Source organism: Suricata suricatta, chromosome 1, assembly GCF_006229205.1.
Source record: "Suricata suricatta isolate VVHF042 chromosome 1, meerkat_22Aug2017_6uvM2_HiC, whole genome shotgun sequence".
NCBI classification, from domain to species: Eukaryota; Metazoa; Chordata; class Mammalia; order Carnivora; family Herpestidae; genus Suricata; species Suricata suricatta.
The window spans coordinates 124,916,656-124,988,744 of record NC_043700.1 but is presented as its reverse complement, the minus strand read 5'-3'; the positions used below and the strand labels follow the sequence as shown (position 1 = coordinate 124,988,744).

Sequence of the window (72,089 nt, the reverse complement as noted above, 5' to 3'; positions counted from 1 at the left end):
GTGTTGCTCAGGTACTTCACAATCCCCATGAGAATGAGAAAGAAACTTCACTTTCGAACTTCATTGATAAAATTCATCTTCGATGGCTTATGAACTAAAGGAGTTATGTAATGCTTTCTTTTTTTTATCCTAATGATTATTTTATTGGTAGCTCAACTGGATGCAATTATTTAATATGTGCCCCTCCATGCCAGGCTCTGTACAAGGGGTGAAGATAAGGTTTCTGGCTTTAGCCTCAGGATGGAGAGTGAGACCAGTCACTGAGATGACAGAAAAAAGACAGTTTGGAAAAGAGATAATATATTCCAGTTTGAGTGTGCTGAATTTCATTAGCCTATAAGGCAAGTAAGTGAAAATGTCTAAAGGAAAATTGGGCTCGAGATTCTGAGTAAATGATATTTCCCAGGAAACATGTATGAAGCACCGGGACTGGTGGGTGGGGCCAGAAAGGGCAGGAAATAACTGTAAGGATCCCTGGCAAGGAAGGAGACTTATAAGACCTGAAGAAGAGTGCCAGGGAGGTCAGAGGAGAACCAGGAGCATACTGCACCGTGGAAACCTGAGACGGAGTGTTCCAGGAAAAAAAATAGTCCATAGTACAGAATGTTTCCAAGAAGTCACATTCAATAATGATTGAATTTTGCTTTCTGGATTTTGCAAGATGTTGGCTAGTCATCCGGCAAGAGCAGGTGGAATGGAGGGACTGGGGATATAAATCAGGGGCGCCTGGGTGCCTCAGTCAGTTAGGCAACTGACTTGATTTCTGCTCAGGTCACAGTCTCCACAGCTCATGAGACTGAGACCCATGTCGGGCCTTGTACTGACAGCTCAGAGCTCTCTTGGGATTCTCTCTCTTCCTCTCTTTCTGCCCTTCCTCTACTTGCACTTCCTCTACTTGCCCTTCCTCTCTCTCTTTGAACATAAATAATAAGTAAACTTAAAAAAAGAAAAGAAATCAGCTTGCCATGACATGAGGAGTGAGGAGGAGGCAGGATCTAAGATGTAGCAAGTTCATTTTTAGCCAGGAGAAAGAATGGCTGGGTGCTGATTGCAAGAAGCTGGGTAAGTTTGTAGTTCTTGAGGAAGATCCAGTCAGCTGATGGTTGTCTTTATTATTTATGAAGAACCAAGTCACCAAGAGGCAATAGGAGATATTCAGCTCTAAAGAGGCACATCTGTAACGCTTTCTTTTAAAGTTCAGATTTTTACCTCATGAATACTCTCATGTTATATATCTGTGCAACAGCAATTTTTAAAAAAGTTTTTTATGTTCATTTATTTTTGAGAGAGAGAGAGCATGAGCAGGGGAGAGGCAGAGAGGGTGGGAGACACAGAATCTGAAGCAGGCTCCAGGCTGTTTTCAGCCGGCGTTGTCAGCACAGAGCCTGATTCGGGGCTCAAAGCCACAAACCATCAGACCATGACCTGAGCTAAAGTCCTGTGAGTAACTGACTGAGCCATCCAGGCAGCCCTGTGCCAGAGCTATTTTAATAATAGGATGCGGGTGACTGTTTGGCTCAGTTGGTAGAGCATGTCACTCTTGATCTCGGGGTTGTGAGTTTGAGCCCCATGTTGGGTGTAGAGATTATTTTTAAAAAAGTGTTTTTTTAAAAAATTCTCTATTAAAAATAACAATAGCATGAAGAGACCATGTAAGAGCTAGATGTGTATCTTCCCTTGGTGGATGCTCAATACCTAGCAGGCTATGAATAAAATAAAAACTCTGGGAATTACTTTTTTAAAATAAAGTCAACCTCTCAGAGTGCTAAAGTTATTCCATATCTGTAAGATAGACTCATCTAGAAACTGAAACAGTTCTACCAAGCCTTTGGGAGCATTATTTGGCAAGTTACTTTCTTGTTCTGCTTAGTCTGATATTTCATAGAGGAAATGCTTTTTGAATATTAAGGAGATCCTGAAGGGATTAAGGCAGAATTGTTAGGTTAGTTATTTCCTTGTAGAAGGAATGTTTCAAACTTGATAAATGGAAATAGGTAAAGGCAGTCCAAGGGTTAACTCAGCCATTATTTCATTTTCTTGATAAGCTTCTCCTTCTGACTTTCAGTTGGACTTGTTTTGCTTTTACAGAGGAGAGGGTGTGGATCAGGAAGTTAAAAAAAAGATATGAAGGGCTGCATCAAAGCCAAGAAAAACTTGGGTTTCCTCACCACATACTGAGCAATCATCTCTCCTCTCACCTTCAATTCTCACTCATCCATTTCGTGTCTGCAGTTACCACTCTCACAGATGAGTCCCTAATTTAGTCTCTAGCACAGACCTGAGCTCCAGACCCACACATACAGCTGCCTTCTGGACATTGCCAAGTGGAATGTCTCAAAATACCTGGAATCGTGACCTTTTTTCCTATCTCCAGGTTTGTTACCCTTTCTATGTTCTCTGCATCCTAAAATGACGCCATCCTCCATTCAATTACACCAGCTAGATGCGTAGGGGATTGCCCTGGACATGTCCTCTCCTCACTCCTCATCCGCTCTTTCTCCAAAATATACCTCAAACACCACGTACACTCCGTCCTTCTTTGGGCCCAACTCCCCTGTCCTGCTGCTGTTGCCTCTTGCTGGTCCAGAGAACCGCAGTCACCTCCTAACTGGTTTCTCTACCCACTCCTCCAGTCCTTTCAACTGTTCTCATGCTACAGCTCAAGTGACTGTATTGAAATGCAAATATGTTTGTTCACACACACACACACACACACACACACACACACATACACCTTTCCTTCTTCATTAACCCTTCAGTAAATTCCTTTTTCCTTTAGTATAAAAATCAATAATTTTAACAAGGTTTATGAATCTCTGCATGTTTTGGTCCTGTCCTATTTCTCCAAACCAATATTATTTCCGCTCTACCACCTACTAACTGAGTAAACTTGAATAAATTACCTAATTACTCTGTGTCTCACTTTCTTCATCTGTACAAAATGGGAATAAAAATAGTACCTACCTCCTAGGACTGTTGTGAGAATCAGTGTAAAGTGCTTCGAACTTAATAGATATTTAACAAATGTTAGTTCTTATTAGCATGTCTTAGCTCCTTCCATCTCGCAGATGGTTTTTCCTCAAAGGTGTCATACTTCCTTCTACCACAGTACCTTTGCACAATGTGTTCACTGTCTGGAGCACTGATCCTTGTCATTGTCACCTGGCATAATTTCCTCCAGGAAGCTTTATGGTCCCATTAGCTAGATAAGTCTTTCTATTACATAATACCATAGCAACATATACCTTTCCTTAATAGCACTTATTATATGTTTACATTTATTTCAGTGATCATATGACAAATGTCTCTTTCTCACTCTCTCTCTCCTGAAGTCCATGAGAGCAGAGTGGGGCTCGCAGGATCAGTTTTTCTCTCTTAATGCTGTATCCTCAGGCCTCTAGCATCCTGCCCGACACTGAATAGGCATTCAATAAACATAAGTTGAATGAATGGAAATGAATTTCATTGTACACTGATAGGAGCTCCAAGGCAATGGGGTTTTAACATGGTCTGCAGCTTCCTTTCCCCTAGAACAGAGAGCAGCACTTGTCGGTAAGTTAGAATGGGTGTTTCTCAAGGAGGCTGTACTTGACCACGGACCCCTATTGAGTTTCTCCAGGACATTGACAGTTACCCCCTTCACTATGTGTGGATCATCCTTAAGAGGATTACTCTCCACTAGACATATGGCTCCAAAACCATGCCCCTTGATGAGGCCAAACCTAAAGGTACAAAACAGTAACACCCCCTTAAAGAATCTTCACAGGAGAGTTTAGCTATGAAAAGTTCTCTATTAATCAGAACATGTCAGACAAGTTGTTTCCTGGCATCTTTGATTTTCTTCTTCTCGGGCCTCTGGTTTGCTGTATTTTAACTCGCTTCTTCTGTCTACTGCTACACAAGGGTGAAATAATAATAGCTCACATCCACTGGGTGCTGTTGTTTGCTATCGTCAGGCATCACCCAGGCATTCCCTATAGAGTTGACCCTTGAACATCAGAGGTTTGAACTGTGTAGGTCCACTTATATGTTGATCTTTTAAATAGAAATACAGTACAGTACTGTAAATGTATTATCTCTTCCTTATGATTTTAATATTTTCTTTTCTCTAGCTTATGCTATTATAAGACTACAATATGTAATATATATAACACACAAATATGTGTTAATCAGCTATGTCATCGGTAAGCCTTCCAGTCAACAGTTGGCTATTAGTAGTTCAGTTTTTGGAGAGTCAAAAGTTTTACATGGATTTCCAACGATGCTGGGGATCAGAGTGTGGTCTGTGCGCAGGGGTACAAGAGCTCCTGGCTCTGGGGGACCAAAACAGACCAGTTTTGTCATTGCTGACAAAATCCAAAGTCAGGAACTGAGTGGTGAAACAAAAAAGGAATTTACTTCAGTAAGGCCAACACTAGGAGGACGGCAGACCAGCGTCTCAAAGACAGTCTCTGAAGCGCTGAAAATACTTCCAGATTTATGTAAGGAAAATGTGGGGCAAAAGTGGGTAGGTATGTGCAGGTGGGCAGCAAAGGTCAAATCAATTATTGCCTTGAAATCAATCACAGGTGGGGGCTTGCTGGCTCTGGGCAATTTTTATTGCTTGAGGGAGTCATCTTGGTTCTCATCAGGGGATGCTTTGCTTTCAGGGTTTTCTACCTGGGCCAAGAAACATGCTAGAAAGAAGAACCCAACTAGAAAGCTTGAGGTCAAAATGGAGCAGCTAAAGTCTTCTTTCAAGTGCCCCAACCCCTTCATAGTTCAAGGGACACCTATATATTTCACTAATTCTTAATTAGAGAAAAAAAATCCTCTCAGGTAAATGGTATTATTATCTTCATTTTACAGTTGAGAACAGGAAGGTTTAGAAAGATGAAGAAATTTACCTAGTATTACAGAGCCAATGGAACCAGATTTTGAACGCTGGTAGTCTGTCTGATGCCAGAGCCCACAGCGTCATGTGCTAAACCACATCGCCTTAAGCACAGCTTGGGATCCTAACTCATTAGCTTCTCATCCAGTTGGGTAAGCCCCAAAGACTACTCCAACTGTCGTCATATACTTCCAAACATGTTGTGAACATGGACATCATTCACCTTGGGATCATACAGCAAAGTTATCCAGATTCAAAACAAAACACATCCTGATCTGTGATTGGTGTATCATAGTGCTTGCACAATATAGATGCTCAATAAACATTTATTGAGTGACTAAATGGATCACAGCAGACACACTTTCATATCATATACCCTTTAATTGGGTTATGAATATTTTCCCATACAATTTCTCCATAATTCAGGGTTGTCTTCAAAATTACAGAGTGAAGGATTTTCTTCTTAGTTCATTCTTTGTGGTCCAGACAACCTGATCCTAAATGCACGACCTTGACATCCATCCATCTATCCATTGTAATTATTTGTCAACTGAGCTACCGGATGTCCTGCCTTCGCCTTGATGGAGAAGAGACTTGTTTTTCTCTGATGACCATGCAGCCTGGCATCTTCTGTCTTCATTCATCGTCAAGCCTGTTCAGTATTCCTTTCCGTGAGCTCCAAACTGGCAGGCGAGTTTCATTTGTTACTCTCACTGTAATTGTTACCTGTTACTCTTATACCCAGCAAGCCTTCCTCTCCCAAGCCCAGCTGCCATTGTACTATAATAGGTACCTTGCCATCAATTCCAAACTGACTGATTTTTTAGTAACTATTTCATTCTGAAGTAAACTCTCTCATTGTAATCAAAAGCCTCCAGATCACCTCTGTAACACCTGGGCCTCCACCAGGGGACAGTGAGTGAAGCGTTTGTCTCCCACGCAAAAGTTAAGGCGGTGTCGAAAATCTTATGTTACTTATGTTCCTTGTGTCTCAGTCTCTGAAATGGCACGATAAAACACTGTTATTGATCCTATCTTCACTTAAATTTTGATATTTTCTTCATCATGGCCTTTAGGCATTAGTTTTAATTTTTAGAAATACTGCATTAAATGTCATTTGATTACTCAGGCTTTTGGGCATTCTTTCTCTTAAATATGGTGTCCAAGGTGTGTGCCTCACACCTCACCCTAGTCCCTGATCCTATGCTCTCTCTTCTCCCTGTTTCTCCGGAGTCAGTCTAAACCACGTGTCCCTAGGCTCCATCGGTTAAGCATCCAACTTCAGCTCAGGGCATGATCTCATGAGTTTGAGCCCCGCGTTGGGTTCTTTGCTGACAGCTCAGAGCTTGGAGCCTGCTTCAGACCTGTGTCTCCCTCTATCTCTCTCTCTGCCCATCCCCTGCTCCCACTCTCTCTCTCTCAAAAATAAATAAACATAAAAAATATTTAAAATAAGTAAACAAACCAAGGGTCTGTAAACTGTCTCTGTAAAGGTCAGGCAGGAAATATTTTAGGCTTTTCAGGCAACATAGTCGCTGTTACACTCTGCTACTGGGGCATTAAAGCAGCCACGGGTTGTAAGCAAACAAGCGAGGGTAGCTGTGTTCCAGTTTGTTGGAGAAGGTTGTGGAGAAGGTATGTTGCTACCTAATATCTTCTCTCCTTCTCCCTTGGTAACAGAATAAATTTGGGGTTGTAAGGTGGTCAGGTAAAAATTCCATTTTACAGTGTCTCATGCCACTACTACAACCATGTGAAGTTGTGGTAAATCAAATGCATGCAGAAGTGTGGTATGGGATTTGGGGAAGCAACCTCACTCCTCCTTTTAAGCTGTTAGAAAACAGCTGTGCTAGCTAGAACTCCGGCAGTCATCTTGGAACATGAAGTGTCAGTTAGGTTCTTCGATGAAGCAGATAGAAGGTGCCTGAGTTCCTGGAAAATGATACAGCTGCCACATGAGCCCTTGGCTGCTTACCCGAGGGTGGGGTGGAGAGCCAGAGAAAGAGAGAGCTAATCCCAAGCAGGCTCTAAGCCCAGCAGGGAGCCCAACACAGGGCTCCATCCCACAACACTAGGACCGTGCCTCAACTGACTGAGCCATCCAAGCACCCCTTACCTCAAGGCTTTTTATGTGTGAAAGAAATAAACCTGTATTTAAACCATTTCTCTGTATTTAAGCCATTATTATTTGACAGCTTTTTCTATGCAGATCAATGTAATCCTAATTTACAGGTAAAGCTGCAACTAGTTCACACAGGTTAACAAATTAAGTTAAACAGTGTTTCATACACAAATCTCGGGCAGCCCTCAATTTGCTATTGGCAAACATGTTTTGAAGCCCCTGGATTGAGTGGCAACCATTTCCAGAATTCAGAGGCACTTTTATTTCTCTTTCTTCCCAGTTCAGGACTATGTTCCGGTGCTTTGAGATTGCTAGTGTTACAATGCAATGTGTGATAATGAGAATGACAGTAATAATATCACATCTAAGTATAGCATTTTGTTTTTAAGTAATTTAAATACTAGTATCTTCCAATGAGCATGGGGAAAAAAATCATTAAAATCCTTGTGAATAATTGTAGGACGACTTCTAGAAAAGAGATATCAACCATAAGTCAGCCAGCCATGAAAAATGGTTGCTACTATTAAAGAAAAAAAGAAAGAAAGAAAGAAAGAAAGAAAGAAAGAAAGAAAGAAAGAAAGAAAGAAAGAAAGAAAGAAAGAAAGGAGAGAGATCAAATTGGCTAATACTGCCATCTAGAGTTAGAAATCAAAACTACCATTTCTTATCTCTAAGGAGCTGGGAGCCTGGGCATCAGTTAAGCATCTGACTCGACTTTGGCTCAGGTCATTATCTCATGGTTCAGTTTGTGAGTTCTAGCCCTGCATCAGGCTCAGCGCTGGCCATACAGAGCCTGCTTGGAATTCTCTCTCTCTGCTCCTCCCCACTCATGCTCAAGCTCTCCCTCTCAAAAAATAAACTTAAAAAAAAAAAAACCCTTTATAAGAAGATTGAAATGTCAGGATTTGGGTAGGTCGGTTTTTTATATTTGAGTTTTTTAAGTTTTAATTTAAATTCTAGTCAGTTAACATATAGTGTAATATTATTTTTACGTGTATAATATAGTGATTCAACAATTCTATACGACACCCAGTGCTCATCACAAGAGGATCACTTAATCCTCATCACCTAGTTCACCCATTCCTCATGCTCACCTCCCCTTTGGTAACCACCAATATGTTGTCTATGGTTAAAAGCCTATTTCCTGGTTTGCCTCTCTCTCTCTCTCTCTCTCTCTCTCTCTTTTACCCTTTATTTTGTTTCTTAAATTCCACATATAAGTGAAATCGTATAGTATTTGTCTTTCTCTGGCTTATTTCACTTAACATAATACTCTCTAGCTCCATCCATGTCACTGCAAATGGCAAGATTTCGTTCATTTTTTATGGCTGAGTAATATTCCCTTGCACACACACACACACACACACACACACACACACACACACACACACCTTCCTTATTCATTTCACCAGGCAATGGACACTTGGGCTGTTTCCATAATTTGGCTACTGTAGATAATGCTCTCAACATAAGGGTGCATATATCCCTTTGAATTAGTATTTTTGTATTCTTTGGGGAAATACCTAGCAGTGCAACTGCTGGATTATGAGGTAGTTCTATTTTAACTTTTTGAGGAACCTCCATAGTGTTGTGCATAGTGTTGTGCACCAGTTTCTGTTCCCACCAGGAGTGCAAGAAGGTTCCCCTTTTTCCACATCCTTGCCAACACCTGTTATTTCTTGTCTTGTTCATTTGAGCCATTCTGACAGGTAGGTCAGTTTTTTCTCCCACTGACTCGTACTAGCTGTCCTAATTGTCCATCTGTGAAGAACCACTAGACATTTGACAGCGAGCTACCTGTCAGTAACTGGGGTGGCAGCTGGAGGGTAATCGCAAACTCAGCTAATTTATGGAAGGTGTTCCATTTTCCATTTGCCCAGTCTCAGGGCTGTCCTAGCTAAGTAGCACAGAGGATGGACACTGAACTCAGAAACGTCAAGGTGAAAGCAGAAGTGAAGAGGATGCAACCACCAGGAAGAGGGTGACAGAGGAAATCAACGGAACTGCAGTGACCCTATCTCTTCTCAGGTGTCCTTCTTTCTGATCCTCAGGGATTGACTTCGGCCCATTTTCACCCCTCCTGCCTCGCTTATTGTCTTTCCTCAGCCCCGTTTACTTGTAAGGACCTTTTGAAGGTTCACACTCTCTCTCATTCTCTTTGTAACATCCTTCTCACCTCACTTTGAGTAAGTGCTGTTTGGTAGAAAGGCAGTGGAGAAAGGAAGTGTGATTTGAATCTGGGGTCTCCCATTTTTCTTACTATTTATCTTGGGCAAATCACTAAACTTTCCTGAGGCTCGGGTTATTTGTATCTGTATGGGGGGATGCATATGGACCTTACAGGGTGGTTGCAAAGCTTACACGGGGAAATCTACGTGAGGGAAACTGGAATGTGGTAGGTGGTTAGGAAATGCTATTTTTCTTTCTCCCCTTTTTGCTTCACTCAAATCTGTCGTCCAGAAAACATTGTTAGGGAAAAAGAAAAATAGGCTATTTGTAGGAGATGTTAGGTATAAATTATCATCAAAGATTGGTTTTAAGCATATGATGACAGTCAATTTTTATTGTTTTTCTGTTTTTTCACCTGAGTGTTCTCTGAGAAAGGGAAGCTCATTAGACACAATGAAATGGTGGAAAGAAAAACCATGGGCTATTCCACTCACTTATCTGTAATTTGAAACAAATCACTTTCATGTCTCTGAGCCTAAATTCTTCAACTGTGAAACAGGAACAGTGTTCCCGCCCAAGGCCTACTCACTCTGTGCTTCTGAGGACACATGAGGTAAAATAGCTGGAAGGATTTTGCAAAATGTAAAGACTACTTGCAAATGCTAATTATTATCTTTTGTGTACTCAGTAAAGATGAAATATATTAGCCACGGATTTTACTTACTTCATTCAGCTCTAGTCACTGAGGGCCCACTAAGTGCCAGGCACTATATTTCACACATATTGTATAACAGACACTTTGCTAGGCTTTGGTGAGGCTACAGAGATGGTAAGGTCTTTCACAGAGTTGGTTGGGCAAAGATGGAATAATATAACAATACGAAGTGAAATTAGTTTCAAGTTGGGGAGTGTGTGTTTACTAAGGGCATCGCTTGTTATAGGAGCCTGGGGGAGGGGTAATGGATATTATGGAGTCCAAGTAAGATTTCATAGGAAAGGATATCAGATATACATATTTTTACAAAATTTCCCCAGAAATGGGGAAAAGGAAATTCTAGACAGAAGATATATTATGAACAAAGGGATGGAACTGGAAAAAAGCAAGCAGGGAAAGGCAGGTTGTTCATTGTGAAAACAGTCCCTGTGTGTGTGTATGGAAGAGGGGGGTATGTGTGTGTGATGCCCATGACTGCTGGTGAGATGCTGCTGGAAAGGTTAGTCACAAGCAGATTACACAGATTACACAAAGGACTCTATGTATTTTTCTATAGCAACAGGCCTACAACTCTTTAAAAAGCTAAGTAATATGATAAGGCCTGTGTTTTATGCATGTAACTCTTATGAGAACATACCAGATCACTTAGAGATGCCAAATACTAGAGATACATATAGACATGTGAGATGTCATTCAAAGGAGCTAAGGAAGGGGAGGAGTGGTGGAGATATAACATGGATAGAAAATGAAATGTTGCCAATCTGAGTCCACATCCTTTAGCAACTAATTGGTTCAGGGAGGATTTTGCATGGGGAGGGAATATGAGATGATTGGCGTTTTCTAGGTGGAATGGTTGTGAGGATGTGCCATCAGGCTGAAGGGGGCACAAGCGGAGAGATCAGAGACCATAAAGAGTGCTCTAGTGGATATTAAATAGGCTTTCTAGTCAAATTGACCAGTGTTAATATCCTGTCACTTACATGCCATGGAACTTCAAGCAAGTTACCAAAACTTTGAGCCTTGATTCCTTACCCACAAAATGAGAGCAATATCTATTTTACAAGATTGATTCATGATACAGAAAGTACTCGTTGCTTAGTTCCTTCGCGTCCATTCCCCACTTCTTCCAGAACATGCCCAGCTTTCATTTTGGAATCTGTCTACCCTTCACTCCCACACCATCTTGCAGACAAATCTGCCAAGTGGCTGACTATCTCCTGGCAGCCCTGACCGGCTCAGGGGGACATGTGAGAGCATCACACCTAAACACCACATTCTCCAAGGTTGTGAAGCAGCGACCTGGATATAAAGGTTAGAGTTGTCAAAACTTTCTTGCTAACTCAAAGGAGCTCATAGTAGGAGATAAAGCCCTCATAGTAGGAGAAGAGGTACAGAGAAATGGAGTCATTAGGACATTAAGTCCTTGTTTTCATTTTAGGATCTTATTTTTAAGTAATCTCTACACCCAATATGGGGCTCGAACTCACAACCCCAAGATCAAAAGTCACATGCCAGGCAGGTGCCCTGACATTAAGTCCTTGTTGACAGTAATTCCTGAAGTCAGCCACACTGATAGACTTTGTAATATGTGAATGTCAGAAGAGGCTAAGTTAGGCTATCTGTGCAATAACAAGTACCTTCCAAAAGCTCAGGGACCTACAACAACGAAAACTGATTTCTCACCTATGCTACTAAGATTAGCTGTAACTCTGCTAGTTTATTGTTTCTTCTTTTTTTAAAATAGTTTATTGTCAAATTGGTTTCCATATAACACCCACTGCTCTTCCCCACAAGTGCCCTCCTCCATCACCACCACCTCCCTTCTCCCTCCCCCTCCCCCTTCAACCCTTGGTTCCTTTCCAGTATTCAATAGTCTCTCAGGTTTTGCTTCCCTCTCTCTCCCCAACTCTCCTTCCCTCTTCGCCTCCCCATGGTCCTCCATTAGGTTTCTCCTGTTAGACCTATGAGTGCAAACACATGGTATCTGTCCTTCTCTGCCTGACTTATTTCGCTTAGTTTGACACCCTCGAGGTCCATCCACTTTCCTACAAATGGCCAGATTTCATTCTTTCTCATTGCCATGTAGTATTCCATTGTATATATATATACCACATCTTCTTGATCCACTCATCAGGTGATGGACATTTAGGCTCTCTCCGTGATTTAGCTATTGTTGACAGTGCTACTATGTACAAAATCTACAAGGAACTCACCAAACTCCACACCCGAAAAATAGGTTATTGTTTCTAATCCCGGATCCAGGATGATGGAGCTAATTTCTATCTGGAAAATCAGCAGTTGTTGTAATAGAGGAAAAAGAAAGTAGGTGAATAACTGTTGGCCCTTAAACCATCTGCCCAGGAGACACCCCATGCTTGCATGTCATTGGCCGGAACACATTCACATGCTCAAGCTTGATGCCAAAGGGCATAGAGGCAAATCAAATATTTTCGAATGATCATAATGCAATCTACAGTAAATTTCCCTTTTGCTTCAATGGGCTTAGGTCATATTTTCTGTCACTTGCAACCAAAAGAATCTTAACTGAGAAAAACTGATGAAAGGACTAAAGTAGATACTTTATATAAAATAGTCAACACGTAGGGCACCTGGATGGCTCAGTCAGTTAAGCGTCTGACTCTTGATTTTGGCTCAGGTCATGATCTCACCATTGGTGAGTTCGTGCCCCATGTCAGCCTCTGTGCTGACAGTGTGGAGCCTTCTCTCTCCTTCTCTCTGTGCCCTTCCCCTGCCCATGCTCTCACTCTCTCTCAAGATAAATAAATAAACTTTAAAAATGAACAAGCAAATAAATAAATAAAATAGCCAACACATGGTAAATATTCAATAAATGGAGCTACCATTTTCAGGTGCATGAGCACAGATGCATTGAGAGTTATCTAGTTATCTCTTAAGCGATAAAAGTATAATCAGTTTAATTTGCATTGTATTTACCTATCTCACTAACTTTTATTGACTTCTTTTTATGTGAGACTCTGTGGGAGGTGGTGGGGACACAATACATTCACATGTTACCTCTCTAGTTGATTGTTTTTTAAAGAAATACATAAGGGTGGCGTCCATAAGAGCAGGCGCCTGGGTGGCTCGATTGGTTTCGGTGTCCGACTTTAACTCAGGTGACAATCTCATGGTTTGTGCACTCAAGCCCCAAGTCGGGTTCCTCACTGACAGCTTGGAGCCTGCCTGGGATTCTCTCTCCCTCACTCTCTAACCCTCCTCCACCACCACCACCCCCGCCCTGCTCATACATGTATGTATGCACTCTCTCGGTCTCACTCTAAAAATAAATACATAAACTTAGAAAAGTAAAAATAAAAATAAAACAGTAATGCCAATGATGGCTAACATTGTCATAGTCACCAATGACCTCTACTTTGCCAAACCTAAAGATCAACACTCAATCCATATCTTGCTCAACAAGCAATTGTCAAAGATGATCATTCGCTTGTTTGTCACCTTAGTACAACCACACTTCCTGGTTTTCCTTCTAGGACCATCCTCTGTTCTAGACTAGCCACATTCACCTCCCACTGAGTGATCTCAATCCCCCATCTGGCTTTAAGTATCCTTTCTGTTTCTACACTGAGGACTCTCTTATGACTCCACCCTGACTGCTCTGCACAACTCCAAAATGGTTGATCTTATTGCCTCCTTATATAACAAACATCCCACAGTTATTACGAGGCTGGACTTCTGATATACCAGCCCCAAACTGAAACCTCCCTCAGGCTTCCCCAACCCAAGGAAGGGAACCACCATTCACCTAGCTGTTCAGGCCAACCTTAGAATAATCCTCATCCCTTTCTTTTTTTCTCTCCTCCTTCCTCCAACCAATCAGCAAATCCGTGGACTCTTTGGAAACAGGTTGAATGTGTTCATTTCTTCTCTCCTCCCTTCTAGGGTACTGTCCCAAGGTCATCCTTCCAACAGCAGCCTCTCCTAACTGGCTTTTCTGCTTCCATTTTTGTTCTGTGGCATTCTACATGGCACTCAGAATGAATCTTCTAAAACTAAAGTCAGATCATGTCACTTCTGTCTTCAAAACCTTCCAACTGTTCTCTTTCACCCTCTGCCACTAGATATGAACATGGTTCTTTCTGTTATGTCCCATATCCCCTAAGCTCTCTGCTCAAATGTTACTTTCATCAGAGAAGTGTTTGCTGAAATCTTATCAAAAAATACAATTTCCAGGGCACCTGGGTGGCTCAGTTGGTTAAGCTTCAACTCTTGATTTCAGTTCAGGTCATGATCTCATGGTTGTCAGTTCAAGCCCTTGAACTCTGTGCTGACAGTGTGGAACCTGCTTGGGATTCTCTCTCCCCCCCTTTCTCTCTGCCCCTCCCCCAAAATAAATAAACCTTAATAAAGAAATAAGTATTTTAAAAATACAACTTCCTTCTGACCCCACCCTCTATTACTTTACTGTGTTAAATTTCTTCATGTTGTAACTTGACATTATGCTATTTACCTGTTTATAAAGAGAATGTTAATATCTGGAGGATTTTGCATCCCCAGTGCCAAAAACAGCCTAAAAAAACGCTTCAGATACTTTTATTAAGCCTCATAGGCATTATCCTAGCATTATGTATTATGTGTTAAATTGCCCTAACATTAGATTTGCTTCATTACTGTCCACATTTTCATTGACATGGCACCTGAGGCACAGATTCCTTAGGTAACTTGCCCAAAGTCACACAGCTCATAAATGGCTTAGCTAATATGTAAGTAAATCCAGGAGCTCTTCCTCTGGAGTCCCTCTCTGCTCAACACTCGGTGATCACGTTTGATCCCCAAAAGCCATTGGCGGGAGCGCTAGATGACTAAGGGTGCCAGGGCGGTGCTGCTGGGGGGTGGAGGGCATTAAAGGTGTTATCGGACTAGGGCTGCTCCTCCTAGTCTCCTGGTCTCCGGCAGGCAGATCCGCACACAGCTGTCACTAACTTCGGCGAGCCGGCCGGGGGGCACGCACAGCCACCGCAGGCCGGGCGCGCGAGCGGGATGTACCTCTGCTGGGGCGCCAGCCGCAAAGGGCTTCTGCGCCGGAGGCCTGCGGCCCGGGGCGGCCCCGAGCTCCGGCAGGCGGCCAGCGGGGAGCGCCACTCGCTGCTGCTGCTGAGCGAAGGCGAGGTGCACTCGTGCGGGGACAACCGCCGGGGCCAGCTGGGGCGGAGGGGCGTACAGCACGACGAACAGCCAAGTGAGTGCGGGGGCAGAGGTGCAGGGCGCGGGGCGGGGGTGGGGGTGGAGCTGCTGGGAGTCCCCGGTCCCTGGGCCGCCAGAGCCGGGGAAACGCGGCTCCGCGCTGCTGGCGCGCGACTTCGTGAGTTTCGAGTTTCGTTTTCCAGCTGCGCGGCTGTTTCGGTTTCCAGTTCATCTTCGAAGCGAAACTGACAGCTGAACGTCACGGGGCCGCGCTCCTTTAAAGCCTAACGGGGTACCTCCCTCTAAGCCTTTCCAGACCAGTCCTTGCCTAAGCGAGTCTTCCGGGCCAGTCAGAACGACTTTCCAAACGTGCTTTATGGGTGGGACACCGCTCTCTCAGAAATAACCCCACGGCGTCTTTTTTTTTTTTTTAATTAATAAAATACGTAATAGCATTTTTACAATACTGATTATTATAAAAACACGGGAAAAGAAATTGCCTGTAATTCCTGTACCCAAAGACAACTACTAATATTTTCATTTCTTTTTTGCTTTTTTTCTATCATATATTTTTCTAAAAGCATGTATTCATATACTTTTGTATACACAGTATTTATGGAACTCTGTAAACTGTGCTCTTATGAAACATATCATGAACATTGCTGTTTTATTATTTTTTATGTTGATTTATTTAGAGAAAGACAGCTCGAGCGGGGGGGGGGGGGGGGGGGGGGGAGAGAGAGAGAGAGAGAGAGAGAGAGAGAGAGAGAGAGAGAGAGAGAGAGAATCTCAAGCAGAATTCTCAGCACAGAGCCCCAGGTGGGGATCCATCTTACCAACCCCTGAGATCAAGGCCTGAGCTGAAATCCAGAGTTGGTGGCTCAACCACTGAGCCACCCAGGTGCCTCTTATTATGTAGTTTTTGAAAATACATTTTAAATTATTGCATAATATTCCAGGCTTTAACAATATGATTTAATCATTTTTGTTAGAAATTAGGTTTTTTTTTTTCTCATTAGAGGCTTTTATAAGTAATACTATGATTACCATTATTTGACCAAATTTCTGATTTCTTACTTAGAATAATTCCCAAGTGTTGTTTCGGGGAGGAAAAACCTCTCCTCTACCCTATTAGTTCTTGTTCTGAAGGCCTGCAAACTAAGCTGATAAAGAAAAAACATACAATTTTAATAATATTTTATGTGCACAGGAGTTCACAGAAAAGAAAGGAAACTCAAGAAGTGGTTAAACTCAGGAACTTCTATGCCATTTTAGCAAAGAAAACGGGTTTTGGGCTTTGAAGGATGATCAATTGTGGGGAAGTGACTGGGGAATGTATGGGAGGACTAATGGGGGAAAAGGGTTATTTTGGTAAGAGGTGTCTATACAGACACATCTTAGTGCCAACTCCATGATAAGGGTTACTCTTCTCTTCCTAATATGGAAGAGGCGGGCACCTTTACAAGGAAACTTTATGCTCTGCTTTCAGGTGGATAAGGGGAAGGCAGAGAACTCTTCCCGCTTCTGTTGATTTCCAATTGCCTTTAACTCCAAAAATTGCCAAAGTGGAATATTTTGGGATGGCATATCCTAATCCCCTTTAGGTGGAAGTGAGGGGCAACATAATACTTGATGCCAAATTGTTGTCTAGGGGTGTGGTGCCAGTTCCTGCCTTCCTGAGTATATGAATCTTGGGGACATTTTTTATTGCCCTATAGTTTGCAAGTAAACAATTGAAAAGGATAAGATCACAAAGGTTTAAAAAAAAAAAACTGAAGATTTCTGGGTCCTCAGTTACTTAAGCATCTGACTCCTGATTTCGGCTCCAGTCATGATCTCATGGGTTCGTGAGGTAAAGCCCCAAATCGGGGCTCTGTGCTGGCATCATGGAGCCTGCTTGGGATTCTGTCTCTCTCTCTCTCTCTCTCTGCCCCTCCCCTTCTCTCTCTCTCTCTCTCTCTCTCTCTCTCTCTCTCTCTTTCCCTCTCTTTCCCTCTCTCTCTCGCGCCCGCACGCACTCTCTCTCTTTCTCTCTCTCAAAATAAACGTGATATATATAACTCAAAAACTAATAATTCAGAAACAAACACTTTGGAAAAAGTTTAGATTGACTCATAGGAATCATGCTACAGTAATCAGGTTTTCATTTGTGGGGATTTTTGGCTCATGAGAGGCACATTACTGCTTTTTTAGAAGATTTTATTTTTTAAAGTAATCTCTGCCCCAAGTGTGGGGCTCCAACCTACAACCCTGAAATCAAGAGTCACAAGCTCTACAGACTGAGCCGGCCAGGTGCTCCTACTGCATGCATATTTGTGAGAGGATCTGGCTTCTGCCTCTCACGTTCATGAGGCCGTCTCCCTGCTCATTTCCTCCTGAGCAAGGAATTCACTAGTCTCACTGTTCAGGGCTGGGAAAGTCAGAAGAGTAGAGTGGAGGCAATCCCAGCTTCTGTCTCCCTTTGTTTGCTACCATCCTTATAGAGAAACGTTAAGTCAACATCATGGTTCCTACAAGTTCTCTTCCTCCATGAAGCTCATTCTACTCTACTCTACTCTACTCTACTCTACTCTACTCTATTCTATTCTATATTGAAAGAGAGAGGAGGGGTCAGAAGGAGAGAGAATCTCAAGCAGGCTCCATGCTCAGCACAGAGCCTGACATGGAACTCAATCTCATGACCCTGGGATCATGACCTGAGCTAAATCAAGAGTCAAACGCTCAACTGACTGAGTCACTCAGGTGCTCCTGAAGCTTGCCCTTTTAAATAGCAACCATATTCCCATACAGACAGTGTAATACACATTGAGCTTCTTTCCTTCAGACCTTTAGCATGGATGTCAGGGCGTGATTTAAAAGTCCATTGGAAAAGATGAGAGATCTGAGTGACCTTTCTGAGGAGTTTTATTTTGTTTTTGTTCCTGAAGAACCAATACAGGCATTAGAAACTCTCCGTGTTGAACTAGTGAGCTGCGGAAAGGAACACTCCCTTGCTGTCTGTTACAAAGGAAGGGTGTTTGCATGGGGAGCTGGTTCTGAAGGGCAGCTGGGAATTGGAGAATTTAAGGAAATAAGTCTTATACCTCGGTAAGTATTTCCATTCATTCATTCATTCATTCATTCAGTATTCTTAAGTTTCATGTGGTAGGCATCATGCAAGATGTCAGGGTACAAAGAGTCTATGACACAGTCCCTGACCTCAGTGATTACGGTGTAGTGAGAGAAAACAGCTCCTAACCCCAGTTATTATTTAATTAGAGTCCTAGGAAGAAGGGCAGGGAAAAATGAGAACATGTGACCCCTTGATCTTAATCTCATGTATTGGAAATAACTGAAGGGATCCACTTGGTAAATAAATAAATATAAAATAAACATAATCTATACATAAAAATAAAATAAAAAGATTATTTTAAAGTAAAAACATTGAACAGAAGAGGCAGCAAGAAATCTTGTCTGAACTTTCCTTCTGACTAAAGCAAAGACTCCTTGAAAAAACAGCTGCCATTCAGATGCTGTGAAGACAGACTGCCTAATCAACACTAAAAATCCCTATGAAACCTTCCATACTATCCTACTGAAGCCCTAAAAACCTCCCTTTTGCTGCACTGATATATAGAAGGTGACGCCACAAATTTTCCACTACTGGGAGCTCCCATCTGTACGCATAAATAAATTTTGTCTTTTCTCCTTTCAATCTATTGTCGGTTAATGTGCATGCCCCCTATCATTGGATCCAAAGTGGAAGAGGAAACTTTTATGGAAAAGTAGTAAGGTGGGTGGTAAGGGGGTAGGATCATAGTCCTCATAAACAGCCTCCTGGGACAAATGATATGACAAGCAGTCTGAATTGTATGTTCATGAATTACATGTTTAAGAATTCTCAAAAGCATGATTTTTAATACTAGGAAGTTACTTTTTGTTACCTCTTCTGGTTTTGAATTCTATGAGTAGTATGGCTTTGGAGAACAAGCATTGAACTTCAAATGAAAAGATGAAGGTTTGAGTCTGTTCCACAATGTGGTACCTATAACATGAGCAAACAGGAACTGCGAGCTCTACTAGAGGCAACCATAGGAAATTGCTAGTAGTACCTTTTTGATTCACAAAAATAGCAATGTATTAGGATTCAAATTGGTGATTTCTTTATCGAATAAGGCTTATATCAGGTGATATAAATAACAGTGTTCTATAAATTCTAAAGCCCTGTGTCATATGTGCATGAAGAAATTTATCTTTCTCTTAAGCCAATAAATACAGAATAAAAGTTAGTACATTATATAAGTAATTAAAAGTCCAATAAAAATCACTTTTGATTTATAACTGTCTAGATTCTGCTCTGTATCTTTATGCATGTTGATGTCATGTTAAAAACCCTTTGAGGGCTTTGGCTTCAAGGTACTACAGAATTATAAGAAAATAAGTTATTTCTGGGGAACCTATGCCCAGGTTACCAACAATCCTGAAAACGATAGATGCATAAATGCAGTGTTATTGGCTTGACAGAAGTTTTAGACAAATAACTATAATTTCTGAAGATAAGACACCGATTAGGAAAACCACCATTACCGTGGTGTTTCTGAATATTACCAAACAGCCCTATATGTCTGCAGTCATCAAGAGAACTATCCTATTGTAAAAAACATTAAAATAGCCCAGTTTATATTAAAAAAAAATAAAGCTATTTTCCTAAACCTAAACCTGTAGTCACTTGGTGAGCCACTCTGAAGAAGGATTAATAGGTTTTTGTATCTTTTTTTACTACAGGAAGATAAACACTCTGACTGGTATAAAAATTATACAAGTTTCCTGTGGACACTACCACTCCCTGGCATTATCAGAAGGTAACAATGGCTTTTTGGATCTTCTAAGTATCATTACCAAGTAATTTTTTTGAATATGAATGATGCCTGCTGATTTTAATGCACTGGGACTCATTTTAATGCATTTAGAAGTTTTTAACTTTTTAGATTTCATAAGCTGTATTCCTTTTTCTCCAATTTTCTTTGTTCTTTTTATACTCTAAGTAGTGACTAATTCATATCAATGCCATAAAGAGTCCATCTCTGTTCACATGACCTGACCTGACTCTCTCAGAACTTAGTAGTGGCTTTATTTCCAGAATTTTGCCCTTTATGCTGAATGGCTGTTTACACCAGCAAATTCAAATACATTAAGGTCTATTTGTTTTTTTGACTTAGATCAAAAAAAGAGAAGTCAAACTGTCAATGAAGTGGCTGGGTGGCTCAGTCAGATAAGCATCTGACTCTTGATCTCAATGTAGGTCTTTATCTCAGGGTTGTGAGTTCAAGCCCCACGTTGGGCTGTGCTGGATGTAAAACCTACTGAAAGAAAGAAAGAAAAAAAGAAAAAGAAAGAAAGGAAGGAAGGAAGGAAGGAAGGAAGGGAGGGAGGGAGGAAGGAAGAGTCAAAGTATCAAAATCATACTCTGGTTTCTCTTCAGATCGTAAAAATCTTTCGCCTTTTACAAAATCACAACTTTACCTTTTTTCTACTAACATCCCCCATCCTTCGTCCATCATCAGTCAAAATTTTTCAGTGGAAAGTGTTACAGAAGAAAAACTTTTCTTCCATCCTCTTAGGTTCAGTACCAGGGCCCTGCAAGTTTATGTAACAAAAGATTAACAAGAGAAAAGGCACATGAATTTTATTAATATTTTCATGCATGGAAGTTCATAGAAAATAAGAAGGGAAACTCAACAAGTCGTTAGACTTGAGGACTTCTATACCGTTTTAACAAAGGAAAGACTTGGGCTTTGCAGGATGATCAATTGTAGGGAAGGGCCTTGGAAATATGTGGAAGACATTAATGGAAGATAAGAGTTGTTTTATTAAGGGTTAGTTGTGAAGATTCATGTTGATATAGACTCTCCATCTCTGGTGATGAGTCACTGCCCCATCCCTGGTGCAGGAGAGGACACCTTCACAAAGGGAAATAAGTATCTTGCTTTTGGGTGGATAAGAGGAGGCAGAGAACTTTTCCTGCATGGATTGATTCTCCGTTGTCTTCAGCTCAAGATAATCCTTATGCCAAAGTGACATATATTGGGGTGGCGTGTTCTGATTGCCTTCAAGAGACATGTAATGTTTGCCTGTCTGTGAGGTGATGTCTTGGTCACTAATTGCAGCCATACCACAAAGGCCGTGTGGGCAGCCAGCATTTATTTCCTGGTTGCCTTCTGTACACCAGCTACTTTGTGAAATGCTTTATATGTATAATCTCATTTAATCACTTAACAAACCCAGAACCTGGGCATTATTTGTATCCTCATTTTAGAAATCAAGAAATTTGGACTCAGACTTCTAGTAATCTGCCTAAGGTCACATACTAACAGACAGTGCGACTTGAACCTATACTTGCTTACATCCCAACTAAGTGCTTAACCACTGGACCCCATAGATCACGAGACCGCACTGTAATCCTGTGGCTATTGTAGAATTCCTTCCTACCATTTCTAGCTACTTGATCTAGGGCAAGCTAGTTAACATGACTCTTGATTTTCTCATCTGTAGGAATACTGATGTTTACAAATTGTTTAGAAGATTCAGTGAGAGAAGTCTCACAATGTATCTGCACAATCCACAGCAGATAGTAGGGGTACAATAAATGTTAGTCTCTTTTCCTTCCACACTTTCCTTCTTCTTGATTATTGAAATAGTTTGAATTATTTCCTCAGGGTATTGATTTGTCTTTACATTGGTCTGGATTGTAAAGGTTGTGTGGAGCCCAGGTACCCAGTACATTTGCTATGGTGAACTGTGAGTTCTCATAGGCCTTCATGTGGGTTTGACATTCTGCAGTGTGCCCTCAGAAATACTTTTCAGTGGTAGAACTAGCTTTAGAAGAGTTAAAAAAGAAAAATTAAATGTAAGAACATAAAAATCTGAGATACATTGGCAGTTTTCTAGATAGACAATGAAACATTAGAAGATCTTGATTTTTGACCTCATGTAAATTATCCGCCTCTGGTCAAATTCAACATAACATGTTGTTGGTCTTTTTCTCCCATAGAGTCATACCACAAATATTTGTTAAGTGCCTAGAGGCAAAGAGGATACAGCAGTGAACAAACCTAAGACTCTGCTTTCATGGAGCTTATATCCTGGGGGGACGTAGGGGAACTGAGCCTTAAACACAGAGACAAATAATTATGTTACATAACAGAGATAAAGGCATGGAAAAAGTGAGAGCAGATAAGAGAATGGGAGCGAGCACTCAAGTGGAGGAAAGGGGTCTTTCTCTTTTATAAGGGATGTCAGGAAAGCTGTTTCTTACAAGGTAAGCAGACACCAAAAGAAGGGAGGGAGGGAGACAAGATGTCAAGGCCATGATCCAGAGGAATGACCCAGATGCAAAGGCCATGAGATTGTGGCCTGCTCAGCAGTCTGCTCAGCAGCAGCAGGGGCTCTGGAAAGGTGTGAGCAGAGGGGATGGGGATGAAGTCTGAAGTGGAGAAGAGGAGGGATGTTATTGGGGGACTTCTGAAGGTGTTTTGAAGGTGTTCTTGACCATCCTCCTTGCTTTTAGTCAGAATACTCTAATCTCCTTCATCCCTACTTTAAGTACTAAAGATGTTTAGAATTAGGTGGTAGTTTCTACTTAAATTTGGTATTCCAATGTTTTTTTTGCAAATTTCTCTTCTTTATTTTTGTAGATGGCCAAGTGTTTTCATGGGGAAGTAACAGCCATGGGCAGCTGGGCCTGGGGAAGGAGTTCCCCTCCCAAGCCAGCCCGCAGAGGGTGAGGTCCCTGGATGGCATCCCCCTGGCTCAGGTGGCCGCAGGTGGGGCCCACAGCTTCGCCCTGTCTCTCTCTGGGACTTCGTTTGGCTGGGGAAGTAACAACGCAGGTCAGCTGGCCCTCAGCGGGAGTGATGTCCCAGGTAATGGCATAGTCTAACTGTTTTTGCAGGAAATCATTTTTTCTTTCCAGTTGGGAGACCAGCTCTGCAAAGGGGACTCTGAACGATTAGAGCAGTGATTCCCAGGCTCTGGAATACATTAAAATCACCTAGGGCACCATCTTCATTTTTGATTGCCACTGTACTATATTACCAGAAATTTGTGGCTTGAAACAACACAGATTTCTTATCTTATAGTTCTGGTGGTCAGAAGTCTGATGCAGGTCTCACTGGGCTAAAAAAGGTGTCATCAGGGTTGTGTTCTTTTCTGGAAGCTTTGGGGCAACCGGGTATGGGGTGGGTATGTACCTTGCACCATTTTCTTGCCTTTTTTCCCCCTCTAGAGTCCATCTGCATCCCTTGACTCATAGACCTCTTCTTCAAAGCCATCAATGGTTAGTTAAGACTTCCTCAAGGCACATTACTCTGACAGTGACTCTCCTGCCTCCCTCTTCCTCGGTTAAAGGACCCTTGTAATTACACTCGCCCACACAGATAATCCCGGCTAACCTCCCAGTTTTAAGGTCAACAGATTAGCAACTTTAATTCTATCTTCCTTAACTCTTCTTTGCGGTGTAACCTAACATATTCACAGCCTCTGGGGAAAGGACTCAGACATCTTCGAAGCCCCTTATTTTGTCTACTACAAGAGCATTTAAAAATCCCAGGGCCCACCCCCTTCAAACAAGTCTCAGTGCCCAAGTCAGACCCCACACCGAGTAAATCAGAATGTCTGTGGATAGAAGCCAGGCATCAGTCATTATTACAGATTCCACAGCTTATTCCAACATGCAGTCAAGTTTGAGAACCAATGGATTAGAAGATGCTAGCAGGAGAAACAATCAGTTCCTGGCAACTCATAAACCCCCTGTGAAGTCTTCCCCGTGAACTCTGTTCCTCCTGCTGTGCTGACAGTAGTTAACTTTTAGCTAACATACATTTGGAGCCTGTACTTACATCTTGTTTCATTTAATACCGTCAACATGACAGTATTAAATTTGCTCAGTTTTCTCAATTATTATTGCATATTTTCAGAACACCTACTATGTGACAGAAATGAATATACATAATGGCTATACTATTGGGAATAAAGGTCTTAAAACTTCGCTTTGTAGGAGAGTAGTGTTAGGTGTTACAGAAGATCAAAGTTTCCAGAAATAAATGCTAACAGACTGCTTTTCTTTCTTTTCTAAAGCAGGGCTTTCCCTCTGTTTTATAATACTTCTCAGTGTTCATTTAAAATTATGCTTAACACCTGATGAGTGGATCAAGAAGATGTGGTTTATATATACAATGGAGTACTACATGGCAATGAGGAAGAATCAAATATGGCCATTTGTAGGAAAGTGGATGGACCTCGAGGGTGTCATGCTAAGCGAAATAAGTCAGGCAGAGAAGGACAGATACCATATGTTTGCACTCATAGTTCTAACAGGAGAAACCTAACAGAGGACCATGGGGAGAGGAAGGGGGAAAGAGAGTTGGGGAGAGTGAGAGACACAAATCATGAGAGACTATTGAATACTGAAAACAAACCATGGACTGAAGGGGGAGGGGGAGGGGGAGAAGGGGGTGATGTGATGATCATGGTCGGGGGCACTTGTGGGGAGAAGCACTGGGTGTTATATGGAAAACAATTTTATAATAAACTATTAAATGAAAAAAAATAAAATTATGTTAATAATTAGATGATAAAAATATTAATAGATGTAAAAATTCATGAATTCTGAGTCTGCTTCTTATACTCTAGAGATTCTACTTTCTTTCAACAGTGCAAAGCTACAAGCCTCGTGCAGTTGGTGCACTGAAAACTCTTGGTGTGGTTTTTATCAGCTGTGGTCATGAGCATACTGCGGTGCTCACCTGGGTAATCTAAAATGTTTTGCTATTTTTTCTTAATTCCCAAGAAATGTTACCACAAGGTAAATGCTTTGTAAATGTTTGCTTCCTCTTCTTGTACTGGCCCAATAGTATATTCCAATAGGGGAGATTCTCTCCATGGCCATAAGGAATAGACTTAAAAACTATTTGCATGGTTGAACTAAAATTAAATATCTAAAATAATTTGTATTACTTCTCTTAATTTTTTAATGTTTATTTTTGAGAGAGAGAAGGAGAGCATGAGCAAAGGAGGGGCAGAGAGAGAGGGGGACAGAGGATCCTAGCAGGCTGTGTTGACAGCAGAGAGCCTGATGTGGGGCTCCAACTCACAAAGCATGAGATCATGACCTGAGCCAAAGTCAGACACTCAATCGACTGAACCACGCACGTGCCCCAGTATTATTTGTTTTAAAAGCACGTTTGGATTATATTATCCTTAGTTGACAAGAGAAAGCCAGACTTGTTTTAATCAAGAGGTACCTTTGTTTGCATTTGTGTGACTCAGTCGATTGAGCCTCCAGACTCTTGATTTCAGCTCAAGTCACCATCTCATAGTTTGTGGGATTGAGCCTTGTGTCAGGCTCCTCACTGAGAGCACAGAGCCTGCTTGGGATTCTCTCTTTCCCCCTTTCTCTCTCTCTCTCTCTCTCTGCCCCTCCCCACTCACACTCATTTTCTCTCTCCCTTTCTCTCTCTCTCTCAAAATAAATAAATAAGGCTTAAAAAATAATCATTTTTTGAGGGGGACCTGGCTGGCTCAGTCCAAAGAGCATACAACTCTTGATAGTGGGATTGTGAGTTTGAGCCCAATGTTGGATGTAGAGATTACTAAAAAAATAATAAATACACTTAAAAAATCATCTTTTGATGGGGTACCTGGGTGGCTCAGTTGGTTAAGCATCCAACTTTGGCTCAGGTCATGATCTCGTGGTTCATGGGTTCAAGATCTGTGTCAGGTTCTGTGCTGATAGCTAGCTCAGACCCTGGAGACTGTCTACAATTTCTGTGTCTCCCTTTCTTTCTGTCCCTCTCCTGCTCGTGCTCGCTCTCTCTCTCTCTCTCTCAAAAATAAATAACATAAAAAAACATCTTTGAGAAAGGATTATTTTCAGAGAAAGGTTCAAGTGAAGAATGCAATCCTCTACTTAAATGTATTATTCTTGAACCAATTAATTGGTCCATCCATTCATTCTATGATGAAAGCCAGCGGTTTTTCATGTTTAATGAGTTAACTTACATACACTCTTAGAAATAATAAACATAAGACCCTTCATATAGTACACTCATATAATTCTCTGATGATACTTAATATTTGTTTTTAGTTACTTTTTAAAATCTGAAATTAGTTTGATTCCTTCTTTTTTAAACAGAATGGGAAAGTGTTCACATTTGGAGATAATAGCTATGGACAGCTGGGACACAGCCCCACTGCTGCGAAGACAGGTCCGCAGCTCATGGAAGGCATCGATGGCCTCGTTTCACAGATAGACTGTGGAAGGTAATTGGCTAGTTTTCGTTTGTTTGTTTTTAGTGTGAGTAGACTGTGTTCTATTTTATGATTTAGAAATGACTCCTCGGCAATGTTATCAAAACTTAAAACACAAAATATGTAACTACTCTTTTGCTAGGTTATTTTCCTTTCTGAAAATTTACTTCTTTTAAATATAGTTTAAGTTCTCTATTTTTTTCTTTTTTCCAGACATTGCATTTATTTAATAAGTATTTATTGGAAGTCTACGGTGTGTAGACACGTTACTAAGCACTGGAGGTTGGCGGGAGGGTTTAAAATAAAAACAGTAGTGCTTGCCTACTTGAGTTGATAAGGCAAAATTAAAGTATTCTCAAGCAAATAGATAATACATATTTGCATATGCATATTCAGAGCTCTGCATAACCCAATTATGAGGACACTGAATATTATCTACCCAGTTCATAAATAACAAAGCTTACATTTAAAATACAAATGGGGGTGCCTGGGTTGCTCAGTCGGTTAAGCAGCCAACTGCAGCTCAGGTCATGATCTCGCAGTTCATGAGTTCAAGTCCCACATCATGCCCTGTACTGATAGCTCAGAGCCTGGAACCTGCTTCAGATTCTGTGTTTCCCTCTCTCTCTGCCCCTCACACTCTGTCTCTGTCTCTCTCAAAAATAAATAAACGTTAAAACAAAACAAAACAAAAAACACACATGAATGAAGGGGCACCTGGGTAGCTCAGTCAGTTAAGCATCTGACTGGCTGAAGTCATGATCTCATAGTTTGTGAGTTCAAGCCCCCCAGCGGACTCTGAGGTTCTCCGCCCATCAGTACGGTGCTGGCTTCAGATCCTCTGGCTCGCTCTCTCTCTGCCCCTCCCCTACCGGTGCTCTTGAGCCTGCATGCTCTCTCAAAAATAAATAAACATTAAAAACATAATAAAAATTTTTTAAAAACACAGATCATAGAAACCATAGTAAAGACTTAACAATAATATTCTATCTTTAAGGTTACTGAACGTTAATATTCACCTCCCGTTTGTTCAGCCACATCATTTGGTAGCCTCTCACCCTGACATTATGATAAGGGAGCTGAGTACTTAGTAGATAAATCTGTTATTTTGCATTAGGAGACATCATCCTTCTCATAAAGTGAGTACCTTGGTCTTCATTGTATTCTCTCTCTTGCAGTTACCACACCCTTGCATATGTCTACACCACAGGTCAGGTGATGTCTTTTGGTCGAGGACCAAGTTGCAAAAACCGCCCAAGTCATCCGGAACCTCTGACAGAGAACACTGACGTTACCTGCCTGATTTCTGCGGAGAGTATGCGGAGATTCATGATTTTGTTTCAACTGATGCCACAGGAGGGGAAATATTACTTATCTTCCTTTCACGGGAGTGAACAGACCCTGGTTCTTTTAGTACTGTTATTTTTAATTCACACAATGTCTGTACGGCCCCGCGGGTCAGTGATCGTCCAGGTTCCTGAGGAAGGGAGAGAGAATGGGGGGGGGGGGGCAGGGAGCACAGAGAGTGGAGGCAAGACAAGCGTTTCTGATCAAGCCTCAGTTTTATTGAGAAATTACCCACACCTATATAGGGTTCAGGGCAGGAAGCTGACCTAGGTTGGTTGCTAGGAAACAGGGTCCAGCGATTTTTAGGAAAAGGCTAAGGTAAAGGGGAAACCGAAACTGAAATTTCAAACACAGCATCTAAAAGGATCGGTAAGAAAGCCCAGACTTGCAGACTGTAACGCTGGGCAGGGGAGCGATTGACACCACTTAAGCCTAAATGTGGTTGATCTTTTGTTCTACTGGTTTCTCCAGTCTGGCCGTCTCCAATCCCTGAATCGGGAATAGCACTTCCCTAGCCGATCTTTGTAATTCTGGGAGCTCCCCTCAGGGAGTGAGATTTCCTGCCTGTAAACTGCCGATCAGCTGAATCTTTGCAGCTTCCCACAACACAATATGCATTTTTTCTTAGGTACAGCTTCCTGGAATATTTAGTAATTTTTTCTAAAGATTAAGGTAATAAGAAAAAGATCCCAAGTTGATGAATGATCAGAAAGATACACTTTTAGGTATTTAATCAAACCTCTTCTAGGGGCGCCTGGCTGGCTTAGAGGAGCATGTGACTCCTGATCTTGGGGTTGTGAGTTCAGACCCCACCTGGTGTAGAGATTACTTAAAAAAAAATAAAATCTTTAAAAAAAAAGTACACCTGAAGCACATCACCTTGGTTTCATGAAGCGAGTGCATGAAAAATTAAATTTTAAGCTAAGTGTGTATACAACGTGTAGGCTGATCAAAATTAATCTTTTATGGTGCTTGTCAAAATTCATTTAGAAGAATACTAATTGCCAATAAATAAATAAATTTAGCTTGGTAATATGTCAGTTTTTTAAAGTCTGTTTTTTTAGAGTAGTTTTAAGGTTTATAGCAAAAGATTTACTTTTTACTTCTAAAAACAATAAACACGGATTTATGACTTTCTTTTAGGCCTAAAGGATGTTCAAGTCAAACACATTTTTGCTGGAACGCATGCCAATTTTGTGACAACTTATAAGGTATCTGTTACACTTTTTGTTTCTTTAAAAAAAGTCATTGTTTTCCTCTAGATTTCAGAGCAGTATTTGAAACAATGTATCATTTGTATGTATTCCAATTTTTTACTAAAATAATAAGATCCTCTGTTAGAATGCTTGTTAAAAAATATTCTGTAATTTTCAGTTCCTCATTTGGCTTCCAAGAGATGAAACCCCCAAACCTAAATTCATTGTTTTTACACTGTTTATTATTAAGTAATATTAATGATAATATTAATAGTAGTGATTAATATTAATTGGTTAGTATTAATTATAGCCATCATGCATTAAGGACCAATCAAAATACTCCAAGTCAATCAACACATTTAATTCTCATGTCAAGTCCCATTGGTATTATTTCCCCCATTTTATATATGAAAAAACTGAGTCTCAGAGACGTGGACTCCCCAAAGTTGCACTGCTAAGAAGTGGCAGAGCTGGATTCAAACCAGGCACTCTAACTCCAAAGCTCCCACCATTACCCATGTACCACTGTACCCTCCCCATTGTTGACAGAGGATTTTATTATCATATTTCTGGGTGGAATACTTGTATGGAGACAGAAGTACACAGGTATACCTAATTATATTGGCACTTTGCTTTAGTGTGTTTTTTACAAACTGAAGGTTTGTGGCAATGCGATATTGAAGAAGTTTATGGGCACCATTTTTCCACCAGGATTTGCTCGCGTCTTGTCTCTGTGTCACATTTTGGTAATTTTTGTGACATTTCTAACTGTTCTGTTATTACCATATTTGTTGTGGTGATCTGTGGTCAGTGATTTTTGACATGACTGTTGAAATTGCTTTGGGACGCCATGAACCACGCCCCTGTAGGATGGCGAACTCAGCGGGTAAAATGTTGTGTGGGCTCTGGCTGTTCCACCAACTGGCGGTTCCCGTGTCCCCCCTCCCCTCCTCAGGCCTCCTTGCTTATTCTCTGAGACAAAACAATATTGAAATTTGGTCAGTGAATAACCCTACAATGGCTTCCAAATATTCTGGGGAAAGGAAGAGTCACATGTCATTTAAAATAGAAAGCTAGAAATGATAAACAGTGAGGAAGGCACATGGAAAACTGACAGGCTTAAAACTGCAACAAACCTAGCTAAGTTGTGAATGCAAAGGAAAAGTTCTTGAAGGAGATAAAAAGTGCTACATCAGTGAACACACCAACGATAAGAAAGTGAAACAGCCTGACTGCTAATATGGAGAAAGTTTCAGTGGTCTGGTTAGAAGATCAAAGATCCTCTTAAAACCAAAGCCTGATCCAAGGCAAGGCCCCTAACTCTTCAATTTTATGAAGGCTGAGAGAGGTGAGGAAGCTACAGCATAAAAGTTTGAAACTAGCAGAGTTTGGTTTGTGAGGTTCAAGTAAAGAAGCCGTCTCCGAAACATCAAAGTGCAAGGTGAAGCAGCAAGTGCTGATGTAGAAGCTGCAGCAAGTTACCCGGATCTAGTTCAGGGGATTAATGAAGGTGGCTTCACTAAGCCACAGGTTTTCAGCGCAGATGAAACAGGCTTCCATTGGAAGAAGATGCCGGGTAGGACTTTCAGTGCTAGAGAGAAGTCGCTGCCTACCTTCAAAGCTTCAAAGCACAGCCTAATCTTGTTAGCGGCTAATGCAGCTGGTGACTCTAAGTAGAAGCCAGTATTCTTTTCCCATCCTAAAAGTCCTAGGGCCCTTAATTAAGAATTATGCTTTACCTAATCTGCTTGTTCTCTGTGAATGGAACGGAACAACAAAGCCTAGATGAGAGCACCTTTTATAACATGATTTATAGAATATTTTAGGCCCACTGTTGAGATCTGCTAAAAAAACAAATTTCTGTCTTTCAAAATATTGTTGTTCATAGACAGTACACCCAGTCACCCAAGAGTTCTGACAGAGATGTACAACGAGATTAATGTTTTTATGCCTGTTAGCATAATATCCATCCTGCAGCCTATGGATCAAGGAGTCATTTTGACTTTCAAGTATTATTATTTGAGAAATACATTTCATAAGGCTACAGCTGGGAGTGCCTGGGTTAAGCATCTGACTTCGGCTCAGGTCATGATCTCACAGTTCATGGGACTGAGCCCTGTCAGGGCTTCGCACTGACAATGCAGAATCTGCTTGCGATTTTCTCTCTCTCACTCACTCACTCTCTGTCCCTCCCCTGCTTTCAATCTTTCTCTGAAATTAAATAAACTTTTAAAAAGGTACATACATTTTTTTTAGACATGATGCTTTTGCACACTTCATAGACTACAGTATTGTGTAAACATAATTTTTATATGCACTCGGAAACCAAAAAATTCATCTAACTCACTTTCTTGCAATATTTGCTTTATTGTGTTAGTCTTGAACCGAACCCTCAATATCTCTGATGTATGCTGTATATTTTCCTAATTCATACTTTTAAAAAATTATCAGGAATGTTTTAACCATGACATCCATATAGATTCTTACTATATTCTCTGGGACAGAAAACGGTCAGAGGCAAAGGATTCTGTGCCGCTAGGATTAGTCAGATTATACTTGTTTGTTCTGTTACAGCCACTCAACCAGTCAGCAGCTGCTTGCTGTGTCTCAGGCTCTGCTTTCGGTGCTTGGGATAAAAGTGAATAATACAGGCAATCCTCATTCATGGCCTTTGGATTCGACAGAGAAGGACAGACAATAAATATGTAAATACAAAATAAATAAGATGGTGTTAGAGAGTCAGAAGCGCTCTGAAGCACACAAAGCAGGTGGTGGGAGACTGATGAAGTGGCCTTCTTTAGAAATGTCAATCAGGGAAGAGCTCTCAGTGGCCGGACATGGAAGCAGAGACCGTAGCCATGCTTAGAGCCAAAGAAAGAGTGTTCCAAGTAGCGGGAACCACACATAGAGAGGCGCCATGGCAAGCATGGGAGGACAGAGAGACGGCCAGAAGGGCAGAGCACGTAGGAAAGGGCAAAGAGTTATGTGAGATGGAGGCAGGTAGGTGAGATGGGGTCAGCGTGAAGTGTCCTTGGAGACGAGATCGGGAGCCTTAGTTGGATGTCCCAATCTGGAGCTCATGGAGCATGTCAGCACTGGAATATAGACATGGTGGTTGATGAGATATAGACAGTACTTAAAGCTGAGGCCTGTGGGAAAGGTTACCTTAAGAGAGTAAAAATGAGAAGAGAAAGGGGACAGAATCCAAAGGAGAGGCACTTCTGCATCTAGAGGTCTGACTGCGAGGAGGAGCCAGAAGACAAAGTGAAAAGGGCCAGTTTCTGAGGTAGGGGAAAACCGGGAGAGGAGGTGTCATCAAGACAAGAGAAGAAAGTACTTCCAGAAGAGGAAGTGGCTAATCCTGTCACATACCACTTGAGAGGTCAAGTAAGGTGAGCACAGAGATTATTTTGGAAAATGATCGGTTCAAATGGAGAAAACGATGGTGCATGAGAAAGAATGAATAATTGCAGAAGCAGTGTCCCACAGTAGGAGAGAAGAGGCAGGATCCTGTCCATGGAGAATGTAGGGGTGTGAGCAGAAGTATTTGTCTTGTTCTAATAAGGAACAGTGGAGGTTGGGGGGGAGAGATGATGATGGAAAGTTACCTGATGGCTTTAATTTCATCAGTGACGTGCAAGGCAAAATCCTCATTTGGGAGTGAGTAGAAGAGAGGAGTACTAGAAGTTTAGGAATAAAAGGAAGGTATGCAGTAGTTGTCTCAGAGAGTGAGAAAGCAAGTGTTTTGGAAATTACTAAACAGTGTTGGGTGCCCATTTGACATTTATGGTGGTAGACTTCAAGCAAAATCAGCGCGGTTGTGTGATTTTCTCCAGTAAATGGATTGGATTCAGTTTTGTTTGGATTCATTTTTGGAGTAATCCAGAGTTAATTTTAGCCACAGATGGAGTTTTGCTAGGTAAGTACAATAAGAAAGTGACAGAGTAGAAAGTGTTTGCAAGGAACTTATTATAGACTGACTATAGTCTCTAAGCTGGGTAAGGACAAGGATGATAATGAATAATGAACAAACACTCGGGTCAGTGGATTGGAGATCCTAAAGGCCTCAAAGAATGTTTGAGTGGGATCCACGCTAAAGTAAGTGTCTTAGGGGGCCCCTGGGTGGCTGAGTGGCTCAGTTGGTTAACTTCAGCTCAGGTCATGATCTCACGGTTCGTGGGTTTGAACCCTGCATCAGGCTCTGTGCTGACAGCTAGCTCAGAGCCTGGAGCCTGTCTTTTCATTCTGTATCTCCCTCTCTCTCTCTGCCCCTCCCCTGCTCACGCTATCTTTCTCTGTCTCTCAAAAATAAATGAAAAAACATTTTAAAAAAATTTTAACACTAAAAAAAATAAATTAAATAAGTGTCTTAGTCTGCTCTGCATGCTAACAAAACACTATAGATGAGGTATCTTACACAGCAGAAACTTACTTCTCACAGTTCTGGAGTCTGGGAAGTCCAGGATCAAGGGGCCAGCATACTTAGTGTCTGGTGAGGACATGCTTCCTTGTTTGTGGAAGGCTATCTCCTAACAGCAGAATGGACAAGAGAACTCTCTGGGGTTTCTTATAAGGGCACTAGTCCCACTCATGAGAGCTCCATCCTCCTCATGACCCAGTCACATCCCAAACACCCCACCTCTTTTTTTTAATGTTTGAGAGAGAGAGAGAGAGAGAGAGCGAGCGAGCGAGCAAGGGAGAGGCAGAGAGAGATGGAGTGAATCCCAAGCAAGCTCCGTACCGTCAGCACAGAGCCTGACTGGGGGCTTAATTCCATGAACCATGAGATAATGACCTGAACCAAAATCAAGAGTCTGATGCTCTACTGAGCAGCCTGGGTGCCCCAAGGACTCACCTCCTAATGTCATCATACTGAGGGTTAGAATTTCAACATATGAATTTGAGGGGAACACATTCAGCCCATAATATTCTGTACCCCCCCAAAAAAAGTCATGTCCTTCTTGCATACAAAATACATTGTATTCCCTTCCAGCAACCCCCAATGTCTTAACCCATTCCCACATCAAAGAATGTTGGACTGAGAGTTTCACTCTAAAGTAAGAGAATCAGAAAAATGGTACATGATGATCAGAGAAGAAAATGTTTCTAACAGAAATTTTAGAAGGTGAAAGAACTATTGATGATTATAAAGCATAGGGTATCACCTGTACGTAGGGCAGTGGTTTTCAACTAGGAATGATTTTGCCCCAGGAAACATCTGGCAATGTTTGGAGACATTTTAGGCTGTAGTAACTGGAAAGGGGCAGGTGTGTTGGGGTGGCTGCCACCAGCATCTGGTGGGCAGAGGCCAGGGCTGCTGTTAAACATCCTTCAATGCACAAGACCTTCAAAACAGAGAATTATCTGACCCAAAATGTCAAAAGCATCCATATGGAACCCTGAACCAGGGTATGGGTGGTTGAAGGAGAGCAGAGGACAAGGGTGGAGATGAGATCAAGAATTTAGAGCACAGGGTTGCCTGGCTGGCTCAGTCCGTGGTAGAGCATGTGACTCTTGATCTTGGGGTCTTGAGATCAAGCCCCGCATTGGGCACAGAGCTTACCTAAAAAATAAATAAATAAACAAATAAAACAAATAATTTCCTGACTCATTCCAAGTTCAGTGGAGGCAGAGGTATAACACGAGCAGAGCACTAATGTCTTTGGAAGACTATATTAAAAAGACAGATTTTTCTTTCCAGAAAAGTGATTTCCGACACCTCTGGCTGAGCCATTTGGTTTCAGGTATTGTACTGAACCATAGTTCTCAAAGTGTGTTCCCTATACCACCGGTAGCAGCAGCATCTGGGTATTTGCTAGATGCAAATTCTTGAGTTCCCTTCCTGAATCAGAAACTGTGGGGATGGACCCAGCAAGCTATGCTTTAGCAAGATCACCAGGTAATTCTATTGCATGGTAAAGCCTGAAAGCCAGTTATCTAAAAGTAAAAATCTATGAGTGATGGAAGGGGAGAAAGAAACTGGTATTTTATTGAATACCAATTATAATCCAAAGGTTTTGTATACCTAATATTTAATCTTAACAAGAGCACAGAGAGGTATATATTATTCTCTCATCCTTTTTATTGTGGTAAAAAAATATGTATATATATGATGTATCATAAAATTTTCTATTTTAACAATTTTTAGGTATACAATTCAGTGGCATTGTGTTCACAATATTATGCAACCATCACCACTCTGATCTCCAAAACTTTTTTATCGCCCCAAACAGAAACTCTGTAACCACTAAATAATAAGTCTCTGTTCTGTGACTGGTTAGCCCTGGGAAATCTTTAATCTACTTTCTATGAAGTTGCCGATTTCATATAAGTGGAATCATACAATATTTGTGCTTTTGTATTTGGCTTATTTCACTTAGTATAATGTTTTCAAAGTTCATCCATTTTTCAGCATGTGTCAGAATCTCCTTCCTTTTTATGGCTGAATATTCTCGATCATGAACACATGATGTTCATCTGTGGATGCTATTGATAGACACTAGTTGTCTCTATCTTTTTGGTTCTTGTGAATAATGCTGCAGTGAATTTTGGTGTACAAGTATCTGGCTGAGTCCCTGTTTTCGATTTCTTTGTGTTATCCCATTTTTAAATGACAAAACTAAGCAAAGCGGCCAACACTAGGACTGGACCAACCAGGCCAGTCTGATGATGTAACTCCTCTGGCCACACCCACCGAGGGGGCGGAGCCCACCCACCACCCCTGCCGCAAGCTTTACTGCGGTAGGGATCACTCAGCCCGTGCCTATGCTGTGAGTTTTCCTAATCATTTGTTTTCTTCCTTGAAGGATACTAGTTCCACGAATGTTTCCAGGAAAATCCTGCCAGAAATAAGCCAAATTAACCAGTCCCGGATAGAGAAATGGATGGCAGTGACAACAGAAAGCACTGAACATGAAATGGTTAAAAGGTACCTCTGTCCAATAAATTATAAGTCACTTATAATTGGTTTTAAAGCCATAGTCATTTTATGCTAAATATAAGACAGAGGGTTTGGCTTTGCTGTGAAGACATTTGCATTTTAACCATGATTCTCTTCCACCACCTCATAGTTTGAAGAAGTCACTGATTCATTCGTCATTTATTTAACAGAAGTATCTTGAGGACATACCATTTCTCAGGCACCTTGATAAGTGAGAAAGATGCAGGAGTGAATCCAAAACGCTCTGTGTGTCGCAAAGCCTTCACTAAAGTAGACTCTTTATATCTTCATAGTTTATACTCCAGGATTCCATAAATTTCTGTTTATAGAAGGATGGATTACATTTAAATCTACATGACTTGGTAAAATCAACTATGAAGGGTCTTGGTGAGATTTATCAGCACAAAGTATATCCAGAATTTGGAAGGCTTGTAAGAGAGCAGTTGTTTTTATTTATTATTTATTTATTTTAAAAATATATTTATTTATTTTTGAGAGAGAGAGAGAGAGAGCAGAAGCAGGGGAGGGGCACAGAGGAAGAGAGAGACAGACAGACAGACAGAGAGGGAAACAAAGAATCCACAACAGGCTCTGGGCTCTGAGCTGTCAGCACGAGCCTGAGCTGGCACTCTATCTCATGAATTGAAATCATGACCTGAGCTGAAGTCAACACTTAACCGACTAAGCCACCCGGGTGCCCCGAGGAGTTGTTTTTATTAATAATGATTCCATGTCTTCAGTTATATAATTGGACATAACATGAAAGGAGGCCTGCTTTATAATATGCTATGACTTAACACTTGTATTATGACTTTTACAGTGAAATTAGGATGATATTTTCATCTCCTGCTTGTCTGACCGCAAGTTTTTTAAAGAAAAGGTAATTTTTAAATGAGATTTACCTTTATTTGAAACACTGGGGAATATTTAATATGAAATGCTTCGTCAGTCATTTTAATTTGTAAATTATGTTACCTATGAACAAAAAGTCTAACATAGAGAACACCATAGTTGGTACAAAATCCTTCCATTTTGTAAACTAATTTTCTGCAAGACCCTGTAAGTTGTGATTCCTCATTCACATTGTTCACTTCCTCTGCCCTGCCCTCTTCTGTTACCTGATTGGAAGGAACGGTATTTTGTTGTTTTTTTTTCCAACATCTTTGTATGCATGAGTGATCATTCTAACATTGCTTTAATACTTAGAGGCCAAGGCAGCACTTGGCAGTTCTTTTTGTGGTGGGAACAGTAGGGAAAATAGATTGTATTTATTTTATCTTGAACTAAGTTCACTACTACAGAGGAAAATCTAATTTCTTTATTTGGTTTGACACTTGGTCTGACCCAGGATTATAAATAGTTCTTTTGTGAAATGCTCTACATTTGGTCTTATATTTCTTCCCTTTGCTTTATGCTTTCCAACACCGTGCCTGGGAACTGTTAAGAGATAAACTGAGGCATATTAGCATTTTTAAGAGTTTATTTAAGCAAATACTGATTCACATTGGGCAGCAGCAAAATGGAAGTGATTAGAGCACTCCACCAAGAGCAGCTAATATAAATACTTATGCAGAGAAGGTGCAGAAGCAAAGAAAGGAAATTAATTGATTGCCTATAGCTTAAAACATTTTTTAAAAGTTTTATTTATTTTTGAGAGAGAGAGGGAGAGAGAGAATGTGCAGGAGAGGCAGAGAGGGAGGGGGACTGAGAATCCCAAGCAGGCTCCATGCCAGCAGCGCAGAACCTGAAATGGAGTTTGAACTCACAAACTGTGAGATCATGACCTGAGCCAAAATCAAGACCTGGTTGCTTAACCGACTGAGCCACCCAGGCGCCCCTGATTGGCTATAGCTTAAAGTGTAGTTTTAAGCTATAGCTTTAAGCCAACAGTAGTTGGCTGTTTATGACTGGTTGTATTTTGGTTTCTATTTTATAACTGAGGTATTTACAGGCTTAGATTTTGGTTGTGTATGTAAACCATCGTGGTGATAGAGCTACCTCAGTGTAATGGCCTCCTTGTTTAATTAATTTAATAGTGTTTAAGAGAAAAGGAGAATGACAGCATGAAGGGGCCGTTAGGCTGCCCTCTGCCTTCTCTGGAGGCCAGGGCCCTGCTGGTGTGTTTGTAGTGGATATAACTCCGTCCAAGCGTCCACACTAGGTCAAGTCTCATCTCTGCCTGATGAGTAGGCCCCAAGCTGCCTCACGGATTCTGAATAATTCTACACATCTTGTACCCCCACCTGCTGGCCACTAGGTGGCACTCATTTAACTCATGTTGCTTGTATTCCTTGCCTTGGTGCAACCCCCAGGGGTTCGTTTTGTTTCTTGTTTTGTTTTTAGTGACTCATCACTTATGTATAACACCCAGTGCTCATTATAACAAGTGCCCTCCTTAATACGCATCACCCATTTAGCCCAGTCTCCACCCACATCCCTCCATCAACCCTGTTTGTTCTTTATCGTTAAGAGTGTCTTACGGTTTGTTTCCCTCTCTCTTCTTTTCCCTTCCCATATGTTCATCTGTTTTATTTCTTAAATTCTAAGTATGAGTGAAATCATGTGATATTAGTCTTTCTCTGACCTCTTGTTTCACTTAGCATAAAGTACCCTAGCTCCATACACATTGTTGCACAGGGCAAGATTTCATTCTTGTCCCATTGGTTCATCACCCCGCTGGACTGTCCGTCACTCCTCAAGGGGACTGGAGGAGCTGTGTGTTGAGTCCAACAACTTCATGTGGGAACCAGAGAAACCCAGGGAAGCTGAATGCCATGCTTCCCACTGGCAGCCTGAAACACAGTATCTTTCTAGAGTCCAAAAAAGCATCCCTTATCATCCCCATATCTCCCAGTCAAAGGTGGAGAAGAGAAATCAGACATTGCTTCCCTCTGCCTTCTCCCTCTTCCATTTGCTTTCTTCTTCCCGCCATCCTTCTGGGAAGAAGTGAGGGACAGGGACTCTGCCAAACAGCCTTTCTTCCCTAATCTAGCCTCAGGCTAATCCTTACTCCATATAGAATCTTTCCCACACTTAAAATATTATCTTTCTAAAGTGGAAAAGTATCTTCCTAGGAGTGATGAGCCTTGAGGTTTGGTCTTAAAATGCCAAAGACTGCAAAGGACATTCTATTTTAAGGGGAAACTTACAATACTTTTTTGAATATTTGCATAAATATTTTAGCCTTGGCATTACTCTTGACCAGTTAATTCAACAAACATGAAGTATTTCTCGATAGAACATTATAAAAACAAATTATTTGACAGAATGCAAGTCTCTTCAAATATCACCAACACGGCCCAGGAAAACACAACCCCTAGACAAAGACCTGACCGTGTTTCTGAGAGGGGAGACTAGTTGCAGTTCATCAAGAATGGGCAGTTTGTTTTAGGCCAGATCTTTCAACCTGAAAGGGGAGGGCTGGGGGCTTGATTAGGGTTGGGAAAAAATACAATGATTCAGGATGGGTGGAAACTGCAAGACAAGAACCTTGAGGCAAGAGATTCAGACAATCTCAGAGCATAAACCATCTGTTAATGTTTTCCATTGAAGAGTTAATGGGTCTTTTCAGGAAGTTCCTATAATGAACAATCAAGCCAATTGCCTGGGCTAGTGTCTCTTGAAATAGTGAAGTCATGCTAATGAAAAAATGGAATCCTAAAGTCATGTAAATGTAGATGATGGTAAGGTGTGTTGTGTGTGGTGGGGTGGGAAGGTAGTCTCAGATTTCAGTGTACAGGCTGAGTGTGGGGGTAACAGTTTGAGTTCTCAGATGCAGCATATGAAATTTTGCTATCAATGCAGCCCAAACTTGTAGCTACTCTAGCAATAATAGTTACCTACTCTTTTAGGAGAATATAAATTTTATAAATTTTGTGTGCCAAATAAATTGATAATTTCTAAAGGAGGCAAACTGTAAGAAAAACATTTATATGTGCTATTTAATAAGACAATAAATATGTATGAAATTTAGAAATATTCTTTGCCATCTGTTTACATGTTTTATTTTGTTTACATTTCTTGTATCCAAAGAGAATCTGCAGAAATGATTTCCATTGATGTGGACTTACAAATGGCAAGAGATACCTTCGAGAAGTTAACAAAGACAGAATGGATTTCTTCCATGGTAATAAATATTTACTTAAGAAATAGAGCAATAGAATTTCTTTATAGGAACCAATATGAAATGCGGTTGAATTTTGTTGGGAGCTGAGTCAGAGGGGCTCTGTGATAAGGGAGAGGGCTAGTGTTCACAATAAGGTTACAATATTCCAGACACTATATTACAAGGTGGAATTTACTTTCTTATTCAATATTTAAATGTCCCATAAATACAGTATTTTTGTTTCCAACATGAAAAAAAACAATTAAGCATTGGTTAAGAGGTAAATAACCATAGGCAGACATATGAAAATAGCACTAGTTTGGAAAGTAAGATAATTTTTACCTGGACTGGGAGAATGGAAAGCCTGTTCTTTCTTTTGAGATAAATGTGTAATCTAGGTAAGATGGATCTGCTACCAATTCATCCCTTATCCTATTTGGGTCATATTTTCTTTACCTTTTTGGGGGGCTCCTTATTTATTGAGTTCCTTTTTAAGCTCTATCTAGTTAAATATTTTGTGATTTTTGGGTTGTGTTGGAAAACCTTCCCTCTCCGAACTCAGGTTCACGTGAGTTCATAACAGAGCACTAAGAGTAATAGACTGAGAAAAAAGACTAATAGACTGAGTAACAGGATTAATAGACTGAGTAAATATTCCCCTGTTTGCAGGGAGCATTTAGATGAAGAGGCTCCCTGAACAGCAAAGGATGAGGGTTTATACACCAATTAATAGGGAAAAGGGATTGTGGGGAGAAGAGGCTTCTTTGAGAAAACAAATGGACTTTTCAGGGAGACAAATGGGCTTTAAGAGGGACAAATGGAAGATATGACAGCTTGTGATAATGTTTGTTTGTGTGATTTCTCATCCAAGTGCAAGTGGCTGGTCTTTGCCTGGCAGTGAAACTTGCCCTCTAAGCTTCTTTGAAGGCCCTGCCTTTAGTCAGATAAGGGAAGATCTGAAGTCTTCCATATGCATCAACTGTATCCCACATGCCTTCAGTTTAAAGTCATCTTGCATATATACCATTTTGGGTCCCCACATTTGGAGGGGAGAGGAGAGTGTTCTTTAGTATGTAGAAAATATGATACTTTTATTGTATTTAAAAAAAATTTAAACATTTATTATTAAGAAACAGAGAGAGACAGAGCATTAGAGGTGCAGAGAGGAAAGACACAGAATCTAAGGCAAGCTCCAGGCTCTGAGCTGTCAGTACAGAGCCCGATATGGGGCTCAAACCCATGAGCGGTGAGATCATGACCTGAGCCAAAGTTGGATGCTCAACTGACTAAGTCACCCAGGAGCCCAATACTTTTATTTTAAAGATGAAGAAGTAAGAATAGTAGATGTTATCAAATACATTTTTTTTTTTTAACTTTTGAGAAAGAGACAAACAGAGCATAAGCAAGGGAGGAGCAGAGAGGGAGACACAGAATATGAAGCGGCTCTAGGCTCTGAGCTGTCAGCACAGAGTCCAACGTGGGGTTTGAACTCACGAGCTATGAGATCATGACCTGAGCAGAAGTCAGATGCCTAACCAACTGAGCCACCCAGGTGCCCCTAGAATATATTTAAAAAATAAATTTAGTTAGGTTATATGGGAGATAACTTGGGGTGGTATTCCCAGTGTGAATTCCAAGGAACGTTAGTTTCACAGAATGCTCCCTGAAAATGGGTTCTAAGTGAAACAACATTGGATATACTGCATACTATTGTGAAGTCATAATGTACATCAGTAAATCAAAGATTCTATAATGTCACACACCAAAAGAAATCTAGCTGTTTTAGCCCTATTTTTCTCAAAGTTATTTGACTTTGTGTAACACTATTTTCCTATATATGCCTACTAGCATTCCATAGAAATCATGTTCTTTTGGACATCTGAAAAAAATAAATTATAAGGACATTAATGTAATAATAATAATATATAGTACTTTTATTGTTGCAAATGTCATCTTAAGCCTTATGACGTGGAGATAGCCACTGTTGTTAAGAGCATCTAAGATCTATTAGATAGAATAAATGATGCTAGCTGCTGTAACACACAACTTCCAAATCTTAGTGGCTTAAGCAATGAAGATGTCTTTTCACATCGTAGTCCAATGAGCATTGGAGACATGAAACACATGCAGGGGAGGAAAAGGAAATGTTTCCCCTCCACCCACCTTAGTTTCATTGGCTGGGACCCTGCAAATTAGCCTGAAAACAGACAAATGAATGGGAGAGAAATAAACAGAAGTTTATTAATATGTGATGCTGCATATACACCCAGTGATGAGTAAGTAAAGCGGTGGTTAGAACTCGCTTATATAGCATCTTAGCAAATAACAATAATTTTGTAAAGAAGAGACAACACAAAGGAAAAGGAGTTTGAGCTTCTTAGGGCGCTAAAATACAGGGAGGCAAATACCTGGGGAAAGGTTAGATAAAGTCTAGATCATAAGGTTTGTGTAGACTCTTTCTCTCTTTTATTTTTTTAAATTTACATCCAAGTTGGTTAGCATAAAGTCTAGATCATAAAGTTTGTGTAGACTCTCTCTCTTTTCGTAATTTATTTTAAGTTTACATCCAAGTTAGTCAGAATATAGTGCAATAGTGACTTCAGGAGGGGAATTAGTAATTCATCCCCGACCTATAACACCCAGTGGTCATCCCAACAAGTGCTCTCCTTACTGTCCATCACCCATTTAGTCCATTCCCTGACCCACCTCCCCTGCAGCAACCCTCAATTTGTTCTCTGTATTTAAGAGTCTCTTATGTTTTGTCCCCCATGTAGACTCTTCCTCAGCGCCTGCTCATCCCTGCTGATAAGGTGGTTCCCTCCGCCTGGTGCAGAAGTTAGAAGCAGGAGGACATCTTTACAAGGCAGATTTATACTGTTTTCAAGTAGATTGAGGGAAGCCAGAGAGCTGGTTCTGTGCCTGCATTTTCTCGTCTGCCTTCAGCTCAAAATAATCCTCAGGCCAGAATGGCATATATATTTTTTTTAAGTTTATTTATTTTGAGAGAGAGAGAGCACAAGTGAAGGAGGGGCAGAGAGAGAGAGAATATCCGAGGCAGGCTCTGCAGCATCAGCACAGAGCCTGACATGGGGCTCGATCCCATGAACCATTAGATCACAGCCTGAGCCAAGATCAAGAGTTGTACGCTTAACCAACCGAGCCACCCAGGTGCCCTCAGGGTGGCATATTTTCAAGTGGTATATTCTGCTACTCTTCCCACCTCTGCACAGTTTCACTGAGAAGGGGTTTGTAGACCTTCTTTCTGAAGTTCTTGGCACTGGGGCCATGAAATCCTCCAGCAGATTTTTTGTATTTAGTTGGCATATAAGGAAAGAGAGTATGGAAGCTTCCATGAAAGGCTGCAGGGGTCATGCCTAGAAGTGATTCACCTCACTTTCACTCATATCCCATTAGCCAGAATTCAATTATATGGCCCCATATAACTGCAGAGGAGGCTGGGAAATGCCATCTTCCTGTGAGCCCAGAAGGAAAATGAAGCCGTGTTGGTGAGGTGAACATACATTATCTCTGCCATGTTAGATTTTAAGTCAGATAGATCTGGATGTGGTTCCTTGATGTGTCAGTCTCCAACTGAGTGACCTCCATGATTCACACAGTATGGACATGCATATGTGACTGCACTTTGTTTCTTTCATGCATCTCAACATAAAATAGGGAGGATGGCTTTCACGTAATACGTTAGGGGCATTTGAGATGCAAGGAGTTATGGGGTTTGAACAGAAGGTTTGAGGAAAAATTATTACACCATTGAGAAATAGTGGAATGAAACCCCTAGTCCCATAGGTTGTTTTTCACTGTAATCTGTATCTAATATATCCTGGGCCCTTTCCCTGGTCCTTTCTACCACAGATAACTGCATGTCTGAGGGATAATCTGCTCAGAGGTCTTCCATGTCATTCTCCACACCAAGAAGCATTATCAATTTTCCTTCTACTCCCAGAATGTCCTGTGATGCACGATTCTATGAATTGGAGTCTGGTGGTTCCATATGCAGAAGCTGTTTGTAAAATGAGTGACCGATCTTTACGAGTCCTGAGTAAGTGTGATTAATTTTGTCACTTTATGTGTACTTGCAACAGAGCATCATTGAAGTAAAAGGTGAAGCAAGTTTTGGGTAGAAGATTTAAAAATACACAAATATTTGGGTATGTGGTATGTGAATATTTGAAAAGGTTAATCTAACAGTATAATCATTACCCTTATCATATAAAGGATGTGTAACTCTTAGACTTGGACATGGCTTTGGCTTCAGAGTTTAATAACCATAGAGGATCCAGTCAAAATATATCCACACCTGAAAACTTTTGGTTTATGTCTTAAAGACACTCTAGGACACCTGGGTGGCTCAGTCAGTAAAGTGTTTGACTTTGCCTCAGGTCACGACCTCACGATTCATGAGTTGGAGCCCCGCATCAGGCTCACTGCTGTCAGCACATAGCTCACTTTGGATCCTCTGTCCCCCTCTCTGCTCCTCCCCCATAGAGCTCTCTCTCTCTCCCCCAAATAAACATTAAAACTGTTTTTTAAAAAATTAATAAAACTTGAGACACTTTGACCCACAGGGGGTAAGATTTGCCTCCCTAAAATGTGTCTTTTTGGCATGCGGATTATTCTAGACTATTTTTAAAAAACAGAAGGTTCAGAAAGCAGCTCTGACTTCCCCCTAACTGCCTACAGGAATTGAAATACAGGACCTGCCCCAAGAAGGGAGCTATCACCATAGGTAACGACGATTCGGTATGAGCTAGGTGTGGTAGACGGGGAGGAGCTCGGCCAAGTCTGTTCAATTCTTCTGTGTACCCCATCGTTTCTAAACGGCCTAGCAAACATTTGCTCACCTAGCATCCACTCTTTTTCATTTTCCTGTGAATTGTCTTCCCTCCTTTTGAAGACTCAGACCCTTACTCCCTTCTCCTTCACTCTGGCTGGTATATAAGCCTCAATTGCCTGACTGCCTGTGGGCCTCATATTCTTATACAGCCTGCAGACATATATAACTAAACATGATTTTTTTCCTGTTAATCTGACTCATATCAATTTACTTCTTAGACCAGCTAAAAGAAATGCGAAGAATAGAGGAAAATTTTCCTCTCCAACAGATTAGTGATGAAAAACAAACGTTAAATTTTGCATTCTTATTTATTTCATTCAATACTATGGGATGCCCTTTTAGAATTGTAAGCTAATGTTCAAGGTCCAAAGCTTAAAAGGTACAAAGGATATGTACAGTGAGATATAAGCCACGCAGTTCTCCTCTCAGAAAGCAGTTACAGAATATAGGTTTTGGTAACCTTTGAAAGATATGTATTAAAAAATAAAGAGATGGGGCGCCTGGGTGGCTCAGTCAGTTGAGCGTCCGGCTTCGGCTCAGGTCAGATCTCACGTTCGTGGGTTCGAGCCCCGCGTCAGGCTCTGTGCTGACAACTAGCTCAGAGCCTGGAGCCTGCTTCTGGTTCTGTGTCTCCTTCTCTTTCTGCCCCTCCCCCTCTCATGCTCTGTCTCTCTCTGTATCAAAAATAAATAAAACATTAAAAAATATATTAAAAAAATAAAAAATAAAGAGATAAATGTATTCTTTCTTTTTTCTTAATGGTAGCATACCATTTACATTTTTGGGCTACTTGCTTTTTCCCACTTAATAGTATATCATAAAGATATGTTTGTTCTGTTACAGGACTGCCTAATTCTATTTAGTGGCTTATTAGTATACTATTGGGAGGGTACACCATCAATAGCTGTTTCTATGTTTTTGCTATTAAACAGTGCTTAACATGCATTTCTTTATATATATATCACAGGCAGGGGAAATTCCAGAAAGCAAAATTCCTGGATCAAATTGTATGTGTATTTAAATTTTTGAGAGACCCCTGGGGTGCCTACGTGGCTTAGTTGGTTAAGCATCTGACTTTGGCTCTGATCATGATCTCACAGTTCGTTGGTTGGAGCCCCACATCGGGCTCTGTGCTGACAGCTCAGAGCCTGGAGCCTGCTTCAGATTCTGTGTCTCCCTCTCTCTCTGACCCTCCCCTGTCACACTCCACCTCTCTCTGTCTCTCAAATATAAATAAACATTAAAAAACATTATAAAACCTTTTGAGGGACTCTCCGCAGAACTTTGAGTGGTCACCATTCACACTGTAATCTAAGCAAACCTCATGGCAGTGCAACATGGCAGCCCTGACAGAGAATATACCGGTTTACACTCATCAACATATATGAGAGCGTCAGTCAGCACAGTTTTCTACAGTATTGTTAGACTTTGGTATCTGCCATTCTGAAGGAAAAAGTCTTTTAATTTGAATTTGAATGTTCTCAGTATGAATGAGATCGTGCTGCTTTTCCTATATCTCAATTCCATTTGTGTATTATATTCTGGAAATTATCAGTTCTTCCCTCTTAACCCATCTTCTCATGTGCTGTTGTTAGTGTTTTTTTTAATTTAACTTTTATTTTATTTTTTATGTTTTTTAATGTTTATTTTTGAGGGAAAGAAGGAGAGTGTGAGCAGGGGAGGGAAGAGACAGAGAGGGGGACAGGGTATCTGAAGCGGGCTCTGTGCTTACAGCAGCGAGTCCAATGTGGAGCTAAATCCACTAACTGTGAAATCATGACCTGGGCTGAAGTCAGATGTTCAACTGACTGAGCCAGCAGGCCACCCCTATTTTATTTTATTTTTTAAAGTTAAGCCGGTGTGGAGCTTGATCCCACAACTGTGACATCATGACCTGAGCTGAAATCAAGAGTCAGATGCTCAACTGACTGAGCCAACAAGGTGCCCCTATTTAGGAGCTTGTAAATGATTAAGGCAACTAATTCTTTATCAATAATAGCGATTAAAAATCTTTTTTCTCTAGGTTATTAATTTTATTTTTTTACTTTGTGGTATTTTTGCTGTGCGTAATTATTTGAGAACATTTTAATTAAGCCTACTATGTAAATGTTTTCTTATGGTTTCTGAGCTTGGATCATATTTCAAAAAGCCTACCTCCTTTTGAAATTAAAAAAATAACTTCCCATACTTCTACTAGAATTAAAAAAAATTTTTTTGATGTTTATTTATTATTGAGATAGAGGGAAACAGAGCATGAGTGGGGGAGGCACAGAGAGAGAGAGAAACACAGAATCAGAAGCAGGCTCCAGGCTCTGAGCGGTCAACATGGAGCCTGACATGGGACTTTAACCCACAAACCGTGAAATCATGACCAGAACCAAAGTCGGACGTTTAACTGACTGAGCCACCCTGGCACCCCTAGAATTTTTTTTAAGTAGGTTCCATGCCCAATGTGGGTCTTGAACTTGTGACCCTGAGATCAAGAGTCATATACTCTACTGACTGAGCCAGCCAGGTGCCCCATATCTACTATAATTTTTATTGTTTTATTTTTATGTTTAACTCTTTGATCCATATGGAGTTTATCTTGATTAAGCTTGATCTTTTTCTGGATTAGTTTTCAGTTGTTCCCACATACTTATTGAATGATGTTTTATTCCCACTAATATGCAATGCCACATTTATCATATACTAAAGTGTCATTTGTATTTATGTCCATGTAAGGACTCTCTACTGTATAAATCTGCCTTTCAAGTACCTGGGTCATATTATTTTAATTATATTAGCTATTTGAATATTTGATAGGTTTTTTTCTGAGAATTATGTTTTAAAGATACAAATATTCAGGTTGGAACAAAGTAATATTAAAATATTGTTATTGAGTTAATTTAAAAAAAAAATATATATATATATATCAGGTGTTCATAAAGTCTGAAAACAGATTATTTTATTTTCTTCAAATCAAAAATGTCCTTGATGACATTATATGCATGCATATGTGTATGTTCTTATGTACGTTTTCAGATTTTATAGATACTCTATAGAATTAATTGTTTGAAAATTGTGAAATCGATCAAGCAGTCAAGTATTAATATGAACTATTGGGGCACCTGGGCAGCACAGTCGGTTAAGAAGCTGACTTTGGCTCAGGTCATGATCTCGCAGGTTTGTGAGTTTGAGCCCCGCGTCAGGCTCTGCGCTGACAGCTCAGAGCCTGGAGCTAGCTTCGGATTCTGTCTGTCTGTCTCTCTCTTTCTCTGCTCCTCCTCCACTCACGTTCTGTCTCTCTCTCAAAAATAAATAAACATTAAAATAATTTAAAAAATAATATGAACTATCAACAAATTTCTTCCTGCAAATGAATCCTACATTTGAACTTTCAATTCCAATGATATTTGATGAGGGCAAAACATTTTTTTCACATCTGTGAGTCATAAATTTCCAGGATGATATCCTGAGATGAGATATTTTATGGGTTTTGCCATCAGAAATGTAAACTGTTATCTATTTCATACATTAAAGAACCTAGAAGAAAAGGGATTTTTTTGGAGGGTGCATATTTATCATGGCTGATTTTTCAACCCCCCAGAGAACTGCTGGGCATCTTTGCAAGAATCTTCTCTTAGTACACTGATCCAGATGCTCAAAACTGCCATCATCTCTCAGCTGCATTACTGGCCTAAAATTGATACCAATGAGTATCACTGCAATCTTAAAGCTCTTCTAGGAATGATGAAAGAAATGCATAAGGTAAGGGTTCATATATATATATATATATAAGGTATAAAATAAGGGTTCAATTTTACTCAATTAAAATCCATTAGGTCTTAACCAATTAGAGTCTTGTTTTATTTCTAAAACAGAAAATATTTTATTCAGTTCTTAGTAATACAGAATTTTGCTTGTTTTGCTAAATGGCTAGACTCTAGTCATCTATTATATATTACCCATACATTACATATATATTACCTATTTTATATACATGTTATATGTAGTATATATTATATAAGATGCACAAATACTCAAAAATAAGAATGATTATTCATTTTAAGTACAGCATTCAACATAATCTAGAGATAATTTAAAATTAGGTTACTAATAAACCTAATGATTATTGGGGGATAGGAAGAGGAGCCAGAGCATTTTAAGTAAAAGAGTAGAATTAAATCAGTATTTGTTAAATTAAAAATAATTAGCTAAGATAAGATGATTTTGTAAATAATAAATTGCTAAATGGCAATCAAAACCAAAATACCAAGCTCAATAGGAGAAAATATTAGATACAAAAATTAGTTCTTTTTAGAAGTACTAATGCATTGGTATTTCTAAAGTAGTATATTTCTTTTTTTAACGGCTTTATTGAGATATAATTGACATATAACATTGTGTAAGTTCCAAGTGTGCGATATACTGCTTTGATATATCTATACTTACTCATTTCACAACTGGAAGTTTGAACCCTTTGACCAATATTTTCCCATTTCCCCCTCCCCCTGACAACCACCATTCTTCTTTCTGTTTCTGAGTTTGGCTCATAGATAAGTGGTATCATACAGATTTTTCTTTCTCTATTTCACTTAGGATAAGGTCCATCCATGTTGTCAAAAATGGCAGGATTTCCTTCTCTCTCATGGCTGAATTGTATTCCAGTATATATATGCAGTTTTTTTTATCTATTCATCCATTCAGGATGCTTAAGTTGTTTTCTTGTCTTGGCTTTTGTAAATAATGCTGATTAAACATGGGGGTGCAGACATCTCTTTGAGATAGTGGTTTCCTTTCCTTTGAAATGAATATATTTATTCAGATGAATTTTAAAAAATATATCCATAAGTGGGATTGCTAGATCATATGGTATTTCTGTTTTTAATTTTTTGAGGAACCTCCATACTGTTTCTGTAGTGGCTGCACTGATCAACATTCCCACCTGCAGTGTACAAAGATTCCTTTTTCTCTGTACCTTTGCCAAAACTTATCTTTTGTCTTTTTGATGACAACCATTCTAACAAGTATTAGGTGATATCTCACTGTGTAGCTTTGAGCTGTATTTTCCTGATTATGGACGTTGAGCATCTTTTCATGTACCTGTTGGCCATCTGTATGTCTTCTTTGGAAAAACATCTATTCAGTTCCTCTGCCCATTTTTCAAACCAGATTGTTTTGTTTGATCAGTGGTATGTGTTACATATATATTTTAGATATTAATTCCTTATCAAATGATTTGCAAGTATTTTCTCCCATTTCACAGGTTGCCTTTTTATTTTATTGTTGTTTCTTTTGCTGTGCAGAAACTTTGTAGTTTAGTTTTTGGTAGTCCTCCTTACTAATTTTTGGTTTTGTTGCATGTACTTTTGTTGTCATATCCAAAAAAAAAATCATTGCCAAAACCAATGTCAAGAAGCTTTTCCTTTATGTTTTATTCTAGGAGTTTTATAGTTTAGATCTTATGTTTAAGTCTTTAATCCATTCCAAGTTAATTTTTCTGAGTAATATATGATAGGGGTCCAATTTCATTCTTCTGAATATGGTTATCCAGTTGTCCCAATATTTACTGAAGAGACTATCCTTGCCCCATTGAGTTTTCTTGGCTCCTTTGTCAAATGTTAGTAGACCATTTTTGTGAGGGTTTGTTTCTGGTCTCTTGATTCTTTTTCATTGGTTTATGTGTCTATTTAAAAAAAATTTTTTTTTAATGTTTTATTTATTTTTGAGAGAGAGAGAGAAAGAGAGAGAGAGAGAGCATAGCAGGGGAGGATCAGAGAGAGAGAGGGAGACACAGAATCCGAAGACAGGCTCCAGGCTCTGAGCTAGCTGTCAGCACAGAGCCTGACACAGGGCTTGAACCCACAAACCATGAGATCATGACCTGAGCTGAAGCCGGACACTCAACCGACTAAGTCACTCATGTGCCCCTATGTGTCTATTTTTATGCCAGTACCATTACTGTAGCTTTATAGTATAGTTGTAAATCTGGAATTGTGAGGCCTCCAGCTTTGCTCTTCTTTCTCAGGATTGCTTTGACTATTCAATCTTTTGTGGTTCCATATAAATTTTAGGATTGTTTTTCTTATATCTATATATGAAAAATGCCTTTGGAATTTAGAGAGGGACTACATCTAATGTATAGATGGCTTTAGATGCTATGGACATTTTAACAATATTAATTCTTCTTCTTTATCTTAAATTTATTTATTTTGAGAGAGACAGAGACACCACAAACTGGGGAAAGGCAAGGAGAGAGGGAGACAGAGGATCCCAAGCAGGCTCCATACTGCCAGTGCAGAGCCTGATGTAGGGCTTGAACTCAGGAAACTGTGAGTTCATGACTTAACAGGTGCCCCAATATTAATTCTTCTAATCCACAAAGGCTATATTTCCATTTATTTGTGGAATAAATCTTTACATTTATTTTTTTCCATTTCTTTCATCAGTCTTACAGTTTTTGGTGTATAGGTCTTTCATCTCCTTGGTTAAATCTATTGCTAAGCATTTCATCATTTTTGATGCTATGGTAAATTGCTAATTGGAGTCTTTTTTTTTAGTTTTTAAAAAATTTTTATGTTTTTATTTTTGAGAGACAGGCAGAGCACGAGTGGAGAAGGAACAGAAAGAGAAGGAGACACAGAATCTGAAGCAGGCACTAGACTTTGAGCTGTTGGCACAGAGTCTGACGCAAGGCTCAAACTCACAAATGGTGAGATCAAGACCAGAGCCAAAGTCAGACACTTAACCAACTGAGCCACCCAGGCGTCCTACTAATTAGAGTCTTAAAAAGACAAATAAGAATCATGAGGAGTCAGATATTTTTTTAATTTCTATGTTATTTTTTAAATTTATTTTTATTAATTTTTTAAATGTTTATGTATTTTTGAGAGAGATAGCGAGCATGAGTTGGGGAGGGGCAGAAAGAGGGAGACAGAGAATCCCAAGCAGGCTCTGCACTATTGGCACAAAGTCCAATGTGGGGCTTGAACCCATGAACCATGAGATCATGACCTGAGCTGAAGCTGGACACTCAACCGAGTCACCCAGGTGACCCATAGTTATATATATATTTTTAATAGGAATTCTTTTTTTTTACATTTATTTATTTTTGAGAGACAGAGACAGAGCATGAACAGGGGAGGGGCAGAGAGAGAAAGGGACACAGAATCTGAAGCAGGCTCCAGGCTCTGATCTGTCAGCACAGAGCCCAAGGCTGGGCTTAAACCCACAAACCACGAGATCATGACCTGAGCCAAAGCCAGACGCTCAACTGAGTGAGCCACCTAGGTGCCCTATGACCCATATTTTTTAAAGTAATGCATAAAAGGAAAGTGGCAAAAAATAATTTGGAATTTTTAAAAGTGAAAAACTTTATGCAGACTGAAGATGTTTTGTAATGTACTTCTTTCATTAAGAAAAAGAACACATCAAAATCTGTAGGCTTATCCCATTTTTCATTCTTGATAATGGTTGTCTTTTTTCTTTTACAAAGTCTTACCAGAAAGCTTTTTTTTTTTTAGAACCAATCTTTTTATTTGTTGATCTTCTCCCCTGTACATGTTATTTATTTCCTTAATTTATATTCTTAGATTGTTTATTTCCTGTCTTCTATCTTTTGGGCTAATTTGATGTGATAGAGGTTTATTTAGGTCATTGATTTTCCAAATTGCTTTCTCTGGAAAGCCTTCTTAAACCCTTTCTTAAGTCCTCCAATCAGAAACTGTATCTTTCATGCCTCACTACTTGTTTTTACCTACTAGACCATGGGTTGGTAATTTATACCCATGGGCAGCCTCATGTTTTTGTAAGTAAAGTTTTAGTGGAATAAAGCCACACTCACTTGTTCACATACTGTGTAAGGTTGTTTTGTGCTCCAAAATGGGAGTGGGTTAGCATCAGATATTGTAGGGTCCCGAGCTCAAATATTTACTGTTTGAATTTAAGAAAGAGTTTGCTAACTACTGTATTAGATTGTAGGCTATGTGTTGGCAAGGACCATATTTAGCTTATGTTTTGTCCCACACCTGACAGGTAGTGTGTGAAAACTTAATATTAATTAATGGAAAAAGGGCTGCATTTATCAAAAATACCCTGGGTTTTTATGGTGCTTTTGTTAATTGTTTATTTTTGAGAGAGAGAGAGAGACAGAGAGACAGAGAGAGAATGAGAATGAGTGGGGCAGAGGCAGAGAAAGAGGGAGACAGTGGATCCAAAGTGGGCTCTGGGCTGACAGCAGAGAGCCCAATGGAGCTCAAACTCATGAACCGTGAGATCATGACCTGAGCCAAAGTTGGATGTTCCACCATCCGAGCCACCCTGGCACCCCTTTACGGTGCTTTATTCTCAAGATCAAAAAATTGTTTCCAGTAAACCTGGACCCTAAGAATTGGTTTACTAATCTCCACTGCTAACATCTGTTATCTTTTATAGTATTTATGAAAATTAGGTAAAGTATATATCAAAAAATGGAAGTTTTATAGAACTCTATTTCATCCTTGACAAATGCATTGGGTTTATCAAGCTCTCCTCTAATTATCTATATAATAGCTGCATATATATATATATATATATATTAAATCATTTATCAATAGAAAATAAAATCCACAAGTCATGTTTTCTTTAAGGTAAACAAAGCTAGCGGTCGACTACCAGAAGATACTTTCAACATAAATGAACTCTCCTATTTATTGAACTTTGGTGAAGACAGAAGAAGACTATTCCTTAGGGATAACAACCTGGTAAGAGTAATATTTTTACCTTTAAAAATTTTCATTCTTTATAGGAGGACATATTAATAGCTATGTAGGTATCTCTTTGATAAATCAAGATTTGAAAATTTCTTCACTACAGTGCTGAATTGCTAAATTAGATGATCGTTTTCTTAGAAATGCGTTTTTCTTATAATTTTTCTAGGTAATCTGAATTCTTAAAAACAGATTCCAAAAAGTATAGAGCAAAACAATTTAAAGTGATAAGGTAAAGGAAAGAAGTTTTTTTTTCTTTTTAATTATTAAAACTGTTCTCTATTTTTTAGATACCTGCAGAAAACATCAGTCCCATTATTTTCAGTGATTTTCCATTTATTTTTAATTTGCTATCCAAAATTCAATTATTACAAGCTGAATCCTATTTGAAAATAATGGTATGTATGCGCTACTTTTTTTATTATGTAAAATTACTAACATTTACAAAATAAAGATAACGGTATAATGAGCCCATCACAAAGTTTCAGAAGTCATCAATATATCAACATTTTGCCACACTTCCCCATTTCTGACTTTTGTTGTTTTGTAGTTGTTACTGTTTTTTTAATTTTGTTTGTTTATTTTTGAGACAGAAACAGCATGAGTGGGGGAGGGGCAGAGAGTGAGGGAGACACAGAATCCGTAGCAGGCTCCAGGCTCCGAGCTGTCAGTACAGAGCCCAACACGGGGCTCAAACTCAAGAACTGTGAGATCATGACCTGAGCCGAAGTCAGATGCTTAACCAACTGAGCCACCCAGCCACCCCATGTAGTTGTTACTATTTTAACTTAAGTATTTTAAAGCAAATCCCAGGCCCAATTTCCTTTCACCTCTCCATACTTCAGTGCATTGTTTCTGGTTGTTTCACTCTTATTCATGTTGAGATTTATCAGTGGGTTCAGGTGGTGACCACATACATGATTCTTCCATTCTAATGCTGCCCATCAACATTTTATCTATTTTTAATTTTTTTTTGAGATAGCACAAAAGCAGGTGAGAGAGGTAGAAGCGGGGGGGGGGGAGAGAGAGAGAGAGAGAGAGAGAGAGAGAGAGAGAGAGAGAGAGAGAGACAGTGCCATGTCAGGCTCCTCACATACTCAGTATGGAGTCTGACATGGGGCTTGATCCCATGACCCTGGGATCATGACCTGAGCCAAAATCAAGAGTTGGACACTTAACTGACTGAACCACCCAGGCGCCTCCCCCATCAACATTTTATGTAAAAATTTTATCCATTGTTTTGGCTGAAGTTTGCACAATGGCATTATTTCTAATCTTATCATTACTTCCAAAATTATTGACTGAATTCTGTAAAGAAGAACTTTTCCTCATCAACCAGGGGCACATAGCTCAATTCACACAGGAAAATGGAATGATGCTTAATCCTTTTTCTTTAAGTATTAAATGTTGCCATTTAATGGGTGGCTCAGTGGGTTAAGAATTCGACTTTGTCTCAGATCATGATCTTACAGTTTGTGGATTTAGGCCCCACATAGGGCTCTGTGCTGACAGGCTGGAGCCTGGGGCCTATTTCAGATTCTGTGTCTCCCTCTCTCTCTGCCCCTCCCCCACTTCCATTTTTTCTCTCTCTTTCTCTCTCAAAAATAAACATTAAAAATTTTTAAATATTTTTTTAAAAACTTGTATTCGTATACTACAAATGAGATAGCTGGTAATTATTGAGCTGTAACTTCATGGTGACTAATTCCTTGTATATAATTCCTAGATGCCATGGTTTCTGTGATCTGTCTTCCTGTGATCTGTCTTCCACAATGTTGTGTAGATATGATGCCCTTTTTCCTAAATAATTGCAATATGAATATATATAGCAATAGTAGACATAAGTGTATGCTATGCAGACTATCTTTATTTGAAATTTTAAACACTTCTTAGCATTACTATGAGATTCCTAAAATATTTTTTTTAGCGCTTAAAACAGAAAGAATACCTGGATCGGGGGCAAGTGAATCTACCAGAAAAGGATGGACACCCTACATTTACACTTAGAGTCAGACGAAGTCATCTAGTTGAAGATGCTCTGCTTGAGTTAAGCCAAGTTGAAGACACGGACCTCTGTAAACTACTAGTGGTACAGTAAAAGTCTCATTGGACATTTTTACTAATGTGTACCAAAAATAAATAAAACATTAAAAAAAAGAAAATATCTTAAAAAATCAATAAGGGGTGCCTGGCTGCCTTAATTGGTAGAGCGTGAGACTCTTGATTTCAGAGTTGTAAATTTGAGTTCCATGTTGGATATAGAGATTATATAAAAATAAAATCTTAAAAATAAAATTAAATAAATAAGTAATAGAACTGAAAAAAAAAAAAAAGAAAAAGGCAGTTCATAGTGACTTCCCAGGAGGGCTATGGACAGTCAGGTCTGATGGTTCCTTCAACGGTGCTAAACTCAGGAGGACTGGGAGGGCAATTTATCAGAAGTTTTTTTTTTTTAAGTTTATTTATTTATTTTGAGAGCAAGAGAGAGAGAAATGGAGAAGCAGAGACAAAATGAGAGAGAGAATCCTAAGTAGGTTCTATGCTGTCAGTGAGGAGCCCAACGCGGGTCTCAATTTCACAAACTGTGAGATCATGACCTGAGCTGAGATTAAGAATCAAACGTTTAATGGACTGAGCCACTCAGGCGCCCCAATTTATCAGAGTTTCTAAGGAGGGGAGAGACAGGAGAAACCAAATAGCTGTTAACTGGAGCCAGAGCTGTAGAGTCTGAATGATGAGGAATGATGAGATGAAGACAGATATTAAGACCAAGAATCAGGTAATTTAGTGGTCCAGGGACCTGAAGCATATCAAAATTTCATTCAAGAATTTGGTCAACAAAATTGGTGAATACTAAGTCTTGCTAGAATCCTCCTTTACTTGGTTCATGTGACAGTGTAAAGGACTCACACACATACAATAATCTGACAGTAATTAGGTTCACAGCATCTGCTGCCCAATAGGAAACTGAGGGAGAACCTGATTGCAGTGAGGTGTGGGATCGAAGGGGTGTAGGATTCCAGGAATTCTGATGGCTGCAGGAAGTTTGAAACTTTTCCACAAAGGTCAAGGCATTGCATTTTAAATCTGAGCCTGGAAGTGTGTTCTCTTTCCTCAGGTTGAATTTATTACAGAAATTTGCTCTGGGGGATATGGGGTAAAGGCTGAGTTCTTCCACTGTTTATTTGAAGAGATGACCAAGACAGAATATGGAATGTTCATATATCCTGAAGAGGGTTCCTACATGTGGTTTCCTGTCAGCGTAAGTCTTTTATTTATTTTCTTATAGTTTTACAGAACAGAAAAAATATACCATATGCTGCAACCTGAAACCATACATGATAATGTAAAATTAGGTCATATAAAACCCCTGCTACTTATGACCCAAGCAGCAGCTTCAGCCTCTCTTGGAACTGTTAGAACTTCAAGTCCACCCCAGATCAGAGCATGTATGTATTTTATAAGATTCCCAGGTGATTCTATGTACATTAAATTTTTAAACAGCTTTTATGAAGTATAGTTGAGATTCAATGGACAATACATCAAGTGTCTGAATTGCTAAGTTTCGATATATGTAGGTATGCATATACCATGAAACTATCACCACAGTCAAAATATTGTATATATTTATCATCCCCACAAATTTCTTCATACTCCTTTCTAATCCCATTCCTCCCCCGCTTTGCTTCTCTCCACTCCCCTGCTGCAAGCCCATGTAGCCACTCATCTGATTTCTGTTACTGTGGAGTAGTTTGAATTTCTTAGAATTTTATATAAATTCTAAGATTTCTATTCAGTGCCAGCCTTGATGTTAGCAGGTCAATGACTTTGGTCCATTTACATAATAGCCTCAATCTTCGTGCCCTATGCTTAAAGTAATTGTGAGGATAAATGTTAAAAATGTATTTAGAACGTTCAGGCTAATGGTCTCTTGGCTGTGCGGTAATGATGGCCTAGCAGGATGTGGCCAGTGTTTTCCCTGATCTGGGACTCCGAGGCGTAGAGAGAAGAGGGAAGCCAGTTTCATCAGGACGCACCTTCGTAGTCAACAGAATCAGCCACCTTCCCTGACCCATATGCTTGTCCTTGTCAGCATACAGAGGCTGAGGGTAGTGTCGTCTAAGGGGCACACTTATATGACATGCCCAATGCACAATGAAAGTGCAGAGCAGGTGTGCTCTTCCTTCTGCAGAGTCATTTTTCTACATGAATTTGAAGGCAAAGACTGTAAAAGTAAATAATGAATACCTTGGTTGATAAGGCTATCTGAGCAGATTTTTTTATACTCTAGATATGCTTTCAGTAACAAAAAGTGAATTCATTTATTTATCTGAACTGTTAATTTGTATTTTAACTTATGGAAGAAATTTAAATTGTATTAAAGCCTGTGTAAGAACTTCAAACTTTATTTTCCTAAGGCCCATTTTGTTTCTTATTTGGGGCTTCTAGAAAAGGGAACTGAAACCGTTTTTACTAACCTAATTATCCTTTGGATTATTGATTACTTCTAATACATTACAGGTTGTTGTTGTTTTTTTATTTTCCTTTTCCAGCCTAAATTTGAGAAGAAATATTTTCTCTTTGGGATACTGTGTGGACTCTCCCTATACAGTTTGAATGCTGCCAACCTTCCTTTCCCACTGGCTCTGTTTAAGAAACTTTTGGACCAAAAGCCATCACTGCAAGATTTAAAAGAACTTAGTCCTCTTCTGGGGAAGTAAGTAAATGTTTTTACAGGACTAGAATGGATAAGTCTCAGTTGTTCAGGAACAAATGATATTAATCATGCACACACACAGGGAAAGGTCTTCAGTTTCAATAAATGTATGCTCTTTCAATGAATTTGAATTTGCCTATGACTTATAAGTTATAAAATAAAGAAAAGTGAAGGGGCACCTGGGTGGCTCAGTCAGTTAAGCGTCTGACTTTGGCTCAGGTCATGATCTCATGGTTCGTGGGTTTGAGCCCCATGTTGAACTCTGTGCTGACAGCTCAGAGCCTGGAGCCTGCTTCAGATTCTGCGTCTCCCTCTCTCTGCCTTCTCCCCCGCTCATGCTCTGTTTCATTCTGTCTCAATAATTAAAAAAATAAAATAAAGGCAAAAATAAAGAAAACCCAAATGTTCTTCTAACTATCCACCTAAAACAGCTCTGGCCTCGTCTCTTGAATTTATCTAGATGGAAACAGTACACAATATTCTTAATGAGAATAATGCATGCTATATGTAGTTTAATAAATCATAATCATTTATTGAAATAACTCAGTGTCATCAATTTTATTTTTTGAGACTTGAAAAATACTTGTTCAAAGTTAAAAGACAAACTATATCCTATAAGAAAATACTGGCAACATATATGACAAAGGAGTAGTATCACTGATATATACATATAAATATATATGTGTACATCTGTGTCATCATACATAAATATGTATGGCTGAGTGTGTGTGTATGTGTATATATATATGGCTAATAAAAAATGAAAACATGTTCAACCTCATTAGTAACTGAGGAAATATAAATGGAAATGAGATCCCTTTTCTGCTTTCAAATTGACAAATGTTAAAAAGTTTTTCATAAAATACAGAGTTGGCAGCAGATTGGGGAAAAGGTTTCTCTTCTATGTACTATTAGTGGAAAAAGAAATTGCCTAGATTTACTCTGCCTGCCCTGACCATCCAGAACAGTTTCTCAACCGTGGTAACATGACCTTTTGGGCTAGATGACTCTTTGCTGTGGAAGGCTGATCTGAACATTGTAGATGTTTAACAGCTTATAGGGTCGCTACCCACTAGAGGCCAGTGGCGACCCCTTCCCTAACTGTAACAACCGACGAGGTTTCCAGATTTTGCCGAATGTCCTCTAGGGCCAAAATCACCCCAGACTGAGAATCACTGGTCTACAGGAAGGGGCTCCTTTCTATAATTTCCATCCAGACACAGCAGTGTCTTTTGTGTTAGCAGTGGCCCAACCAACCAAACTGTAAAAAGAGTTTAACTCTAGGAAGAGGGAGTGGGAAGGTAAGTCTCTAGAGGACATTCACATGGCATTTTATACACTTCTATATTGTCAAAGATTTTTTCCATTAAACATTTATTACTTTTGAAATTTTATAAGATTAATAAATATCACTTTATTAATTTATTGTATACAACAAAATTATTAATTTATTATAAAATTAAAATAATTTTTAATGAAAATTTTTATTAGGAATTTGCAAGAAATTCTAAATAATGAAGCTGATGACAATGGAGAAGAACTTTACATATATTTTTCTGTGAGTATGAATGCAAGCCAGATTATCGTTTAGCTTTAATCTATTTTTTAGAATAAATTTTATATTAAATATGAGATTCCTTTGTTTAATTTTCTGCCCTGGCCCCTGGGCTTAAGGGTGTTTTACTTCTGTACTGTAAGACTTTTCTCCCACCTGTTTCTCCTTTGATGCGTTAGTTTATATCCTCTCAATAAAGTGAAAATACAGCAATTACACAATTATGAGCAATGTAAATAATTAAATGCTGAAGATAATATGCAAAATACACTAGGGTAAGTTTTTAAATTTTTATATGCATTTAAAAGGCTGTACTACATAAATAATTATTAAGCTCCCAGTTATTTAAAATTTTATAGGGAAGAATGTACTGGCATAATGGTATTGTGGTTCTGTTTGGGAGGAAGACTTTGTTCTGCCTTTCAAAGTCCTTCTAGTTGGACTAAGAATCAAATTGATGTGAGACAGATTAAAAGGAGATTATCAAATTTAATTTTGTATGTACAGAGAATCCATATAAACATGGAAATTCCAAAGACAGGCAAATGAGGTATATATGTCATTCTGAACTAAAGAGCAGGGTGCAGGTCCTCTATCTAAATTATTTTTAGATAGTTGAGGGGGGAGATAAAGAGCTTTACCTGAATCTTCTGGGGGTCTTAAAATTTGTGTGTGTGTGTTTTTGTATGTGTGATTCTGCTGGGTTTTGATTGCTTTTAACTCAGAAATAACCTTCATGCCAGTGTGGTCCATCGTGGAGCAACCTGCCCATGGCCTCTGAGTTGATTATTCAGACTTTCTTTCATGTTTGGTACCTGAATACATTTTGCTTACAGATACACTGGGACAAAAATGATGTTGATTTAATTCCAAATGGGATCTCTGTACCTGTGGACCAAACCAACAAGTAAGTTTTGAGACTTAGGATATCTGCTATGAATGCACATAAAATGTTTGTATCACTATAATTTAAAATTTTTTTAAATTCTTTTTAATACTTATTTTTGAGAGAGGGAGAGAGACAAAGCATGAGTTGGGGAGGGGCAGAGAGAGAAAGGAAGACATAGAATCTGAAGCAGGTTCCAGGATCTGAGCTGTCCGCACAGAGCTTGATGGGCCTGAACTCATAGACTGCAAGATCATGACCTGAGCTGAAGTAGGACGCTTAACTGACTGAGCCACCCAGGTGACCCAATTAAAAAATTTTTTAAATATTTATTTTTGAGAGAGAGATAAAGACAGAGTGTGAGTGGGAGAAGGGCAAAGAGAGGGAGACACAAAATCCAAAGCAGGCTCCAGACTTGCCTGCACTGAGCCTGACACAGGGCTTGAACTCACAAGCCATGAGATCATGACCTAAGCCGAAGCTGGACGCCCAACCAACTGTGCCACCAAGGCGCTCCTCACTATAATTTATATATGTATTTTAGCTTCTTAGATGATCATTTTAGCTCATCTGTGAGATAGTTAAAGAGGTTACAGCGTAGGGGTGCCTGAGTGGCTCAGTTGGTTAACCATCCAACTCTTGATCTTTGCTAAGGTCTTGATCTCAGGGTTGTGAGTTCAAGCCCCATGTTGGACTCTGCTGGGTGTGAAGTCTACTTAAAAAAAAAGGTTACAGGGTAAGAGAAACTCCACGCAGCAACCCTGCCATCAGGAAATTATCATGTTATAAGAAAGACAGACTTTGCAGAAATAATTTACACACAGTGATGTGTTGTGACAGAGGAGGGAAAGGGGAACAGAGGACCAACCCTGAAAAAGTCATGTTTATATGGAACTCTGATGGATGACAGAAGTTGTCAAGTAAAGAGGGACACTCCAGGATGTGTCCTAACTACAAGAGAGACAGGGAAACCACAATAAGGAGGGTTTGGCTAAAGCTTCCAATGCAAATGCAAAGAGGCCAGTGGTGTCAGGCAAGAGTGAGATAAGGGGAAATTTGGAATTTACCCTAAGGGCAGTGGAAAGAATGCCTTTGAAAGATTTTAAGCAGGAGAATTACATATTCATTTTTAATTTTTTTTTAATTTTTAAAAAATGTTTTATTTATTTTTGAGACAGAGACAGAGCATGAATGGGGAGGGTCAGAGAGAGAGGGAGACACAGAATTGGAAGCAGGCTCCAGGCTCTGAGCTGTCAGCACAGAGCCAGATGTGGGGCTTGAACCCACGAACATGAGATCATGACCTGAGCCAAAGTCGGAGGCTTAACCGACTGAGCCACCCAGGCACCCAAATGTTTTTATTTTATTTTTTGAGAAAGAGAGAGAGAGAGAATGAACACAGGAGGGGCAGAGAGAGAGGGAGACAAAGAATCCAAAGCAGGCTCCAGGCTCTGAGCTGTCAGCAAAGAGCCTGATGCAGGGCTCAAACTCACAAACTGGGAAATCAGGACCTGAGCTGAAGTCTCAGATGTCCCAGAGAGCACCAGGCATCCCAGAGAATTACATATTCTGATTAGTGTTTTTAAAGGATCTTTCTTGGAAGAAAATGGGAGCAAAACAACGTCCTAGTCCTTTTGTTATATTCTCCAAGGCTCCTTCCTCCAGCTGACCAGATGTTTTTACTTCCCTCTGTCCAGGGTTGTATGCTATGCAGAAATAATTTATTTTTCTTTCTCAGTAGAAATGGTAAAAAGGGCAAAGTAGAGAGTATTTTAGTCAATGGTAAAATATGTTGTCAGCTTTTTCTTTTCTGTTTCCCTCAAGGAAAGAATATGTTTCTTTATGTGTTGATTACATTTTCAACACCTCTGTAAAGGCAGTTTATGAGGAATTTCAGAGAGGATTTTATAAAGTCTGTGACCAGGAGATGCTTAAAATTTTCCAGCCTGAAGAACTAATGACAGCAATGGTTGGAAATACTGATTATGACTGGAAACTATTTGAAAAGGTTGGTGATACCTCAAGTGCCCCCAGTTCTTCCAAACAACTTCTGTAGAGTCCTCCTAAAAACCATCTTTCTCCCTCTTTTTCTCAAGAATTCACAATATGATCAAGGATATCACAAATCACATCCTACTATACGGATGTTTTGGAAAGCTTTCCACAAATTAACTTTGGAAGAAAAGAGAAAATTCCTCTGTAAGTATTACTAATAGATGGATTTATACTTATATATATCTTTTTAAGAGGTAAATACCTTATTTGCCATGATGTCATTATTAATAGTGTGGGTCATACATGTTAAGGGCAAGGCCAGTCCTCCTAAACCAATGTTTTTATTTATATGAGCTTAGTTTCCCATTTAAAAAAATGATAATAAAGATATTGCTAGTTGATTCCTAATCAAACCTTTAATCTCATATTCCTATCTTTATTTATCTAAATCCTATGGAATTAGGACAATGTATATTTCTCTAATACCATTTTAGAAATAATACCAATAGCAATGGCCACTGATGATAATACTAAGAGCATTTATTGTGTGCTTACTATATCCCAGGCATTGTACTGACCACTTCATATCTGTTACTTCTGTTTATCCTAATAGCAATGTTTTGAGGCAGGTACTTATTTTTCCATTTCAGATATGAGCAAAAAGAGGCTTGATGCATTTAGGAGCTTGCCTATATTCAGACAGCTAGTGAGTGTGAGAACCAGACTTTGAACCCAAGAGGTTGATCCAAAGCCAAGGCTCTGAACCACTAAGCTCTGTGGCCTTGTGGTGTAAGAACTTCTCTTAGTGGGAACCCTAAGGTTTCCCTAGGACAGACCTAATGACTTATTCTCTCACTTCCCCATCCCTTTGTTCAGTTATTCCTGAGATATACTTCTTCTTGCTATTTTTGTTGCTGCTGAGGCCATTGGGGGACAATTCCAACTTCTCCATAAACCCAAACTACTTATCCACAAGCCCAAGTACCTGTCTGATTTTCTCTTAAAAAATTTTTTTTATGTTTACTTATTTTTGAGACAGAGAGAGAGAGACAGAGCAGGAGCAGGTGAGGGGGAGAGAGAGAGAGAGAGACAGAATCCAAAGCAGGCTCTAGGCTCTGAGCTGCCAGCACAGACCCCGACATGGGGCTCAAACCCACAAACTGAGAGATCATGATGACCTGAGCTGAAGTCAGACACTTAACCTTCTGAGCCACCCAGGTGCCTCTGATTTTCTCTTTTAATGGTAAACTTCTGTTTCTGCTCATTGGTTCCACCATCTGTGCATTCAGTGAGTTCACTACCATATTCAGACCTCTGACTTTTTCTTGGGCTTTCCCCTCTTCCTTGAACGTTTATGTAACATCTTTCCTTGAGAACTAACTAGCCAGATGTGAGCTCTGAAGTCTCCCTGCTATCCCGGCCTAGTGCTCCCTCAGTCTCAGGGCCTTCCCCAGGCTCTTCATCTCAAATTTCCTAGTTGAGCTAAATTAATTCTCCCTGTATCTTGCTATTCTCTTTCCCATGTACATGATTTTCCCCAACTAGACCATGAACTCACTGAGGACAAAGACTGAAAGTCATGATTTTTCTATGCTCCACATGGCCCTATGTTGTTCTTTCTGCACAAGGGTAGTCAGTAAAGTTTACTGAGTGAAGTGATTAATTTCTTCCTTTTTATTTTACATTTTATTCTTTTTTAACCACACCAAAACCCATAAAATACATAGGAATAAACCTAACTGAAGAGGTGAAAAATCTATACACTGAAAACTATAAGAAGTTTATGAAAGAGATTGAAGAAGACACACACACAAAAAAATGGAATAATATTCCATGCTCAACACCTCTGTAAACGCAGTTTATGAGGAATTTCAGAGAGGATTTTATAAACTCTGTGACCAGGAGATGCTTAAAATTTTCCAGCCTGAAGAACTAATGACACCAATGGTTAGAAATACTGATTATGACTGGAAACAATTTGAAAAGGTTGGTGATACCTCAAGTGCCCCCAGTTCTTAGGAACAAATATTGTTAAAATGTTGATACTGCCCAAAGCTATCTACACATTCAATGCAATCCCTATCAAAATAACACCAGCATTCTTCACAGAGCTAGAACAAACCATCCTCAAATTTGTATGGAACCAGAAAAGACCACAAATAGCCAAAGCAATCCTGAAAAAGAAAACAGAATCTGGAGGCATCACAATCCCAGACTTCAGGCTGTATTATAAAGCTGTAATCATCAAGGCTGTATGGTACTGGCACAAAAACAGACACTCAGATCAATGGAACAGAAGAACCCAGAAATGGACCCACAAACATATGGCCAACTCATCTTTGACAAAGCAAGAAAGAATATCCAATGGAATAAAGACAATCTCTTCAGCAAATAGTGTTAGGAAAATTGGACAGCGACATGCAGAAAAAAGAACCTGGACCACTTTCTTACACCTTACACAAAAATAAACTCAAAATGGATGAAATAATTAAATATAAGACAGGAAGCCATCAAAATCCTTGAGGAGAAGCAGGCAAGAACCACGACCTTGGCCACAGCAACTTCTTACTCAACAGGTCTCTGGAGGCAAGGGAAACAAAAGGAAAAATGAACTATTGGGACTTATCATGATAAAAAGCTTCTGCATGGCAAAAGAAACAATCAGCAAAACTAAAAGGCAACCAACGGAATGGGAGAAGATATATGCAAATGACATATCAGATAAAGGATTAGTACTCAAAATCTATAAAGAGCTTATCAAACTCAACACTCAAAAAGCAAATAATCCAGTGAAGAAATGGGCAAAAGATGTGAATAAACACTTTTCCAAAGACATCAAGATGGCTAACAGATGCACGAAAAAATGCTCAACATCACTCATCATCAGGGAAATACAAATCAAAACCACACTGAGATACCATCTCACATCTGTAAGAATGGCTAACATTAACAACTCAGGCAACCACAGATGCTGGCAAGGATGCGGAGAAAGAGGAACTCTTGTGCACTGCTGGTGGGAATGCAAACTGGTGCAGCCGCTCTGGAGAAGAGTCCAGGGGCTCCTCAAAACATTAAAACTAGAACTACCCTCTGACCCAGCAATTGCATGACTAGGTATTTATCCAGAGGATACAGGGATACAGGCGTGCTGTTTCGAAAGGGTATATGCATCCCAATGTTTATAACAGCACTATCGACAAAACCAAAGTACAGCAAGAGCCCAGATCTCCATTAACAGATGAACGTATAAAGAAGATGTGGTGCATACGCATACACACACACACACACACACACACACACACACACACACTAGAGTATTACTCAGTGATCAAAAAGAATGAAATCTTACCATTTGCAACAGTGTGGATGGAATTAGACTATATTATGCTAAGCAAAATTAGTCAGAGAAAGACAAATATGACTCTACTCATATGTGGAATTTAAGATACAAAACATAAACATAAGGAAAGGGAAGCAAAAACAATATAAAAACAGGAAGGGGGACAAAACATAAGAGACTCTGAAATAATAGAGAACTGAGGGTCGCTGGGTTATGGGTGGGAGGATGGGTAAGTAAAGAGCATTAACGGAGACACTTGTTGGGATGAGCACTGAGTGTTATATGCAGGGGATGAATCACCGGATTCTACTCCTGAAATCATCATTGCACCACATGCTAACTAACTTGGATATAAAGCAAACAAATAAACAAAAAACCCATCTTAACCAAAGTTTATTCCTTTCTAGTTTTTCTTAAAGGAAATGACAGGTTGCATCTAAGAGGCAAAGAGGAAATGGGAATCATCTTTCGCTGTCCCAAAACTTTCAGTGAAACAGATAATCCAAGAGCACTGACATGTCATAATATTCTGGACCTCCCAAAATATTCTACGATGGAAAGAGTGGAGGAAGCCCTCCAAGTAGCCATCAACAGCAACAAAGGATTTGCCTCACTCCAAGTCACAGAGTGACTCCCGATGGTTTTGGTGACACCTTGTATTCCTTCCATCCTTCAACTCGTCTGTTCTTCATTAAGTCTAAGTGGCACAAAGGATTGACGATTTTAGAATTAGTTGACAAATGTTGGGATAAACAATAGTATGATGAATCAAGAATAATTTTTTAAGAATAATTTTTAAATGAATCAACATTTCTTTATCTCTAAATTTATTTGAATGTTTACTTTTTTACTGAATGATTCCTGAACAATAATTATCATGTAAAAATGAACTGAACATATAAAGCCAACACATTTTTTAAAAATAATGTTCATCTAGGGGTGCCTGGGTGGCTCAGTTGGTTAAGCATCCTACTGTTGATTTTGGCTCAGTTCATGATCTCATGGCTTGTGAATTCAAGCACCAAGTCTAGCTCTGTGCTGACAGTGCAAAGCCTGCTTGAGATTCTCCCTCTCCTTCTCTCTCTGCCTCTCTCTCTTTCTCGCTAATTATATAAATAAACTTTAGAAAAGAGACCCAGTTAAATAAAATGTTGTTCATCTAATAAACACTGTCTGCAAATATGAAAGGTATGCTGAAGTTTGAAAAAATAAAAATAATTCAACAGGCTTTTGAGGCACGTAAATATATATTTTATATTCTAAAATGTCTTGAATTTAGCCAGCTGCTGAGTAATTTATTTGAAAAATTTAAATGTTAAAGGATTCACTAATTCATTGAATAAATACTTATTCTCAATACTGTTGCAAGAATCATTCTAAATGCATATATCATTATTTTGGTTAAACACTAAGCCCAACCAGGAGCTCCCATCCAATCAATGGAGAAGATGAAGAACATGAAATATGTCTTTAGCAATATGGCTATGGAACGAATTAAAGGAGAGATATAAGTATGGCTGTAAATGGCCAATAGATTTTTTTTGATGTTTTTTATTTTATTTTTTGATACAGAGAGAGACAGAACGTGAGAGGGGGAGGGTCAGAGAGAGAAGGAGACACAGAATCTGAAGCAGGCTCCAGGCTCTGAGCTAGCTGTCAGCACAGAGCCTGATGCCGGGCTCAAACCCACGAAAGTGAGATCTGACCTGAGCCGAAGTCGGACGCTTAACCGACTGAGCCACCCAGGCGCCCCCAATAGGTTTTTTAGATCAGCTCTATCTAGTATTAAATTATAAACTGTAAGCTGTTCTATAAACGCTGTTGTTATGGCAAACCATACAGAGAAGTCCTGTATCGGTGGCGCTTTGGGAAAGGAAAGACTATGGGGTGAAGTCAACATCGAGGTGCTGATGTGGAAAGAGAGCAGAATCACCTGAAGATAGAACACAGAGAATTCACTAAGGATACTAGAATGTGAGGAGGTTTGTAGGAACACAAGCCCCTAGTCAATTCTTAGATTTATTTTGGACATGTCCGGTTTCTATAATATAACACATGGAATGAAGGCCAGATGTATTCTATTTGAATTTTAAGGGAAAAGGTAACCTCTAAATCTCAGGGAACCCTAAGCACTGACTTCTGAGTTGTATTTTTCAGGCCATTCAACTTCAACATAAAGCTTTCTAATGCAAATGGTGAGCTATACTAATCATTTAAGGAAGAAAGCACTGTAATTCTTTACACACTTATTCAGGAAAGGAAGAGGAAGAGGGGTGCCCGCCCTGCAGGCTCAGTGGGAAGAGCATCTAACTCCTGATCTTGGGTTTTGAGTTAGAGCCCCAAATTGCATGCAGAGATTAAAAATAACATCTTTAAAAAAAGGGGGGGGGGGACGCCTGAGTGGCTCAGTTGGCTAAGCATCCAACTCTTGATTTCAGCTCAGGTCATGATCTCATGGTTCGTGAGTTCCAGCCCCACATTAGGCTTGTGGCTGACAGTGCAGACCCTACTTGGGATTTTTTCTCTCTCCCTGCCCTTCCCTCGCACTCATAAATTCCCTCTTTCTAAATAAATAAACTAAAAAAAAAAAAAAAAAGAAAGAAAACAACAGAGAAAGAGGAAACACTTCCCAATTAAGTATGATATTGATATATCCTAATATCAAAACCAAAGACATTTTAGAAAAAAAAACTACAAATATCTCTCATGAACAGAGACACACACAAAAAAATCTTTCCAAGATTTTAACGTATCAGATATATCCAACAAAATATAAGAAGGATAATATCTGTAATCAAGGGGGGTTTATTCCAGAAATGCACTTAAAATATCTATTATAATAAACAAGAAGGCCAAAAAAAATCATGTAATTACCTCACTAAAGACAGATGCAATAGCCACTCATACATGATACTCTTAGCAAACTAGGATCAGAAGTAAACTTCCTCAATATGATAGAACCTACAAAGAGCTAAACTTACACTTAATGGTAAAAAACGAATTAAATGCTTTCCTTCTAAAACTGCTGACAGGGCTGGCTCAGTCTCTTAAGTGTCAGACTCAGACTCTTGATCTTGGCTCAGATCATGATCTCAAGGTTTGTGAGATGGAGCACTAAGTTGGGCTCTGCGCTGACAGTGCAAAGACTGCCAGGGATTCTCTCCCTCTCCCTCTCTTCTGCCTACCCCCTTTCACAGGCTTGTGTACGTGTGCTCACCCCCTCCCCCAAAATAAACTTTAAAAATATTAAAAATTTAAAAAATAAAACAAGTAACAAAGCAACGATGCCTCTCATCACTTCTATTCAACATTGTACTAGGGATACTAGCCCGTACAAGAGGGCAAAGGAAAAAAAAGGTATAATGACCTGAAAGGAAGGAATAAAACTATCTTATTTATAGACTACATCGTCATCTGCAGAAGATCTTAAGGGATCTAAAAACAAACAAACCAGCAGCAACAGTGTTAAGTAACTACAGAAAAGTCTCAGCATTCAAGGTCAAATATAAAAATGAACTACTTATATATACTCACAACAATCATAAATTGAAATTTTAAAAAGTATCATTTGCAATATCATCAAAAAATAAAAAATATTTAAGGATAAATATAACAATATATCGTCAACTATACAGTGAAAGCTGGAAAATACTGTTAAAGACATTAAAGAAGCTTTAACTTAACGGGGCAAGATATGCTCATGGACAGAAGAATCAATATTATCAATTATGTCAATTCTTCCCAAATTCATTTAATATAGTGCAACTTCAAAATCCCTGCAGTTTGTTTTGTAGATACTGATAAATATATATGAAATATACATGGAAAATATATATGGAAATGGGAAAGACCTAAAATAGCCAAAACAAACAAAAATTTAAAAAAATAGCCAAAACAATACTGAAGAAAGGATAATACTGGAGCATTTGAATGAACTGATTTTGAAACTTAATTATAATCTACAGTAATCAAGGCAGTGTGGTCTTCCAGTAAAAATGGACATATAGATCAAGGGATCACAGTAAAAAGTCCAGAATTAATTCCAATTACACAAGGCCAACGGAGGTTTGACAAAGACATAAAGGCAAGTCAACGAGCAAAGGCTAGCTAGGACAACTGGAAATCTGTAAAAACAGAAATGAACCTCGATCCTTACCTCCCACCATGAAGAATAATTAATTCATTTGAAATGTAACAAAGACCTAAAACTATAAAACTTTTAAATGATAACATATAAAAAATCCTTGAAGCCTTGGGTTAAGCAGTTTTCCTAAAACCAAAAAAGAAAAAATTATGTAAAAGAAAAAAATGTATAAATTGCATTAAAATAAAAAAATTTTGCTCTTCAAAAGACACTTTAAATAAAAAGGCAAACCACAGACTGGTAGAAAACATTTCAAAGCATATCTAATAAAGGACTTGATATATAAGATAAAGTACTGCGATACATATATATAAAGAACTTTGAGATAATAAGCAAATTAATAAACAGCAAAAGATGTGAAGAGATACTTCAACAAAGAGGCAGAGGTTAGCACTAATGAGTCTATGAAGAGATGCTTCACATCTTTAAGCATCTTGAAGATGTTCAACACCATTAAGCATTAGGAAAATGTTAATAAAAACCAGAGTATGGGGCACTTGGGTGGCCTCGTCGTTGAGCGTCAGACCTTGGCTCAGGTCATCTCACAGTCCGTGGGTTCGAGCCCCGCGTAGGGCTCTGTGCTCACAGCTCAGAGCCTGGAGCCTACTTAAGATTCTGTGTCTCCCTCTCTCTCTGCCCCATCCCCCCATTCACTCTCTGTCTCTACCTCTCAAAATAAAATAAAGACAAAAAATTTTTTGAAAAGAAAACCAGAGTAAAGATACACCTATAGACAACTGCAACTGATATCATTTAAAAGACTCACAAAACCAAATGTCCTCAAGGATATAGAGGGACCGGCACTCCCATAAATTGCTGGAGGATATACGAAAGGGCATATAGCACTTTGGAAAGGTTTCCGAGTTTCTTTTACCACAGTCATGTATTTATCATTCGACACAGCAATCCATTTTTAGGTATTTACTCACAAGAAAACATTTACCCACTGAAAGACTTGCTCAGTCATAGCACCTCTCTTCACTGTAGCCCCAATCTGTAAAAGAACTTTAGTGCCGAATCATCGGCGAATGGATAAACAACTAATTGTTGTATACCCTTATATCGGAATACCGTTTAACAATCACTACTGAGGGGCGCCTGGGTGGCTCAGTCGGTTAAGCCTCCGACTTTGGCTCAGGTCAGATCTCACGTTCGTGGGTTCGAGCCCCGCGTCAGACTCTGTGCTAACGGCTAGCTCAGAGCCTGGAGCCTGCTTCCGGTTTTGTGTCTCCTTCTCTCTCTGCCCCTCCCCCTCTCATGCTCTGTCTCTCTCTGTATCAAAAATAAATAAAACATTAAAAAAAAAACAATCACTACTGACTGACCAACTACTGCTGAAACACAGCAGGATTACTCTCAAAAGCATTATTTATTATTTATTTTAAAAAAATTTTAATGTTTTTTAATGTATTTTTGAGAGACAGAGACAGCGCGAGCAGGGGAGGGTCTGAGAGCGGGAGATACAGAATCTGAAGACAGGCTCCAGGCTCTGAGCTAGAGGGCGTAAGCCCAGAGCCCTACGCGGGGCTCGAACGCACGAACTGTGAGATCACGACCTGAGCCGAGTTGGACGCTTAACCGACTGAGGCGCCCCTCAAAACCATTATTAACGCTAAGTGGAGAAAAAGGCAGACACAAAGACTGCACAGGTTTGACTCCATCTGTAAGGAATTATCGAAAAGGGAAACCTATGGACAGAAAGCACATCACTGGTTGCCAGACACCGCGGCGTGGGCGGAGAGAGTGACCGCGAAGTTCTTTCCGTTTCTTTGCGATCGTGTGGCGGAGCCTGAGATAGAATGCTTAACAAGCTGACTTTCCAGGCCAGTTTCTGGAAATTCTGCGAGTCTGCCTTGTTCAGGGCTCCTCCTAGTGGAACTGCAGTCTTTCTTCCAAAGCCACTTAGTCTAGGAGGTCAGGTGGCCACAGCTCGCCCGGGGACACCGCCACAGCAT

The 72,089-nt window shown here is 39.7% G+C and overlaps 1 protein-coding gene across 1 annotated transcript; it reads left to right on the top strand.

The window, feature by feature from the left end:
• The first annotated feature begins 14,748 nt into the window (after window positions 1–14,748).
• HERC6 (HECT and RLD domain containing E3 ubiquitin protein ligase family member 6) lies at window positions 14,749–66,972 on the top strand. The gene is made up of 23 exons (XM_029943270.1): window positions 14,749–15,097; window positions 17,970–18,129; window positions 19,807–19,883; window positions 22,716–22,943; window positions 24,734–24,828; window positions 26,213–26,340; window positions 27,507–27,643; window positions 28,819–28,886; window positions 35,678–35,799; window positions 36,632–36,691; window positions 39,844–39,937; window positions 43,787–43,973; window positions 48,358–48,518; window positions 53,378–53,491; window positions 53,788–53,895; window positions 55,425–55,586; window positions 56,616–56,759; window positions 58,051–58,214; window positions 59,706–59,772; window positions 60,606–60,676; window positions 62,480–62,663; window positions 62,752–62,854; window positions 66,398–66,972. Exons 1-23 carry the CDS (start codon window positions 14,899–14,901, stop codon window positions 66,619–66,621), a joined length of 3,057 nt encoding a protein of 1,018 aa, XP_029799130.1. The 5' UTR covers window positions 14,749–14,898; the 3' UTR covers window positions 66,622–66,972.
• The last annotated feature ends 5,117 nt before the right edge of the window (window positions 66,973–72,089 follow it).

Coding starts and splice junctions, on each gene's coding strand:
- HERC6 (XM_029943270.1), top strand. CDS start 14,899: ATGTACCTCTGCTGGGGCGCCAGCCGCAAAGGGCTTCTGCGCCGGAGG. Junction 28,887..35,677: donor ATTTTGTGACAACTTATAAG/GTATCTGTTACA, acceptor TCTTCCTTGAAG/GATACTAGTTCCACGAATGT. Junction 60,677..62,479: donor CCTGTGGACCAAACCAACAA/GTAAGTTTTGAG, acceptor GTTTCCCTCAAG/GAAAGAATATGTTTCTTTAT.